General features: G+C 42.7%; 1 protein-coding gene and 1 non-coding gene across 5 annotated transcripts; both read left to right on the forward strand.

The window, feature by feature from the left end:
* Positions 1 to 20,953: 20,953 nt before the first annotated feature.
* On the forward strand, positions 20,954 to 47,612 carry MMD (monocyte to macrophage differentiation associated). 4 transcript variants are annotated; one of them, XM_017646979.3, is made up of 8 exons: positions 20,954 to 21,274; positions 22,391 to 22,566; positions 28,193 to 28,274; positions 31,720 to 31,880; positions 34,757 to 34,831; positions 38,841 to 38,942; positions 40,799 to 40,868; positions 45,723 to 47,612. In XM_017646979.3, the coding sequence occupies exons 2-8, from the start codon at positions 22,547 to 22,549 to the stop codon at positions 45,921 to 45,923; spliced, it is 711 nt and encodes a 236-aa protein (XP_017502468.2). In that variant the 5' UTR covers positions 20,954 to 21,274; positions 22,391 to 22,546; the 3' UTR covers positions 45,924 to 47,612. The 4 variants fall into 4 exon arrangements, with proteins under 4 accessions (XP_017502468.2, XP_073091509.1, XP_017502463.1 ...); XM_073235408.1 differs by lacking the exon at positions 38,841 to 38,942 and having other exon boundaries at positions 22,391 to 24,811; XM_017646974.3 differs by lacking the exon at positions 22,391 to 22,566.
* LOC118968516 (U6 spliceosomal RNA) lies at positions 30,997 to 31,100 on the forward strand. Its single transcript, XR_005056247.1, has one exon. It is a non-coding gene; the product is annotated as a U6 spliceosomal RNA (small nuclear RNA).
* Positions 47,613 to 72,089: the final 24,477 nt, after the last annotated feature.

A 72,089-nucleotide genomic window follows, 5' to 3' on the forward strand; every position in this document is an offset into this window, starting at 1 on the left:
ATTCAATGGTAAGTAGCTCAAAAGAGAGGTCAGAATGTGGGCTTATATAGCATCTTAAGAAAAGAACAATACATTTGTAAAGAAGTGACAAGACAAAGGAAAAGGAGTTAGTTTTTAGGGTGGCAAATTGTGGGAAGATAGATAGAAGATTGATAGATGACAGATAGATGATAGATAGATAGATAGATACATACATACATACATACATACATACATACATACATAGATACATAGATAGATAGATAGATAAATTAGATAGATTAGATAGATAGAAAGAAAACTAATGAAAAATAAGGGCTAGTTAGTTAAGTTTGCTGTGTAGATCGCTCTGGTGCCATCTCAGGGCCGAGTCTAGAGTACGAGCCACCCGCCCTTGCTCGTGGAGACGGGCTGGGCAGACAGTTTTTCTTGTGTCTTCTTTTTCTCACTTGCCTTCAGTTCAAAACAGTCCTTATGTATGAGTGGCATATTTTGGAGTGGCATATACTGAACACCCTTCAAACTCAAGATTGAGTATGTTCTTTCATAGGATCCTTTGAAACATTTCTTCTGTGTCACAGAAGGAAAACGTGGCTTTTTGCCCTCTCCTATTGCGATCTGGGGGGAGGCATCTGCCCTAGAAAGAAGAAACAGATTGAAGCAAGATAAAAATCTTCATTTTCCAGTCCTCATGGCCCAGATCTGAACACTTGAGCCTTTTGCAATAAGGAGGGTCAAGTTTCAAAGATGACTATCTCTACAGTAAGCTCTATCGCTGTTTTGGAAAAAGTTAGCCAGTCCTTCAGCTAACAAATGTTCCTGAGCCTAGCAGCATATAACCAACTGGAGTGGGGGCCTGTTTTATCTTCCACCTCTTCCTGTCCCCCACTCTTCCCCTTTCCCACACCCCAGCATATCCTCAGGAAAACTTCCTCTCGTAAATAAAGAGCCAAGCTACTAATTAGAGAAATTATAACAGAGGAGCATGAATGTACAGGGAAGAACTACCCTGTCCTCTTCACTACACTCACTTACTTAGGTCCCAAAGGAAATGTGTGACGTTTGTACCAAGGATAAACAAAGAAAATAACATTAACTGAGCACCTACCAGGTAGGTGGTACCAGGCCTTTTCCTGGTTGTCTACTTCTCACAACAACCATGGGAAATAGATATTATCCTTCACTTGAAAAAATAGAGTCACAACAGCTAAAAGATGGAAACGACCTAAATGTCCAGCACCAGATGAACAGAGAAATAAAATGTGTTGTATACATGTGCTAGAATATTAGTCAGCCTTATAAGGGAAGGACATTCTGAAACATGTTGCAACATGGATGAGACGCTAAGATGTTATGCTTAAGACATTATGTCAAGTGAAATGAGTCAGACATAAAAGGACAAATATTATATGATTCCATTTACATAAGGTACTTAGATTAGACAAATTCATAGAGACAGAAAGTAGATTAGAGGTTACCAGAGGCTGAGGGAAGAGGAGAATGCAGAGTTATTGTTTAATAGGTATAAACTTTCTTTAAGGGATGATGAGAAAGCTCTGGAAATAGTGGTGATGGTTGCACAACAATGTGAATGTACTTAATGGCGCCAAATTGTACATACATTAGAATGGTAAAATTTATGTTAGGTGTATTTTATTACAGTTTTTAAAAAGGATATGGAGACTGTGAGGTTAATTGTCCAAAACCACACAGCCATTATAAGGAGAAGCCAGGGATTGCACCCATCCATCTGGCAGATGGTAAATCATCATATGGAGAAAATCAATAGTGGTAATGCTGATTTTCAGACAAAGCAGGAACAGCAATTGAATAAAAATTAGCTTCTAATGTTTACTCCGAGCTAATTTCCAGACCTGAGGTTGTGTTTCAGATGACAACTGGGTGAGTGGGAAGAGCGTGAACCTGTCGCTCCCCGGGGTATCACCTGACCACCCCCTCGGGAGTCCCTGCTGAAGATGGCCTCGTCTGCTGCAGTGTCCCCTCGTTCCACCTGTGCGAACTCTGAGAATAACTTAAGAATGAAAAGAAAAGCCTATGAATAATGGTCTTAATGAGAGTAAATAGAGCCAGTGTTGGAGAATTTTGAGACGTCACCAGTCTCCAGCACTCAAGTTCCTCTTCATCTCCTATCCTGGGTGTTTGACCCAGTATCTCGCCACAGCAATATTTTGAAAATGTTTAAATTAATTCAATTACACTGTGAAATGTTATCCCTAAACCTGATAGGAGACACTCTATACCACCAGCCTACATACCGAATAACCCGATGCCTCTGATGGAAATCCAGGATCTCAGTTCTTTCCTGTTGTTGTTCCACCTCTACCACCACCACCAGTACACAGAGATCAACTCTACTTGTTAGATACTGTGTCCTGCGCATGATTAGCAAAGGACCACTGAAGACGGGTTAAGTACTGCATCCTTTCTCAGTAATAATAATAATAGCTAATGTTGACAGCCTGACAGGCTGTGCCTGCTGACAGGGTACAGCATGAAATACCCAGCATGACCTAGGATGCACTGTCTTTTTGCCTGAAATATTTATCCTGGACATAATGAGGCTTTCAGACTAGTTTCCAACATATAGGAAATATACAAGGCAGAGGACTAAGTTAAGTAACACCACAAACAATTAGATAATGACAGAATGTAAGACTTTTTACAAGACAATTGGCCTTCTTACTTCAAAGCAGCAATGCCCTGTGGAATGTAGGAAGGGTGGGAGCTGCTGTTCTCCGTTAGAAGAGACTAAAGAAATACAAAACCAAACGCACTATGTGAACCTTCAGTGGATTCTGGCTCAGCAAAAAAGCTGCAAAGTGGGCAATAAAGACCATCTGATTATGGACTGGAAATTAGATATTAGGGAACTATTATTAATTTTCTTATGTGTGATAATGGTACAGTTACAAAGGAAAATGTCTTTCATTTTAGAGCGTGCTTGCTGAGGTATGCAGGGCTGAAGTGTTATGACATCTAAGACTTATTTTACAAAGATGTAGCAAAACAAAACAAAACAAAACACACACACACACACACCCCTGCCTCTGTGAAAGTAAAGCAAATATGGCAAAATGTAAACAGTTTCTAAATCTAGATGTTGGCTATTTGGATGATCATTGTGCTCTTCTTGCAACTTTACTTTTAAATAATATTTTTTTATTTTAAAAGAATAAAAATCAAAGTTACAAAAGAAAGCAGCTGATGTTTATTGAGTAGGTGCTCTATGCCAGGCCACATTCTGAGACTATATTAGCAGCTCATTTAATCTCCACAACAATCCAATGAGATTAGTATTCATATTCTTCTCATGTTAGTGGTGAGGAAAAACATTCAATTACATGGTACAGATGTTTCAAGGAGGGACACCGAGCCATTTCAAAACCAATTCCTGACAACCTGAAGTGAATTATTTCACTTCCAATACAGGCCAACAATGGACATGAAGCAAACTCAGAATGAAAACCCCCACCTGAATTTCAGATTATTTCACACTCTCCTGACCCAAGAAACTCATGTCTTCCATTTTTACCCCTCAAAGATTCATTACTGCTGCTACATATATTGCTGAAGCTCCATCTCCTAGGAAATTGTGTAATAAGATGGCCTCAATCCTACCAGAATCCTGTTCATTTTTAAACTTGGGGTTAACTTTAACCCTCATTCAGTTTTGATCGCAGGACACAGAGGCAGCCAAGTGGTTGTTTGTCCCCTCTGCATTAACAGCTGGCTCTAGGACCTGGGGGACACAGTTTCCCTGCTTTGGACCCTTCTCTTGTGAAATGAAGAGTTTGACCACAAAATGTATAAAGGTCCTTCCAATTTAGCTTTGCTGTTACCAGAGCTTAGAATAACCAGTTTTATAACCCATTTGCTCTATTTGTTCAAATATGGTATTTTTTAAAGACAGTGTCTTAAGGCTGGGCCAATCACTTCCCTTCTAAAGTTTTATGATTCTATGTTAAAACTATCCTCTATGGCCACTTGCTCGCCTCCTTTTTCACCCAGGAGTCTGTTGATCTGGTAACTGCGTACAGAGACCCCCTTGTGATCTGAGATAGAAGATTCAAGATTCACACAGTAGAGCGTGGTACCAGGATTTTAAATTGCAAGTCTATCCCTTGGGTCAGAAATGGTCTGGCATGCTAAGCTCAGGTCCCACCCTTCTTCACTTTCTCAGCTTCACATTCCAGCATTTATAAACCTTAAACTGCCTACAGGTTAGGAGTAGTCAGACTGGTAGGTGAAGTGCCCAAAAATCTGCTAAAATCTATTCAGTCTCCAAAACTGTGCCAACCAAACAGCCTTCCCGTGCTAAGGCCAGATGTGATCAAGGCCAGCTCTTCCAAGGGATTCTCATCTTTCACCTGAATCATTGAAAATGGGCCCTGGGTTTGATTTCTACAAGTCTCATGCAGGTGTGCAATCACCCCTATATTCCAGGTGGGAACCTCGAGGCAAACCGCAGTGCAGCTGATGGTGCCAGGCCTGGGCCGCTCCCAGAGCACCCAGCAGGAGGCTGCGCTCCTATACCCACCCGCGGCGCCGCCATCCCTTCTCCTCCTCCCCCACGGAATGGTTCTTGGGCATTTTCTTACTTAGGGTAAGGTTTTTAGCAAAAGTAACTTTGTACTGAGATTTATTTTTCACCTTGATTTTACACAAACACTTAAAAAAAAACTTTAAAAATGAAAGCATTTAGAACTTTTTCTGGAAGAGGTTTAAATTTAAGATTGGCAGTATTGGTAGATGTCCTTGTTAATTTGTGATACATATACAGTGTCAACTTCAAGATGCAGCACTAAATCCAAATGAGCTTTGCAGAGTGGAGGGAGTCCTTGCACCACCACCACACAGAAGTGACATCCCCTGCCAAGCGTGGCAGGAACACGGAAGCCTTGTTGCATGTTGATAGTGCCATCCTTGCTCAAAGGATGACCTCCCTCCCTCTGCCCAGGATATGGGGCACCAGTATTTCTAAATCAGGACCAAAGGCAACAAAGTTTAAAGTTGACATTCCATTCCTTCTGCAAGAAAGCCCTGTGGAAGTTCCCTTCCTTGGTAAGGGGGAAGGTGGAGGAGTATGAAGGGGGCTGTCCCGGGACTGCACGTTCTCAGGGCAGATTCTCTCAACCGCCCATGGAAAGAGACTTCAACAGGAGACTGGTTAGGGTAAGGCATTGTGTCCCAAAATCTGGTCGATGTACATTCTGCTACGAAACCATTCCATTTTTTAGTAAGCTTGGGGAAAATACATATTAATGGCTGTCTTGGAGATTCACACTGCACATTGGCATGTTAAAGGTTCTGGAAAAGCCAGCCATAAAGAAACCTGTTTATGTTGAATGCAAAATTTCCAAAAGCTATTGGACCATATGGTCTTTCTTTTCCTTTTTTATGTAACACTTATTAACCTCTGTTCTGAGGAATACAAATTGGGAGCTCGTGAACTTTTGGGGTAAGCAAATCGAGACTGGAATCACCATCTGATCATTTCTTCACTGTAGGGCTCTGGGAAATTCACCTAACTTCTCTGGGTCTCCATTTTGCCATCTTTAAAAGTAATCTAAGAATTACAACCGTGTTAAGGTACCCTGAGGATGAAATAAGGGAAAATATTGCTTGGTATGGGAGCCCATTTATAAAAATGATGTTTTGTGGAATGGAGGTTGTGAAGCACTTGTCAGATTCTGCTTCTGAAATAAAGGAAAGACATGTTTCCCCAAGGGCTGAGAGTGATGCTGGAAGCCAGCCCTCAGATCTCAGCCCTCTTTAGGAATTGTCTTGGTCAGAGAGAACCGCCTGGCCCAGGGATACACTCCAGCCTCAGTGCAGCTGGGAGGGGGCACAGGTTACAAAGGTCTGACTCACTCACCCTTTTGGGGGACCAGTTGGAAGGGCTATCTCAGTTTCAGAGCTTCCCCTGGGATTGGCTAAGGCCTCCCTTGAGACTGTGTCTTGCAGCCTCTCTTCTTTTCTCTTGGTCTTACTCCAACCTCTCCTCTCTCCTCCCTTCTACAGGTGTTAATCCATGAACACTCCAAATAAACCTTCTGTACATGAATTTCCACCTCCGAGTCAGCACCATGGAAACTCAGCCAGCACCACTCTGTTTCCAATAACCCACTATCCATCAAGGCTTTGATGGCAGGGAAGAGGCATACATGGGTCAAAGGCCCCAGCAAGACCCAGATGTATGCATCTAATTAAGTATAAGTTCCTTAAAGAAACGCATCCCATGTCAGGAAAATGTCCTTCCCATCAATGACTGGCAGGTTCCCTCCGGAAGAGAGGCATGGTCTTGCCCCTCACAGTGTGATCCATCAGCATCACCCAAGCAGCTTGAAAACAATGGGGTGCATCAGGCCCATTCCCGGACTCTTTAGGGTTAGGTCTGAAATGATATTGGGAATCAGCATTTGTAACAAACCTGCCAAATGATGCTGATGTAAGACCACCCTTGGACCACCCTTGGAGAAGCAGGGTTGCAAACTTTTTCTCTAAGAGGCAGATAGCAAATAGGTATTTTAGGCTTGGCAGGCCATATAGTCCCTGTCATAACTATTCAACTTTGCCGCTGTAGCATGAAAGCAGCCACAGATAATATGTGAGACAAATGAGTGTGGCTGTATTCCAATAAAACTTTATCTACAGGAACAGGCAGTGGGCCAGATGTGTCGATATCGATAGGCCATGCTTTGCCAACCCTTGTCCTAGACTCTTACTATTCAAGGCATGGTCCAAAGATGATCAATATCAACTTGAACCCTGCTGGAAAATGCTGACTCTCAGGCTGAGCCTCAGAATTTCTGAATCAGAATCTGTAATTTAGGGAGATGCTCAGGTGATTTCCAATATATTTGAGTTTGAGAAGCAATGCTATATAGTGTCAGGGAGGGAGAGGCCACAGATCAACATCACCATGAGCTGCTTAGCTTCTCTCTGTTCTGTAATTACAGAGGAAAGATTGGCTATGCCTGCTATATTGCAAAAGTGTGCCACATAGAGCAGGTGGGCTTCATGTGTCCCTTTACTGGGCAAACCAAGTAAGTTTTCACTTTCTAACTGGAGGCCAGTGATTAATTAGTATAAAGGACAGACATCTGTAAAAAAGATATAATCAAGGTGATATGCAGAGAGGAAAAAAATGAAAAGAAACCTTATCTTTGAGGGAAGTAGTTTGGCAGAGATCATCTGGGTTGTCAGGCACCCGCGCTCATCTTCCTGATTCGTGCTATCCTGTTTTTCCAGGAGATGCTTTGCAATATCGCATTAATCAGATGTTTCTGCAACATCATTTAAATGACATAAAATGTCTGCCTGTGTCTGCTCATGATTCTGAGGGCGTACTTGTGCTGGCCCATCTGTTTCCCTGGAGAATATATCCAGAATTAATTCTATTAGGAACAACACCTTCATTTAACAGGACTACCCTGGTAAGTGGGTATAAAAGTCCTTATGAGAAGAGCTGTCCTTATAAGGGGTGTTGCCAGCAAAAGGGCAGATACATCCTATCTTCCCTGCTCCCCATGCTCTGGCAAAAGCCCAGGGATGCCTTCTTAGCTGGACTTAACCATTTCACCCTCTAAAGCATTGGTTGGCAAACCTTTTCTGTAAAAGGTCAGATAGTAAACACTTTAGGCTTTGTCAGCTATAAGGTCTCTATGACAACTGCTTCACTGTGGCACAGTAACACAAAGGCAGCCATGGACAACGTGTACATGCATGGGAGTGGCTTGTTAAACAAATTTTATTTACAAAAGCAGGCAATGAGCTGGATTGGGTTTATAGATTTTAGTTTGCTGACTCTAGCTCTTGATGATTCTCAGATTTTAATGTGCATAGGAATTACCAGGGTATCTTTTTAAAACGTGGATTCTGATTTAATAGATAGGGATTGATATTCTACATTTTTTACCTGCTCCCATATAGTAATGATGGTGGTGGTCTAGGACCATGTTTTGAGCTGCAAGGATTGAATTTACACCAGTACTTCCTAACTTTGGATGTACCCTGGAACCACCTGGAGATACTTAAAAATACTGCTGCCTAGTTCCTACCCCCACCCCCGGAAATTTCAATTTCATTGGTCTGGATGAGACCTGAGCATCAGGATTTTTAAAAGCTCCCCAGGTAATGCTGATATGCAGTCAAAATTAAAAATATTGCACAGCAGATAAATGAGCAACTCAGGACTTTCTTTGATAAAGGTTATTCACTACTCATATTTTTAAAATGGCATATTTGCTCAGAGTGAAACTATCCTTTGAGGAAAGAAAATACTTCTGCCTAAGAGGAATGGCAGTATTCCTATGTGCAATAAGGTCTCTGAATTAGCCAGAGAGGATTAGAGTTAGAGCCCAAATGGACAAATTAGCCTTATAGAAGGGACAAGCACCTACCTCTGAGATTGGAGCCAGAAGAGAAGCACAAGATTTTGTTAGGGTGGAGTCTAGAAGCTGAGGTATTCATGTCAACTGTTTTGTAGAGGGAGAGATACTGAACCAGCAAATGCTTTCTGAGCACTTCGCATGTCCCTGGGAAGCTCATCCACTGAAAGCAGGAAATCGAGTGAAGTGCTTGAATTACGATATAGAAGACCTTCTAAGAATACTAGGAGGAGATGCAGAATGGGGGAACAAATGGATTTCCCAGTGTTATAAAGTGCCAGTGGCAGTTAGAGACATTTTGCGACTGAATAAAAGGAAGAATTTGCTGACGGTACAACTGCCTAAAGTTGTCATGGGCTCCCATCTGAAAAGGTGAAGCCCCAGCCACTGATCATTTCAACCCCTGGTGAAATCAGCACTTTTCATCTACAAAACCTATGTACCAAGAACCGCTGAGCAGGGTGTTACTGGTAATTTTGACTATGGGTAGTTAAACTGCCAACCTTTGCAAATGAATGGTCTTAAAAATACACACTAGAATATATCAAGTATGTCTCTGTAACAGCATCCCTCTTAATTATTTACAATACTGATTCGCTTTGAGTGGGAGATTAGGTGTGGCACAAAGTTAGCACCAGGAATCACATACAACCCACAAACTGTCTTATCTCATCAGCCGAGGAAAGGCATCTCATTTGTGAGCATTATTCACCAAGTGTGGGGGAGTGCAAAAAAGGCTGTGAACTGGTGGAACAGATGGTGTCAGGGCAGCAAGGCATCCAAGTCCTCAAGTGCGGTTGTTGAACCCAGCAACACTTAGAAGTCCTTCCAACTCTGATATTCGGTGGTTCTAAGAAAACACCCATGCTTCCGTTTTTTTCTTTTGTTTGGATAGTAAATGCTTCAGATAAGAAGGAGATTAAGTCACTACATAATTTATTCAGGGCGTGAAGTCCTTGAGAGAAATGCTCTCTGGTCTTTGGAGAAAGGATCTTCTCCCATATCCCAAATCTGGGTCAAGGATGCATTTTTGATCTCTTAGGTGTGAAGAAAGACCACACATAGATAACTAGGCTGTAGCTAACGAACTAGGCTTCCTCCATCTTGTTATCTTTACCGTCATCAAAAGCATCACCTGTGCCTAGCTTGCAATAAATTCTTTTCCTTAAAGCCCATAATTGTTTGAGCTAGATTAGGCTGTTTCCACAAAAGGATTTCACAGCCAGCGGGAGGCAGCAGGGATAGCAGGGTGCCTGAGTTCAGGTACTGGCTTTCCCATTTTTCACCACTCGGTTGCTTTCTGCTCAGGGCCAGCCTTGTCATCAGTCAAATAAGGATAATGATGCCTACCTCAGAGGGTTATTATGAGGACAATAATACACATCGAGTGCTTAGATTAGCACCTGGCAGGTGCAAAGGTGAGTGCTCAGACTATGTTAGTTATTATAGAATTCCTGTCTTCTAGTAGCAGGGAGAAAGAAACACTTAAGTGGACATACTTTTACAACACATGCAGCCAATGAAAGAGGAACATAAAACAACCCAAAATTAGCCAGCAGGATTGTTATTTCTTCCCTTTTATAGGTTCTACCTATTTATAAAATTAAGCACCAACTCTTTCACTTGGCATCAAATTCCTTCATGATCTCATGCCAATGTTTCTACACACAACACATTCTTTCTCATTAAGTAAATAACCAAACCAGATCGCTAACCGTGGTCCCAGTGGGCTCTATACCTTCCCATTTCTGAAAACTTACTAATGATGTTTATTCAACCTGTATGAAATGTACTCTTTATTCACCTTTGCTGGTCAGTATCTTCCCACCCTTCATGATCCAGGCTGAATAACTTTCTCCATGAAGACTTTCTTTGAACACAGAGTGTATCTATACCTCTTTGCGATGTCTTAATACTCTATGCCTCCATTACTATATTATACACTCCCTTAGTTTAGAGTTGTTTTGTAAAGCTCACCAGATTTGAAGGGCCTTGAAAGAAATTGCTGCTTGTCTTTACACCCCATCCTCTTACCTGCTCCCCCATCACCACATTTGCAATATGCACAGGGCAGGCCATAGTACTTTGTATGCTGTAGGCATTTGACAAATGTGGGCTGGGTATGTGATTCTCTGGGATGCAGGAAAGTATGTAGTTGGTTGAAGATTGGGAAGAATTCTTTATCTAGCCCAAGTGGGACAAGAATAAGCAGGTGGCTATAACTCAGGGGCTATGAACATTTATTAAAATTATATAATTATATAAAATTACATAATTGAGAACAAATCCCTGCACATACTTGGTATTAAGCATTTTTCAGGTGCTAGCCATTCCCATACCCCCTTCTAAAAGAACTGCCCTCCATTCACAGCTCCTGATGAAACAAGAGTCTAAACTCTGTTGTGCTTACATGGTGTGCCTTCCAGTCTGGGTTGATTGAATCAGGCCAGCCAATTCACAGACAGCCTAGTTACCTATGGCCTCTTCAGAGAAGTCGAGCTCAGCAAATGGCTCTCTCTGAGAATTTCAAAATGAGACTTGGAAATACTCAGCCAGGAGCTAGAAACACCAAAGTTGCTATAATAATAATAACAGCACAGCTGTATTCACTGTGCAGGTACTAAGTGCCATCACTGCGCTGAGGACTTAAGGACATTATCTTATTTACTCCTCACAATATCCTAGGTAGAGCCTGTTATTAGCTGTTTTTTAGATGATAAAACTGGAACGAGAGAAATTAAGTGGTAAATCAGGAGTCAAATGCAAACAGCCCATCTCTAGAGTCTGTGCCCTTAACCTCTGTGCTGAAATGTTTATTTCCACAGTGCAGAGCAGGATGAGGTCCTGAAGACTGAGAGATAGGGCACCGCTTGGAAGGTCACAGACAAGCTGAGGAGTAAGCGTGGGAAGCCAGCCTACAGAGGAATACACAACAGCGGGAGGAGCAAAGGAGGGAAACATCGAGGAAAGATGATGCAGCCCCAGAAGTTTCCCGTCAGCTCTAAAATTCTCAGGGGGCCTGGCAATGTCGTATTTCCTGCCTTAGGATTTTGTAAACCCAACTGCTTGTGACAAAAGGACTTTTGTGGAAGCTAAATCAGGTGGGCCTTCTTTGCAAAGAAAAGAATCCCTGTGCACTTGTTCAAAGCCTGCATTTCTGCATTTAACGTTCAGCCTGTAGACTTGAAAATAACACACATTGCGTGGTCCTCAGCTCTGCTCAAACCCAACTCTCCAGACCCTGCTGCTCAGGAGAGAATTTCTCACTCAGAGGACCTTGTTGGAGTTCTGCCTCTGCCATCTTACTAAGTGTGTAACCTTGAACTGGTCCTTGTTGTGTTTGAACTGCAACAGCTTCATTTATAAAGTGGATATGGGAGAGGAGAATGGCCAATAACATAACATTTGTCCTGCCTCCTACATCCAGCCAAGAGTTGTGGCTGCCATTTGACTAAGACAGAGTATGTGAAAAGGCTGTGCAAATATGGAGCATTTTTTTAAGCATAGCATTCCTTAGGATTTATGCGTGAACCATGGATTTTATCAGTGGTGCTGGGCAAGTCAGTACAGAAAAAGGCAAGGTTATCACCATGGCATTTCCCTCACTCATGTCTCTGTTTACAAAGTCACTGTTCACAAAATAAAATTCCACTGAGTAAATAAATTTAAAGATCAAATTTGCTTTATTAAACCATCAGGCAGCATCCTATCTCCCAACTCAAGAAAAGGAAAGGTTTTTAAAGGCAGAAAAGGGGGAGGAAAAAGGAAATCATTAGCTTTGAACACAGTATTTCAGGCAAGGTCGCTCTCCTGAGGGGAACGGAAGGGGTCTTTCGGGAGGGTTATCTTGCTAGTGCTGACCAGGTAATTCCATGTTGACTGGTGAAAGGTTCCCTTCTTGCGGATTGAAAACTGCAATTAGATTAGATGTGAAGGGCTGGTTTGCTAACTTGGAGTTTAGCATAAGTGACTCCATTTTGGACCTGCTCTCTTCTTTTTAACATCACTAAGTCAGCTGTGGAAGCACCAGTCTCTTTATCAGTAAGAGGGATCCATTTTTTCATGGCTCTGTTTATTCATCATCAGAAACACTCTCTTGGGTCCATGCTTCCTAGTCTTGACTCTGCGTTGTCTTCTCTCTCTTTTCTTCACCAAACTTTACCTTTTCTGCCAACTTGGACTTAGATGGCCTCCTCCACGTCCCTCAACAAGGGTTGTGATTCCTGTCCAGTGGACCCCTAATGAATTGTTTGGGAGAACACTTAGTTGGCAACAAAGAGATTGGTTCAGATAGATGTCAGCTGGAGAGTCCCGCCAAATGTGTGATGTTCTGATACATCAGTTGACCAGACACAGAAGGGTTTTAAATTTGGTTTAGTGTTTCAGGTGGGTTTGTTTGTAAATGAACCATGCCTCCCTTATAAATATTACTGCATGAGGTTTTCCCAACTTCAGAGAGCAGTATCTCACCAAAACCACAAAATGCACTAAGTCATAGTCTGCCTGCCTTACCATTCACACAGATAAGACCAAGATTTCCAAAGAAGTTTGAGATGGTTGATGCTTGCTGTCTTAAGTTCTGGAGTGGGAAGGACCCTGGGAAGGAGAAGCCTCAAGGTAGGGTTGCCAGATAAAATACAGAGTGCTAGTTAAATTTGAATTTCAGATAAATAAGGAATAAACAACCAATACTTCGCGGGACAGACTTACACTAAAAAATTATTTGTTGTTAACTGAAATTCAAATTTAACTGGGCATCCTGTATTTTTGTTTACTAAATCAGGCAACCCTCTCTGGTTCTGACTCGTACAACAGATAATGTTTCAATTCAATCCCCAGGATTCTCTGTAAAATGAGAAGCCTGAACAAAATGAACTCTAGAGCTCTGTAATTCTATGGCTCAAATGCTAATGAACTGCAAATGTGATGTTGGGTGAGTTATTTAATCTCCAGGAGGATCAATTTCCTCATCTTCAAAATAAGGAAGGTAAAGGCAACGTCACAGGGTTGTGAGATGAATGGACCTGGCTCATGCCTTTGTCAGAAAGGGACAAAGCCAGGAATTAAAGCGGCAAAAACAGATTTTATTCAGTAACTCCCGACAGCAGGGGAAAGAGCAGAGCCCCACTGTGATTTGCGCTGAGGGGATGATGGGTGTTGAGGGACTGGCGGGGTGGGCGGAGAGCAGTGGGGGAGGGGGCTCAAGCAAAGTCAGGGAAGTGAAAAATCGCTAGAGTCGCTTAGTGCAAATGCAAATGCAGTTCAGCCAGCTGTGCCTGCTAGCTGGCAATTATTGAAGAGAGGATTTTATCTTCCCACCGGGAGACTTGGAGATAGGAACCCTAACCTCCCTGATGATTACATTGCAAAGAATGGCTTTAAGGTCCTTCAGAAAGACACTCCTGAGTTGCTGGAGATGCATACACATCTCAAAGGGACAGAGGAAGTATTTACAATTGTAAAGTTTGTTTTTTGTTTCTTGTTTTTTTTGTTTTTAGTAAATGCTCTAAGAAAAGGAAGTCAGGGGTCTATTGTCAGGTGTTGGCTGGAACAAACAGTAAATTGTTTTGAAAGCTCTGAGTTTTTCCAGACAGGAACTCAAAAGGGGGGCTGGGTTGTCCCAAGGCCAAGGCTTTGAACTGCGAGGAGCTGCGGGAGGGCTGGTCAAGTGTGTTAGTGCCGACGTTTGAATGGAGTCCTTAAGAGTTCTTTGTGCTTCTCACCTTCAAGTGTCTGGCATAGGAACTTGTGCTTAACAAGTAAGCATTCAATTATTCATTTAAAATACTGTAAGATCCTCCATAACCAAACTGTACCCAACCAGAATTTTTTACAGCTTGTGTATGAAGAAAGGGCTTTTGGTGCAAAAGTTTTAGTGTTAACAAAAAAAATAGGAAACTTGCTTAACTTGCCTAAAATATTGCTAAGTCTTAGGAAATTGTTGGCAAGCAATAGACATGCTACAGTTTAAAATGAATCTTATTTTTTCATTGAGGCATTTCTTAAGATTTGCCATCAAAGTTTTTGTTGACATAGAATGGGCAGTCTATTTACAGGCACAAATTGCACATATTTAAATTATTTTAGAGTGTGTACTGTATGCTAGATCTCAGCTTGCCCTCTCTCTATTGAGTTCAAAATAAAGATTTCCCCATTTCTGAATAAGTCAGGATAGTATACTGATTTAATTATATCTATGTTGCAGCAGATCTAAGCTGGGTCTGGGGAAGAATATATGTCCTATTTTTGTCTCTTTGCTGATTCGATTTCTATTTTTAAGCAGTACTGAACTGGAAGTTTAAGGTAAGGCTCACAGAGGCAGTTATGGGTAGAACTGTATTCCTCCTTGAGTTTTCACGGATTTAGGCTTCCTATAAAGAACACTTCCACGCTTCTCTTAATTCCTCTTCCTCCACTCCCCTTGACATTGTCTTAGTTCTGACCTTCGTTACTTCTTGCCTGGTTTCTTCCAATTGTGTTTCAATTGTCACTCTATTTCCAGCTTCACTCAAAGTATCTGTTAGGATAGCCTACATGTGACAGAAGCCCAAAATAAGAGTCAGAGAAAGGAGATAGAAATTTACTCCTCTTGTGCTTGAACATCTGACTGGCATGGCAGCTCTGGACAAAAGCTGCTGGGGCCCAGGCCCCTTCTGTCTTACTGCTCTGCTATGCCACAGAACCCCAAATGCCTCTTTTATGTCCACATTTCATCCTGTGGGGAACGGGAAACAACAGGGGGCAGCACAGCTTACCTTTAAAAGCATAACTCAGAAATTGCACTTCAGCTCACATCTTATTGTCCAAAACTCAGCCACATGGCCCACACTTACTATAAGGCAAGCTAGAAAATATGATCTTCATTTTGGGCAGCTATGTGCTCAGCTTAAAAATTGGGATTTCTATTAGAACAGATTAAAGCGAAGAAGGATATATAGTGGCACTGTCCAATGTGGTAGCCGCTAACCACATGTGGCTGTTTAAATTTCTTACGATTAAATAAGGAAAAATGCAGTTCCTCCGGTGCATTGGCCACATTTCACATGCTAGACAAGATAAGCAGCTAGCTGCTATGGTATCAGGCAGCACAGAATCCAGAACTCTTCTTTCACCGCTGAATGTTCTCCTGGATAGAGCAGATACAGACAACCAACACTCTGATCCACGCCCCTCCAGTCCATTCTCCGAACAGACTCCATCAGAGACATCTTCCTAAGTGTAGAACTGATCACCTCATTTGTGTGTTTAAAGTTTTTCAATGGGTCTCTACTGCTTTCAGTACAAACTCCAAATCACCTCGGCTTAGCCCATCAGTCCTTTGTTTAATCTGAATCTTCTTACCCCTCCATCTCCATCTATGATACCCCTCCACAAATACCTTTCTCTGGTGTCATGTGGAATAGCAGCTCTTCATACACGGAGTGCTGTTGCTGTGCTCTCTCTCCTTTGAATATGAACTTCTTCATTGCTTAGCTTACTTACTCTCATTTAATCTCTGGGCACGAAGACCCAACACCATCTCCTCTTAAAAGTCCCCCTTCCTTGTCCGGATTCAGTATCATTAGAGATTCTTATTATGTGCTACCAAAGGATCCTGAACAACACTCCTTCATAGCACTTAACACACTGAATAGTGATTCATGCTCAGTTGTTTTCCTCTCCCTCCACCTGGAGGTTCCTTGAAAACTATTCAGCTTTGTATCCAGCACCTAGATGCTCCTCAGACTTTCAATATATGTCCACTGAATAATAAAGAAAAATAATAAATTATTAGTTATATTCAAATCCTTCCCTTTCTATATCTTTTAAAGAAGCTGGATCTCCTTGAAGACACTGTTTTTGCTCAGCAGAGGGCTTCCTGGAGATGCAAATGACAGAAGCCAAGAGAGAAAGACCAAACTTCTTTGCATGAGAAAATACACAGACAGACCTTCTGGAGGTAGAGAGTTTTCTCCAATGGCATGGAGAAAATATGTTGGATGGAGAAATGGGGATATTTGGGAGAAAAAGAAATGGCAGCTCCCATAATATGTAAAATTTTGGAGAAACAGAGATGTTTAAGAGTAATGTACAAGGTATTTCCCTTTTCCATATTTAACAGAACTTTTGTAACAATTGACATTACTTGTCTGTGCTTCTAGAGAATTGTTCAGATTTGTGTTTCTTCCACACAGAAAAAAAAATCCGTATAGCAAATGCAAGAGCTTGCTCAAGGAGGCCCCGTTGCATTTGTTTTACAAATAAACGAATGACACTCAGCCTGGATGCTCTAACAGAGCAGGTGAAGTTTCCATGTGTGCAAGTTTAGAAAGGCTCATGGGGATTCCCACCAACATACTCTGCTTTTCTCTCTTCAAGAGAAGCTAGCTTCATCTTCATCAGCACTTCTTATTTATTATGAAAAAATAGAATAGCTAAGATGCCACATAAGACACCAAGAACCTCTCAAGTCTTTTCAGTTTGTGGTTGACTTTGGCAAAATAAAAGATCTGAAAGGTTGACCACCTCACGTTGGTTTCCTGTTGGCCATTACTCAGTACCTAAGAAGCATCTAGATAAATAGCTAAATAACCCCAATTAAGGGGTATCTGCATTTTGTTAAATATAATTCTTTTTTCTTTTTGACTGAAGCAAAAGCACAGACGTGAGTTTCATACAGACCAATATGAAAATCCTAGTGTGATCTTGTGGCCTCTGAATCACATCATGAGAACCACAGTCATCAACATGTTTTTGTTCCTATGTTGGTTGTTTAATGGCATCCCCATCCTTATTCCCATCACCTCTGAAGCCCTCTTTGAAAAAGACAGAGATGTAGCCATCCTAATCCTCTGTGCTCAGCAGGGACTTTAAAAACATCATGAGCATCCTACATTCAAATAATGTTTTTCTGTGAGGTGGGAGGAGGGGAGAGGGGGGATTCCACAAAAGCCAGCAAAATGTCATTCATTGATTGTCCACTGAGAACAGAACATGGCTGGCTGTGGGGGGGAATGACACACAGTCACATACCATAAGGCATGGGGGGAAAAAGAAGTGGACTTGGGGTCAGAAAACCTAGGCTTGAATCTTCAGTTTTTCATTTACATTTGCAAACTTACATAAACTACAAAACTCTCTAAGCTTTCACTTCGTAAAATAGACATGATATTACCCACCTCACAGGATGATTTTAAGGATAAAATGAACTAGGAGATGTAAACACTCCAGAAAGCATCTTAGGAACTCAAAATTTGAATCTGTGAAACCATTGTGCAACTGCCTTCCATGTGATCCAGGCTCTGAACGAAATAATTTACAAATACATAAAACCAAATAGCCAAGAATAACAATTTAAAAAAAGAGGTTCTAAACTTTACTGCTTGGGAAATAATAGAGTATCTAACTCACACCCATAGCAAAATTTCTCACAATCCCTTTCTAATTCTTCTCATTTCCCACAATTCTATGACTCCTTTCTTAAAAACCTTACTTGGCTAAATCCCTCCTTACTTTACAAAATAACTTTGCCAATATTCCTCAGGTTATGGAATTTTTTTTCTCACTCACCTTCACTATAGAAATCTATATAGACTATCTACCTAAGTCCTCTCCTTTCTCTCCAGATTTCTCTGTTTCCACTGTTTCTCCAATTGTTTTCATCATGAAATGCCAGGAACTGGGCATGAAAGAGATAGATGAACCTCAAAGTCAAGTGTCTTAGTCTATTTGGGCAGCTAAAACAAAATATTGCATACTGGGTAGCTCATACACAGAAATTTACTTCTGATAGTTCTGGAGGCTGGAAGTCCAGGATCGGAGTGCCAGCACGGCCGAGTTCTGGTGAAAGCCCTCTTCTAGGTTGCAGATGCTGACTCCTCCCTGGGTCCTCACAGGTAGATGAGCCAGGAACTCACTCAGGCCTCTTCTGTGAGACACAATCTCATTCCTGAGGGTGGTGGTTGACCTAATCACCTCCCAAAGGCTCCAACTCCTCCTACCACCACAGCGAGCATTAGAATTTCAACATATGAATTTGGGGGCCACACAAACATTCAGACCATAGATAGCATCAGGGCATGTGGACAAAAGACTAAGTACAAAAAGGTGGCATTCCTCTCTTCAGGAAAGGCCGGGAGCATTTACCTTTTACTAACTGCCTTACTTTGTCATATTTGTAAAGAGACAGATTGAAAGCCAATCACATGAGAAGACTTGCAATCAGAAGTTCAGTCAACCTTCCTGGGCATCTGGACTCATAGTCTGGAGCAGAGCTGCTACTTTCTGATTGGATAATCACAACCAGAGGAGTAAATTCCAGGTGCTTCCTAGTATGGTCAGCATCCTGTCCAGGAACTCGGTGTCTGTCAGCGAGCAGAGCAGGTGTTCTCCCAAGAGATTCCTCTGTAGCTGGTGTCTGCTCCATCACAAAGCTTTTCTTCCAGGCACAGGTCATGCCCATGCAAATGTGTGTCTGCAGTTTTGCAGAAAGAGCTGTACCTCTTGAGCTCAACAAAAATGTCACATCTTGCTAATGTGGAAAAACTTTCCATTTTCTTCTCCTCCTATGACACTAATCTCTAAATAGAATCTAGCATCTCTTTTCTGCAAATATACTCGGGATTCCTCCTAAGCAACAGACTCAAAGTACCTCACTAAAAAAAGGGGACAGATGTTTACATAATAATTCAAGCATGCTTTTGTGTTTTATTTTTATCTTTTGAGAATTGGTCTCACTTTGGGGGCAGGATTTCACCAACAAGGAGGTTGATTTAAATTTTTGATTATATTGTTTAAACAAGCCACTTTCACATAATATTCCTGTGGAAGAGACTATAGGTCAAGACATTTTATTTTATCAATTTAATCTGATTTTTATCTCACTCATTTTTTTTCTCCTGGGTAAATAAATACCAGCCACATTGCTGTTTCTCAACCTAGGTGGCCTCTCACAAATTTTACCCATATTGACCACTTTCTCATCTTTGTTCAAGCCATTCTTCCCGTATGAAAGGCTGTGTGCCAAGTCATGCCCATCATCTCTTTCAAAATCCATCTCCAGACTTCCCTCTCTCCAGCACCCCTTTGTCTAATTAGCCCCACCACACTGACAGCTTCTTATCTCTGCACATTTCTAAGTCACTGATAGGATATGACCTGGCATCTGCTGGTTCATTGTTTTTTTTAATCCTTCTTACGGTATTTCATGTAAGATTATGTAGTATCTCTTTTTATTAGTTATTTCCTTTGTAACCTTGCCGTCCCCCACCAATTCACTTAGCCCAATGGCTGGACAGAACAGATGAGTACACTTTCAATCCACATTCATGTTTCTGACTTGGTGTAGAAGAAAAGAAGTTTTTAAAAAGAGATATACTACTTTAAAACTTAGGGAGAGGCAGTCTGGTGTCCTGAAAGGATCTGGGGTTAATGTTATACAAAGCTAGGTGCAAATCCTAGTTTTGCCCCTGGCAAGTTTCTATAGCTCTCAGCCTTCTTATCTGTGATATGAATAAGATAATGCCTATCTCTTGGAGTTCTTGGGGGAAATCAATGGAGTAACCATGAAAGGCACCCTCCTAGTTCTTGCCGCTTGTAAGGTGTTAAGGGAAAGGAACTTGAATTATGGATGAAAGAATTCCCCAGCTTTTCAATACTCCAACACATGCAGAGTAAACACTTGAACAGGCTAGATTAATATTACCCCCCTTCCCCAGAGTCTCAAGTTTAGCGTCCGGCCGGCGGGGTGGGGGTGGGGAGATGGGTGTAGGTAGGCTATTTAGAGAAAAGCACATCTAAATTCCAGGAGTACTAAGGGAAATGATCATTCACTGTTTCAGCAGGCCCTCTGAGTTTAGGACTCTGATTCAAGTATACTTATTGGTTTATTTAGAAGCTGCTTGGATAAAAAAAATATTAAACATAGATTGGAGGACAGTATAAAAGGATCCCTGTAGAGGATACCTCCGTTTGTGGTTCTCATTGAATCTCAGTTAGGCAATGACTTAGTGATTCCAACGTCTTCACATGACAGAAAGGGGAGGTTTTAAAATCTTCCCTGGAGCCTTGCACAATAGTCTAGGGATAGGTAGCCGTCAAAATGATGAAGGAGTAAATGAACAGAGGGATGGAGAAATTAGCGATGAATGAATGATTTCCTTGGAGCCAAGACCAGAACGCAGACAGGGCCCTTTTTTGCTGCCGTTTTCTTCACAATTCCTTTTTAGATTCTTGTCCCACCTCTACAACTTCTCTTCCTCTCCCCTCGGCCCCTTCTGTTCTCACGCTCCAACTCTACCGCTTATCGCAGCGTGCCGCCCTTTCAACTCTCCTCTCCTCTCCTCCCCTCCTCTCCCGATACCTCAGTCCCGCCCCCGCATTGAGGCCCCGCCCCCCAGCCCGGGCACTGACCGATGAATGGCAGGCAGCGTTGCCGCCGCGCTGCTAGGGGTGCTGATTGGCCGCCCGGCGCGCTGAAGCGCTGGCGGCCGCGGGAGCACGCAGAGAGGCGGGGCGGGGCTGGTGGAGGGGCGGGGCGGGGCTGGTGGAGGGGCGGGGCGGGGCTGGTGGAGGGGCGGGGGTGGAGCCGGGCTCCGGGGCGGGGCGAGGGTTCCCGGGGGTGGAGGAGCCGGGAGGCGGGAGGCAGGAGGCGGGAGGTGCCGGGGCCGTTTAAGCGGCCTCCCTCCCGCCCCCAGCCACCTGGTCTGGCACTGGCCCTGTCCCGACCCCCGGCCTGGCCCGCTCGGGCCTTGCCCCGCCGAGCAGTCCGCCGGGCACGCGGGCGGCCTCCGGAGGAACCCAAGCCCATGAGGGCCGCGCGCCCAGCCACCGGCGCAGACGAGACGGAGCTCCCGGCCCCCCAGGAGGAGCGGAGGATCAATGCGGTTCAAGAATCGATTCCAGAGGTGAGAAGGATAGCGCCCCAGCCCTGCTGCCAGTGCCCGGCGCGGGTCCCAGATCCCGCCCTCCCCCGCTTGGGTCCCGGCTCCTAACCTGGATCCATCCCCCGCTGGATCCCGCGCTTTGGCGAGGGATCAGCACCCCGGGGATTCCCCGCCCTGTTCCCGGGAGATCCCCTTCCTCCAAAGACCGGGATCTCGTACCTGCCCCGGGTATCCCCCTAGCAAACTGCGGACCCCAGACCTCTAGATCCCGAGCTTGCCCTACCACCAAGGGATCCCATTGCTCACCGGTTTCACCCTGCCAACCCCCATCCCGGCAGGGCTCTCTTGCCTGCTGTGAGTACCCGAACCCCAGCCGCAGGCGTGGCCCCCGACTTCGGCCTCCACCCTTTACCCCCAGCAAGGGGGCTCCCGGGGCGCGCCAAACGGCGGTCGGCGGCTGCTGCGCCCTGCAGCGAGATTTGTCGTAAAGAGGGGGTGCTGGGCGTTTTAGGTGCTTTGTCTGTGAACGGCCCTATCAACAGGGAAACTGAGGCACGCTCCGCTGGTTTAGCCTTGCCTGGCCGGTCCGGGCCTTGCTGGGTCTCTCACTTAGAGTCCCACGCGTTGCTGCTTGGGACACTGCGAAGGGGCAAGTTAGCATTCGGGTGGTGAGACCTGCTCTTGAGGCGCCTAGATGGGAAAGGAGGAGGAGGAACCGAGAGGCGCCACCGGAAGGCTGGCCCGCTGCTCATTCACTGGAGAGCTGGTGGGAGCGTCAGCCTGGGGCGCACCGTGGCCGTATTCGGACTTCAGCTCTCTAGCAGTGGATGGCGGCTGGCCCATCGTTCCCAGTGGAAGCTCTGGGCCTTTTTCTCTAATTCTCCTTCCTTTAACTGGGTGAAAGTTCACCTCTCTTGTGTTTGTAGTAACTCTCCATCCCTTTGAATCAGGCAGCCATGGCCCCATTCCCAGACCTTCACCAGCAGGCTCGTTTAGTGTGCAGTAACGGGGAATTTGAAAGAAGAGGAATGCCTGAAATCGTGCAAAGAGGTTATTGTTGAGTTGTTAGGCACTGCCTTTTATTTCAAAAATCTAAAGTGCACTTTTTTTATTCTTCCCAACTCCCTATTCCCAAAGGCTAAAGGAGCCAAAAGTGCACAGGAAGAGTGGTGGTGGACTGCCCTCAAAAGGACCATCAGTTTGGAGACTTGGATTACCTTCTGAATATTGCTCATCACTCAGGGTGCTGACTGCCTGGCCCAGTTATTCCCCTCCTGAAGGCAAAAAGGAACCATGCAGGGTGGCTTTAGATGGTGAAGTCAGGAGTGAGGTCTAGAGGGGCTTTAAGGGACAAAGTAAATTGCATTCAGACATGATTGGCAAACCCCTGTGCATGTGGTTTGTTTGATTTGGTTTTACTTCTCTGCACATCTGTGCTCTTCCTGTTTTCAGAGAACAGTGACAATGTTCTGTGAAATTACCCTTCCTTATTTGATTAAATGTGTATTTCTTTCCTACCTTTTGAATTCTTCTCTAGAAATAAAACGAGCCTCGTATTTCTGGAACAAGTGTTAAAACAGTGTTTGTTAGGAAAAATGAAAACAAAAACCTTCATTTAGGATCTTACCGTCTCATCTGATTGAACTATCTTTTTGCTGGACACTAATCTATCCAGTCCTTATTTTCACAGTTGTAATATGACTTGTTGCTCTACTTCATTCATTTAAAAATGAAAAATACAGGCATTTTCTTTTGGTGTGGCATGGACTTTGTCATTTTTTTCAGTGCCTGCACAGAATCAATGGATATTTAACACTTAATTTTCTTGATGACATTTAGACTTTACCCTGATTTTCTTTGAAGATTGAATGATCCCATAATTTCTTGTTTTTCTACTATAGACTAGATTGGAAAGATATCTCTAGGGGTAAACTTGAAACTTGGAAATAAAACCTGCAAATAAAAAGTAACATAACTGAAAAGTCCTGGTTTTTGTGGTCCACACATTAAAATGTTGAGAATGCTATTCTGCACTCTCGAGAATGCTATTCTGCACTCTCAACACCGTGTTCATTTTGAGCATTCAGGATAGTTACAGGTGAGTAAATTACAGGGCAACAGGGGCGTGGGAGACACTGTCTGAAACATGTGCTCTTTCTCCCGATAGATTTATCAGGACTCCATTGAAGAGCATTTGATTGCAGTAAAAACATTTCATTAGGCCATAGTTTGTGGCTATGCCTAAACTACAAGACAACCTGAACACCTTGCTGGTGTGCTCAGAATGGCAACTTGAGACGGTTATTGTGGCTTTGGATCAACTTCCAGATTTCTGCCGTTTCTGTGGAGGAGAGCTGTAAGGAAAGTCAGCCCACTGTCCTACGTGGAGGGCTTTTTGCACACATGTGGCTTCTCAAAAATCTTAGGATGTGAAAAATTCCACTGGGGCACAGAGCGTGTTTTATCTTTCTTGCCCTACGCCTTCCACATTTGAGGGTCCCCGCCCCCACCAACAGACACAGAGTCATTCTGTCCCTTTCACAGCATCTCTAAGAATAACTGTGAATGTTTATTGAGTGCCTCCCTGTGCCAGGCAGTGGCTGGGTGTTTGTATATTACCCAGCTCATCCTCAACCGTAGCCCTGGAAGACAAATTTTATACCCATTTTATAGAAGAGCAAATGGGGTTAGAGAGTAAAAGGGAACTTGTCATAATAGCATATCTAGGAAAGAACAGACCATAGGGTTCAAGTTCATGTCCCTCTCTAATACCCAGGCTGCCAGTTCACCTGTGTGTGTCTCCCTGCCCATATCATACCTTCTGTGTGTACAGAGTACAGGCCTAGGATCCACAGAGCTTCTACTGTGTCTTGGTGGTGCATACAGAGTTCCCCAGCCTTGCAACCAAAAATCCAGGGAAAAAGATGCTCCATTGCTCAGCCCCAGCCTTGTGACCACTTGTTAGCTTCAAATTGAATATGTGGTAAAGTATCTTATTCTAAAGCATGAGGAAATCTTTGATAACTGCCTGTTTTTTGCATGTTCTCAGAGTAGTGAATTGTAGGCAGGGGATAGTCCCCTTATACATGCCTTGTCCCTTATTTAATCATTAAGGTGAATGCCCTCCACCACTATCACCACCTCTGGCAACAGACCCTTTTTCTGAACACCATGCTCCTTCATACAGGTGAGCAAATAAGGCACTGCACAGAGGTCCACGTATGTTGCTTCATCAAGTAATGTTGAAGGAATCCTTTGGAATGTCCATGGTCTCGGCCTTTAAGAATTTTCTATTCAGAGATTGAAGGTTTTTTTGGTTCTAAAAGTATGTGTCTCTCTTTGTTGTATACAGAACCCAGTGAAACTGATGATGGGATGTCTCTGGGTTAAGATAAAATAGTTCAGCAGCAGGCAGAATGTCTATCTTTCTATTCATTTAACACTTATTTATTAAGCTTCAGCAAGAAGGTGGGCATTGTGCTTGGGATGGGAAATGCAGTGGTGGACTAGGTGGCCTCCGTGGAATTCACATTACATCGGGAAAAGAGGAAATAAAAAGTAAGTTTAAAAAATCAGATTCTTACTAATTGTGTTAAGACGGGGATGGGGTGGGGGTGGGTAGCTGAAGTGATACTTGAGGTAGAATGGGTAGGAAAACCTCTGAGGAGGTGACATTTGAGCTGAGCTTGATGGGTGAGAAGAGCAGAGATAAGTAGCAAATGCAAGTGCTGTGAGGCTAGCAAGACCTTGGTGTGAGGAGCAGAAAGGAGGTGGTGTAGTGGAGGGTGGAGAGAGAGGAAGGTGGCGTCCGTGGGCTGGAGAAGCAGCGAGGGTTGGGCTCTCAGGCTCGTGGACCACGCTGAGAAGCCAAAGCCAAGTTTGGAGCTGGATTTGGTGTGTGCTGCGATCTGGTTTTGATAGATGATGTGGCTGCTGTAAAAGAGGAGCGTATGGGGACAAGCAGGGAGACCAAGGAAGAGAATTTGTGTTTCTATAGGGCCAGAGATGTCAAGTCTTGGTTGGAGGTAGGATCTGTGGAAGTGTAGAGAGGTGGACTGATAGGGAATATATTTGAAGGTGGTGGTGACTAGCAGTCAGAGAATGAGAAACACATAGGAGTTGAAGACAACTGGGATTTGTTCTTAGGCCTCTTGAGATCTACTTTCAGAAGGTACAGTATTTTGGGGCTAAATGTAAAGTATGCTAACAAATGTCCCTTAGTTCCCTACCTGCTTTTTCTCTCCATAATTTTGAAATTTTGTTATGGTGGGTGTGGTGGGGGGTTGGTACACGAGGACACTGGGCAAGGGGGAAGCAAGGGAGTTTGAAAGAGAATGTAAGGAGGTGGGTGAACAAACCTTGCCTAAATAATAGCTTTATTGAATGTGGTCCCCATACTCAGGACTCAGTCACCTCCCGCAAACCCTCTAGAGCATGCTGGATACTCCTGTTAGCCTTGGGTAACCACTGGGGTTATTCTGCCGTAAATAGAGGTGTCTTTCATAAATGGGTGCTATTTTCTGTAACACTTGAGAACCTTTCTTATTCTTTTTTGAGGAAGAGAGTAGGTTCAGTGTGTGGGAGTTGATTTGCATTTTACATCTGTAGATCTTAGGAGTGATTTCTTCTGGAGGCGATGTTGGAGGCTTGATTATATCCTGGCAGATCAGAGAGAAATAGAAAAAGTGCACTGTACACTTCTCCACAGAAAAGCCCTGCTGTGTATCCCACTGAGCCCCAGACAATGGTGCTCCTAGCAAGCGTAACTATCCTTCCCTTTCCTTACTGCCTGGATCTGGCTCTGTCCCTAAGGAAAGAGTACCTTAAGTCACATAGCTGGAATATTTCTCTCTACAACTTCTGAGTTTATTTTTAACCTGAGTGATTCCAGGTAGGCAGGGCTGAGCTGTCACAAACATGACCACCCAGCTTCGTTTCTTTTAAGAGAAAATATGAAAGTCTATCCCTGTTGCTGTGTAATGGCCTGACTATTTTTAGATTGGGCTGCCAGAGACATAAATTGCTATTTTTGTCTGCAGTCAGGTGGTAGGTAGACAAAGCCTATGTAAAGAACGCTGCATGGAGCCCTCTCAATTTAATCTACTCTCTACGATCTTGGAGCCTTGCTCTTTAACTTTTAAAATTCCTTATAGTGTATGCTACTTACAGCTTTGTTGTTATGTCTCAAGGTAATGATGTGGTAGATCCTTGCATGCTTGGGACGCTTCGAAAGCCTTCTTCCCGAGAGAGTAATTATTTTCCTTTTTAGTATTAAGAACTGTATAGCAACACTCTCATCCCTTAGGAAATTAGTAAAATTATTTAAAGGATTATCAGGGGAGAAAAGATTTATTTATCTATGTGTGACAATAGCTTGGATAAACTCTGAAGCTGTTAACTGCATGTTTCTCTTCAACAGTTTCCAAGCCATCTGGTGAATTCTATTCATTGAGTATATATTTTGCACACTAGGTAGATAGCTAATCCACTGGTGGTCCAAGTAAAGTATCTTCACTGTGGCAAATTCATTTCCCCTGTGCATTTTCTATCTGAATTCTCTATATTGGTTTAATAGGACTGCCAGTTTATTTTCATTCATTCGCTCTAAGGATAACAGGCCCTCCTTAATACGGTGAGAAGGTGATACTCTTTTGCCCATAAACTGGCCACTATTTAGGATGGCTTGACCCTGCCAATTTTTGGCAACCTTGCTCTGATTTGCTTCAGTGTGGCGCCATTTTTCATCATGTTAGTTAATAAGGTGAGACTAGTTAGAACCCGTTAGAGGCAAATAACCACCCCTTCCCCCAACCTAGCTCAAGCTAAAGGAGCGTTATGCTGCAAAGCTTGTTAACATCTTGCAGGCTCCACACACAGGAATGCAGCAGGCCCCTGAGACCTGAACACTGCCAGGGCTCTCTGTTTCTCTGCATCTGCTTTCAGGCAGCTGCTTTTTTCGTGTTCCTGAGTTTACGTCTCCTTTTTCCAGAGAACAGACTAAACCAGAATGCCTCACAAAGCATGGCATGGGTATGGGTTTGGTTTTGGGACTTCTCACCTGCACACTGAAATGGAAGAATGCTATCACTGTCAGGTCCTTTGATACTCATGATTTTTACTGTATTGCTGGTTTTCACAAAGTTAGCCCAAAGGAAAGTACGGAACATGGGTTTGTGTCTGTATGTGTAACAGATTTTGCTGTTTAGAAACATACACACATTTGTATGCTTCTAAATATGACTGTTCTAGCCAAGGTATCAGATACTAGTCATGTATTTGCCTTTTGAAGCAAACTCTTTTAATTCAGAAAGAATGCAGGTGAAAACACACCTCTAGTTTAGGTGGCCTAGAGGCAGCCAGGTATCATTTATTTAAGCTGTCTGATGCCAGAACAGGTAATGTAATATAGGGAAACTAGTTAGACAGGCCTGCTGACCATGGAATATAGGTCTGAAAGGTCTACATGTATAAAGCTTTATGAATTTTGGAGGGAAATTAGAATCCTTCCAAATGCTTTGTATTCCTTGTCATTTAACAGCAGTTACTGGCATTTGTAAAATTTAGGAAAACTCTCTTGATGTTTTTTCTGTTAAGATTTAAGCTTTGGTTGTGCCTTATTTTCAAATTTTTTTAGGGTTGGGGGTACCAGTTGAAGAGCATAGATATAGTTTCTGTTTGCTTTTGGTTGGTAGAAGGTGTTTCTTTTCAATAAACTGAAAGAATACTCAATTCTATAAACTAGGGTATTTGCTTTAGGATCACTGCTGCTGGCTCAGTTTACATCTATTTTATTTCATGGCTTTGGTTTTGTTCCCGTAACTAGATATTTCCAGCAGTTGCCTTTTCATTTAGAATAGACCAACCTGCCATTGGCAGGCTTCCCCATTGTCCATCACACACCATGAGCTTCCCTCACATGATGTCTTTTTGTTTCTACAGGTTCATGAACCATCGGGCCCCAGCCAATGGCCGCTACAAACCAACTTGTTACGAACATGCTGCTAACTGCTACACACACGCCGTGAGTGTTCTGCCCCTTTCCTCCTTCCCCAAGGGCTTTGGTGGGAGGAAGGGGCAGTTATCTTTAGTAACCACAGCCTGATTAGTGGGGCTGACTGACCTCTGCGACCTTACCTCCCAGGGTACTAGTGCCAGGCATGTCCCCAGAAACTCAGGGAGTGTGTCAGGCACTTGGAGTGACCTGTAGTCAGCTCTGTCCATCCTGCACTTGACTTCTCCAAAAAGATCTTTAAAAGAATAATAATAGTAAGGACCCTAGTTATAGGAAAACCAAAGGAAACTCTTTATGAATATTGTCACCTCTGGGTTGAAATGAATCGTCTTTTCAAGACAATGACCAGTGCACCTTTGGCAAGGAGCATTCACAATATTTGTGAATTTGTTGAAAAATGTGTTTTGTTTTGTTTTTACCTAAGTGTGTTTTTACCTAAGTGATCCCCCAGAACAGGCAGCCACATCTTCCTCACCCGACAATGGCCATTTCTTCTCAGAGCAGATGGTCCATATTGTTAAAGGAAAAGCTGGTTTGATCCCTAAATTCTTAGTGTTTTTTTCTTCTTTATAAAAGCAAACCATGCTTATTATAAGCAACTTAGAAAATTCTGAAGAATATATAAGAAAAACTCAAAAACAGATTGTCAACACTTTGGTGAATTTCTTCTTATTGTATGTGGTGTTTCTGAATATGTATATGTATTTCACAGTTTTCCTATTAATGTCATATTTTTGTCATTTTCTTGTATTAGTATGAATTTCCCTTTGTGATTTCATTATTCCCTTTGAAAGGTTGGATTTAATGAAAATTTGAGGAAGAAATGGTGACTGGTAGACAGTCTGAAGACAAGAAATACAGGAAACCAATTTACTCCTTTAGTGAAGAGTATTTAGAACAGGCTTATTCAGTTATTTTAGACAGTGTTAGTATACTTTATAGGTTAGATACATATGCCATTAGAATAAATGAATTCAAGTTGTGCCTTTTCATTTCTTTAACTCCTTCAGCCCTGAAGAATAGCCAATGTTTTCTGTAAAGGAACCATGATGCCAAATAAACCCAAAATAAATTAGTTTTCAGTGGATTCATTTATAATCTAATAGAGCAGTGCCATTTGGTCATTACTTAGCATAAATCAAACTTCATAAAGCATCTGTCTTAACTATTGTAATAGTGGAACACATATATTACTTGATAATATTGAAACATCCTAATTTATCACTGGATGTCCTTTTCCCTTAGGTGCTAAAAATATTTTTATTTAAATAATTAGTATGTTGGAATCTTACTAAATTCTTCTAGAAAAAAAATTAGTACTTGATATACCTGCCCTGGATTCCATAAAAGGGCTTCAATAATGAAATTTGGAGTAACTTCTTTAGTGGACAGTCTCTCTGGACCCATGGCTTAGATTCTGGCGACAGGAAGGATTTAGTAGAATTCTCTAGACTTGAGCTGACCTCTGCCTTTGCCTTAATGACATACTTGTATGAAGTGAGCTTCAGCACCAGAGGGTCAATGGTCAGAGTCTCCAAACTTGGTTTTAAAGAATGCAGGGCTTAACTGATTGTCTCCAGAACCTGCCAGAGTATCCATAATTTATTCTTGACTGATGAATTTAACAGAGCTAAAAATAAAGTTAATTCTGAAGATAACTGTCCATAGGACCATAAGAAAATGGTGTGTGTGTGTGTGTATTGAAATTTCAAGCAGGATTTAGATAGAAAGCCTATAAAACTTGAAATAACTGTTAGTTTATATGGCCTGTTCCTTCCCTCATTGCTCCAGTGTGCATCCACTATTTTCTCTATCAGTTGCGAGCACTGATGAAAGTTCCGGAAATAGTGCCTTGATAGTTTCCATACAGTTGACCGATAAAAGCATTTGGTGAAGTATTTGTTACTTAGCAGGATGTTGAGCATTTTAGTATAATAGTTTGACTACTGAGATGCACAGTTTACTTTAGGGAATAGTATGTGCTTGAAATGGACCTGAAAGATCCCTTAATTATCTCTTCTGGATATCACAAGTGTTGTATAAAACAAAATTAAGGAAAAAGTGGCAAAACCTCCGTGTTAATATTTTAGAAGAGAAACTGTCATCTTATTAAACTGTATCCCTGATGTTTGAATTTCAGAGAGTAGTAAAATTTCTAAAACATAACAAAAACTTCCATCATCATCATTTCATTAAGGGAAGGATACTTTAACACGAATAGAAAGGACATAATCACAAAATAAATTAATTCTGTTTTATGAAAAACTTACTGTATAGGCCTTAATTTTCTCATTTTTTCTGAGCCAGTAAAAACTTCAGCAATTGAATATTCAATGCTGATCTTATCTAGGGGATTTAATATTGTGTTGCAAGAAGGCAAAAAATATGTGTTGGGGGAAAAAAAGAGATAAGGTGGCTAAAGTGTGCATTCTTTGCCATCCAGGCATACTGAGTCTAATATTTGACAAAGTAGTTTATTTATCCTGAGGATGTCTGTTATAAAATATTTACTGTCCTTCAATTTTACTGTCAACCTAAAACTTCTCTAAAAAATTAAGTCTTTAAAAAAATGTCTACTAATCATAGTCATACTCATGACGGACATTGAAATTTGTGCATATGTCATATAAAAATATGGTGCAGAAAGCAAAATTCTCATTAAGATTCTGGTCTCTTAAAATTACTTGAATAGATGGGAGTAGATCACCCTTGCTTTTTGAAAGGTGCCATTGTGCTCACTTTAGCACATATGCTAAAATTGGAACAAATCAGAGAAGAATCGCATGGGCTCTGCACAAGGATGACACGCAAATTCTTAAAGCACTCCATATTAAAAAAAAAAGAATAGTGCTATTACAAATGACATATCCCAAACCATTTCTCCCTGGAGTCATTCCCAAATTGGTGAAATGAACAGATCAAAACTACAAGTCAGAACAAAGGACTTGAACCGTTGATTTGTATGTGTATGTTGTGTACATTTTAATACGTATTGGCTCGATTCATTCAGTTATCCCTTGCTGAATGAAGTATTGGGATTCATGCAGGGAACCAAAGAATATTTAAAAAATCAGAACTTTCTGGGAAATCTGGGTTTATGCCTGGCATTTGAATATTTTTAAGTATCTAATCTAAATCACATTATTGTGAAGGATGAAACGTGTTCTGATTTAATGAAATTAGGATAAAGAACTTGTGTTTTGCATCAGGGAGGAATGTCACGTCCTTTACTGCTTCCTTGTGTGCCCCTGGTGGGCACAGGTCCTGGGCGCTGAACAGCGGTACCTGTTCCCGTGCAGCCCTGACAGCTTCATCTGGCCCTAGTGATTATTCAGGAGAGACAAGTGTTTAAAATGATCGTCCTGAAGTTGTCCCTGGTAAAGCGAATGTATTTGTCACAGAGGTCTCAGTTCAATGACACCAAGGCTGTTCCCTCCCCTTGCCTCTCCTTCAGTTCCTCATCGTGCCGGCCATCGTGGGCAGCGCCCTGCTCCATCGGCTGTCTGATGACTGCTGGGAAAAGATAACCGCCTGGATTTACGGGATGGGCCTCTGTGCCCTCTTCATCATTTCCACAGTATTTCACATTGTATCATGGAAAAAGAGCCACTTAAGGTACCATGGATGAGTGCTATTTCAATAAATCAGAATAGTGACTCAGATTAGCCCCCCATTTTATACAGGTGATGCAAAGGGTAGACATTTTTCTGCCTTGTAGACTATATAACAATGTTGTCCCATGGTTGAGGACATTTTCTCTGGATTGGACAGAGTTTGAGGGTCCCCATTTGTATCTAAGACAGCAGGCCTTTGCTCAGAAACCATAAACAAACCATACTGCTCACCCAGGACTTAATGTAAAATCCTGAGACCTAATTGCCAGTGTGATCAAGCCCACTAAGGACACTGTTTTAGGAGCCCAGCAACTGTGAGGAAGTGACAAAGTACACTGAACTTGGGAGTCAGCAGTTGGGCTGGGGTCCCAGCCTTGCCACCTAGCCTTGCATAAGTCTCCTGATCTCTGGAGCCTGTTTCTTCATCACTGAAATTGGAATAATAATGTCTGAGTAACAGAGTTGTGTGATAGGTGAATGAGATAATGCATGTGAAAATGATTTGAAAATTACAGAGGAGTGCAGGACTTTGTGAGGTAAGGAAGCACACTAAAGCTTGGGTTTACTGCCTTGCGAAATTCAGCCTTCAGAATTAGGTCCAAAAATCCATATATTTTGCTACTGTTAGCTGCCAGACACTTTCTAAACCATACCATGGGCACTAGCTCCCAACAAGGACATAAACGCTCTCCTCTGGAGAAATATACCATTTCATTGTTTATGAAATAGATTCTGCACAACCCAAAAGAGCAAAATTTCCTCCCCAAAAAAAAGGGAATTCCAAGCAGACTTAGAGCGATTTAAAATATTAGAATATACATTTTGGTTTTACAGAATTTCCAAAAAAACATCTCAAACTACTCAAACATTCTAATATTAAAAAGACATGTTTTATTTAAGAGCAGGATTTGGGATTCATGAGATGAATACTGGTTTCCTCACATGTAGATCCAGTTTTAGAGCTAAAAGGACCCTTAGGGTTTATCTAATCCAAACCCTGGGGGAAACTGAGGCTCAGAGAAGTGGCCTGACTTGCCCATATCAGTGATACCAGAAGAATGTCAACCCCCCAGGACCTCTGACCCCCAGTCCTCAGGGTTCTCTTCACCACCTCCTTTGCAATATTGCTCAGTGTTTGCCATCTGCTACCTTGCTTATAAGGTAACAATTCCCTGGGCTTAAAATAAAGCCATAGCATTGGTCTTGAGGGGCATGCTGGGACACATCGAAGGGAGCCTCAGAAGTACCTGTCCTGGCTCCTCGGGGGGCACTGCCACAGAGAACAGAGGCCAGAGCACTTCATTATCTTCTTGGCACGTCCCTAAACTTGTGGTTGCCTCGGCTGACTTGGCTTTGACGTCTAGACTTCTGAATCAATAAGGAGCTGTAGATGCCTATTTCCGTATTCAGGGCCTCCGTCCAGCGGCTGGAGAAGCAGGTGTAATAGAAACCAGATTCTCTTGAACCTTGAAATAGCACTGCCAGGATCACAAGCCACTTGTGGATATTTGCTCTGCATTCGTTTTTCAAATATCCAAATATAGCCTTAATTGAAATAAAATTGGGAAGGGAATTAGCATTTATTGAGTACCTGCTGTGTGCTAGGTGTTGTGCTAAACACATGGCCTAGATGATCTTATTTCACACTCACAGACATGCTATGATAGATATGTTTTTTGTATTTTACCTGTGAGGAAAGTGAGGGTCAGAGAAATGGGTGGCAGATCTTGAATAAAATTGCAGGTCTGACTTGACCCGCTATGACATTGCATGACAGTCTGGAAAGCAGAATTAGAAAGACCCGAAACGTAGCTAGGAATCACAATCATCCAAAGAGTTTAAAATAACAAAAAGATTCTCTTCCTTCCATCCTCTACCCCATCTGGCTCTTTTAAATTAGAATCTTCTGGACTGGAGTCCATGATTATATTTTATAAGCTCTCCAGGTGATTTCTGATATGCAGTCAGGTTTGAAAAGCATTAATCCAGTGTTTGCTTTTGTAGATGTTTGAACAAAATTATTTTCACTAACACATAACTAACACTAACTGACAAAACATCCTCAGCCTGCTTTGGTCATTGCCGTGTGTGGTAATCCCAAGTGCACTCTGAAGCTCTACCAAATCAGAGCTATTACCCCTTGGACACTGGAAATGAATTCAAGATGATGCAACACATTCATATGTTTAAATTACCCTAGTAAGGAGCAAATTCTGTCTAATTCATTTTGTGACTAGACCTCAGTGAGCCAGGTCTTCCTGAATTCCCAGCTTTGGATGGAGCAACTTGCTTAAAAATGTGGGAGGCTACCCTCTTGCAACAAATACGTCTTTTTTATTTTTATTGTGTTCCTAAATTTGTTTCTGAATTTTCTTTATTACAACTTACTGTCTACACTAAGATATTTGAAGTTAAAGTCATCCAAAAAAAAAGAGGGACGTGGACCTCAGTGAGTGTTTACTGAGCACTGCAACTTTGTGCCCTGCACTAAGATAGGGACTGAGGGGTGGGCTGCCCTCAAGGAATGTCATTTTCCTGTTATATAGGATCTCAAAGAAATGGAAAATGGCAGAAAAGATATATTTTGCTTATTTTAACCACTTCAGAGTTTCTGATTATTGTGGGGTTCTGTCCCTGTATCTCATACATGGTGAGTCATCTATTGTGTGTGCAATCCTAGAAATAATGTAAAGCTTTTTACTTATGGCTTCCTATTGTGAAGAATAGTTGTGTGACTTTGAAAGCCAAGTTATAAATGCCGTGAGAAACTTGAACCAGAACAGAAATGGCAGCCTAGTGGAGTGACAGCCCATATTGCCAGTCTGAAAGTTTTCTGAAGAGTTTTGTCTGACTTGTACTTTTTGTTCCCTCCACTAGGACAGTCGAACATTGTTTTCACATGTGTGATAGAATGGTTATCTACTTCTTCATTGCTGCTTCTTATGCTCCATGGTAAGATACAATCTTTTTGTTTCTGAAGATAGTGTTTTTATGATACAATTCCTCAGAGCCCCTTTCCTCCTGTCTTCCTGTCCCTGCCCATTCCCAGGCATACATTTCACCCCTCTGCCCCAAAGTCACATGCGTATATGGATTTTTTGCCCTGTTTTGATTTATTTGGGTCAGATTGCAGATTTTAAGGGGAGAATGCTGCTGATGTTCAGAACACAGGCATACCTCATTTTATTGCGCTTCGCTTTATTGCACTAAACAGAACTGCATTTTTCACAAATCAAGGGTCTGTGGCAATCCTGCATCTGGCCAGTCTGTCAGCACCATTTTTCCAACAGCATTTGCTCATCTCATGTGTCTGTGTCACATTTTGGTAATTCTCACAGTACTTAAACTTTTTCATTACTGTTTCTGTTTGTTACGGCAGTGACCTGTGATTAGTGTTCTTTGATGCTACTATTGTAATTGTAACTGTAATTTCAAACCACGCCCATAAAAGATGGCAAACCTAATAAGTGTGTGTGCTTACTAGCTGCTTCACTGATTGGCTGTTCCCTATTTCTCTCCCTCTCCTTGGGCCTCTCTAGTCCCTGAGACACCACAGTATTGAAATCAGGCCAGTGAATAACCCAACAATGGCCCCTAAGTGTTGGAGTAGAAGGAAGAGTTGCATGTCTCTCACTTTAAATCAAAAGCTAGAAATGATTCAGCTTAGTGAGGAGGGCATGTCAAAGCTGAGAAAGACTGAAAGTCAGGCCCTTTGTGCCAAACAGTTAACCAAGTTGTGAATGCAAAGGAAAAGTTCTTAAAAGAAACTAACAGGGCTACTCCACTGACCACATGGTAAGAAAGTGAAACAGCCTTATTGCTGCTTTGGAGAAAGTTTTAGTGGTCTGGATAGACAGTGAAACCAGGCATAACCTTCCATGAAGCCAAGCCTAATCCCGAGCAAGGCCCTAGCTCTCTTCAGTTCTATGAAGGCTGAGAGAGGTCAGGAAGCTGCAGAAGAAAAGTCTGAAGTTAGCAGAGGTTGGTTCATAAAATTCCAGGAAAGAAGCCTTCTCCATAACAGAAAAGTGCCAGGTGAAGCAGCAAAGGCTGATAGAGAAGCTGCAGCAAGCTAGCCGAAAGGTCTAATAGGATAATGAAGGTGGCTACACTAAACAACAAATTATCAATGTAGGTGAAACAGCCTTATATTGGAAGAAGATGCCAGCTAAGACTTTCAAGATGCCAGCTAGACAGAAGACACTGCCTGGGTTCAAAGCTTCAAAGGGCAGGCTGACTCTCTTGTTAGGGGCTATTGCAGCTGGTTGAAATCTAAGTTGAAGTTTCAGTTGAAGCCAATGCTCACTTACCAATCTGAAAGTCCTAGGATCCTTCTGCAGAGCTGTGCTAAATCTACTCTGCCTGTGCTCTGTAAGTGGACCACAAAGCCTGGATGAAAGCACATCTGTTTACAACTTGGTTTACTGAATGTTTTAAGCACACTGTTGAGACCTACTGCTCAGAAAAGAAGATTGTTTTCAAAGTATTACCATTTATTGACAGTGCACCTGGTCACCCAAGAGCTCTGGTGGAGATGCACTATGACATTAATACTGTTTTCATGCCTGCTAACACAACATCCTATCTACAACCCATGAATCAAGGAGTAATTTCAACTTTCAAGTCTTATTTAAGAAAGACATTTCATAAGGCTGTAGCTGCCATCTGAGATAGTAATTCCTCTGGTGGACCTGAGCAAAGCAAATTGAAAACCTTCTGGAAAGGATTCCCCATTGTAGATGCCATTAAGAACATCTGTGACTCAGAAGAAGAGGACAAAATAGCAACATTAACAGGAGATGGAATAAGTTGATTCAGACCCTCTTGGATGACTTTCAGGGATCCAAGTCTTTAGTAGAGGAAGTAATGCAGATATGGTGGAAATAACAAGAGAATTAGAATTAGAAGTGGAGCCTGAAGGTGTGACTGAATTGCTGCCATCTCATGGATGAGCAAAGAAAGTGGTTACTTGAGATGGAATCTTCTCCTGGTGCCCCACAGGAAGATGCTGAAGATGCTGAGATTGTTGAGATGACAACCAAAGACTTAGAATATGACATAAATTGGCTTGATAAAGAAGTAGCAGGTGTGAGGATTACTCCAATTTTGAAAGAGGTTCTACTGTGGGTAAAATACCGTATCAGACAGCATTGCGTGCTGCAGAGGAATTGTTCATGAAAGGAGGAGTCACTCCATGCAGCAAAACGTCATTGTTTTATTTTAAGAAATTGCCACAGCCACTCTAACCTTCACCAGCATCAACACTGAGACAAGACCCTCCACCAGCCAAGAAACCACATATGGCAGAAAGCTCAGATAGTGGTTATCAATTTTTAGCAATAAAGTATTTTTAATTAAGGTATATGTACATTGTTTTGAGACATAATGCTACTGCACACTTAATGGACTACAATAGTGCAAATATTCTGGGAAACCCCAAAATTCATTTGACTCCTTTTATTGCAATATTCATTTCATTGCAGTGTTCTGAAACTAAACCCCACTATCTCTGAGGTATGCCTGTATGTATCTGGCATTGCACTGTTCAAGGGAAGTGTTAACCTGAATGTAGGTGGCGTGCTCACTTCTGAAATATATTACTTTTGCCTTCTGTGTTCTTTCTAAATACTTCTGCTATTCATAGTACATGGACACCTAATTATCTAAGTGGAAATGCTGTAAATATGTATGAGAAAAACAAGTTCACTTTTGAAATTTATGCTATTGATCTTCAAGTCACTTCACAGCACAGTGGCTACTATATATGGAGTGCATTTCTCATTTATTTTGCTTAGAGAACCAGCCAAAATAGTTAGCTATTTAAACTACTTGGCATTCTGTTAGTTCCCCTGATCTTCCTGCCCTTTTGGTACACATCAAATAGAATATTTTGTTGCTTTGAAACCCATAATGAAAGAAACACTAGTTTTCCTCTATCAAGACATAGTCCAGTTTTAAACCCTCAGATATTAATTTTATTCCATCAACGACTACAGTCATTAGAAATAGCAGGCCTCTAGATTCTGACTAATACAGCATCCTTCATTCAAAATGAATCCTAATTATCTGTTGTCATTTTGTAAAAGTAAGTGTCATCTCTCCTCAACACCCATTACTAAATTATAGGTCTGCATCATTTTGGCATGAGAACACTTAAGGGCTTTTGTGAAGTATACCTCAATTTAAAATAAATACATAACAAATTTAAATGTAGGCTGAGGGATCAAATATTACAGTAGGCAATTTGTTCACATGTAGTCTTCAATATGCAGAGGATACCGTTTCCATTTGGGAATATGAATTTTGTAGTAGTAGCCAATCGGAACAGTATTTTTTTTTCTTGTATCTATTCTTAATATGAAATTGATACAAATGCATTTGCAACATTTTAAAATTCAAGCTTCATAAGAGCCCACAGTAAAATTCTAGCAAAATGTTTTCCATAGCATATGTTGAGCTAATTCTTCTCATGTTCTCTCTTGGCAGAGAGATGGGTAATGGAGGCACTTGGTCTGTGCATTAGGCATCCACTGTGGGTTTGTGATCCTGGTTCAGGATTTTTTTTCAGGGTTCTTACTAAGCTTTGTAAGCAATCTGCTCCCAAACACAGTGTCAGAAACTAAGAAGGCAAGCGGCCTTTACAGCAGTCTGCCTAATAAGGAGAGTCAGGCATCACAAGTGTAATGGGACTCACTTGTACATACCTCCTTTTAGCTGGCTCTATTTTTAAACCACACTGGAACTAATTCTAAATCTTAAAGGTTGGCCAACAATTTTATCTCTGAGTTGTTAATTTTACCCAAATTGCCCAAGTACTTCCTTGGCATGTCAAGTGCCTTTTCTTCCTGGTCTTACCCTAGTACTTTGCTCTCCCAGTTTTCAAGACTAGAGGAAAACACAAGTTCTATGATTTCCTTTCATTTATCACTTCTGTTCTTTGTTGTCATGTTTACATTTTTAGGTTAAATCTCCGTGAACTTGGACCCCTGGCATCTCATATGCGTTGGTTTATCTGGCTCATGGCAGCTGGAGGAACCATTTATGTATTTCTCTACCATGAAAAGTAAGAGAAAATAATTTACATTTGATAGTTTTTAAATTAACTGCCTAAATTTCATCTACGTCACAGCACAATTTATATTTGCACTTCAAAATAGTGGAAATACATAAATAGAATACATATTGCTTTTAGCAAATCTTCAGAACCATTTGGTATTCATTATTGGTGGTCAGATTACTGCAGGAAGAAACGATGGCTTGTGTGTGATATGATGTAGCTGAGGGACAAGGTGGCCTCTCATGTTAGAGTCAGTTGGATCTCATTTCACATCCTTGGGAAGATTGGCCTTCTCAGCAGGCTAGCCATATCCTCTGTGGTTTATAGTTATCACATGAGAAAAATAACTGCTTTTCAAGGTATCTGTGAAGATGGAAGATAAGGGGCATTAAGTGCCCAGCACAACACTTACCTAGATAGGAACCGAGAGGATATTCCAAACTAGGATTCCTCGAGAGAGGGGATATTTGGACAGGCATCTAAACTCTTATCCTTACTGTGGGGCACCATTTTTTTAAGCCCATTATTCATAGCTCATAGTCCTAAGTGTTTGGCAATAAAAAAAAGAAAACTTTTCGAAATGTAGTACCTTAGCTTTAGAGGAGACCTTCAAAGTCTGTGTTCTGGCTTCATGCTTAAAAGATGAAAACATTTAGGACTTGCATTCCATTAGTGATTCATCTGGAATTCAGACCCCAGTGTCCTAGTTGACATTCCACAGCTCTTTCCATTATTTCACATGCCTGAATTTGAGCCGCTCACAACCACGAAGTCATTGTCATTGGATACAGTGTTTTAAACTCTTCATCTATAGTGGTTGGCAGCATAACTCTCAGAATTAAATGTTAACTTGTGCTTATCACAATGTATTCAATTGTTTTCTCTTTTCAGAATGGTTTTCATTAAGTTCTCTCTGACTGAAATTCACTTAAATGCATTTTTTTGCCATAATTAGCAATTCTGATTGGTACTATGCAGTCTATGTAAGTCCAGGGGAACTGTTTGCTTCTTGGACTCAAGCAACTAATTTATATCCTTGTGTGAAGTAGGAAATGAAGTAAGAAAACCACCTTTTCTCCTAGACCAGGCCTTCTACTATAAACCAAACCTGCACACCCATTCTTCCCCAGCTCGCGGATATGATCATTTCCTGGTGGGCTTAGGGTAGAAAGCACTAAGGATGAGATGTGAGGCACCCTAGGCCATTTGGATGGCAGTATGAGGGGGCACCCAAACAGTGCCAGGTACTGTTCTCGGCCCTGCAGACCCAAACAGAAATGCAACTTAGCCCCTGTGTGTGAGGAACTTAAGGTCTAGTTTAATTAGGCAGAAATGTAAGCTGAATTTCAGTACAGAATGTTTCTTATTTTCAGACGTTCTGTAACCTAACAATTGGAGTTTGTGGCAAGGCAAAATGAACAAAAATACATGTACTTTCTTCTTTAGGGCTGCCGTCCCTTCACCAAGGGACTAATTTGTCAAACTTGTCAAGCTGTGTCCCTCTGCACCTTCAGAATTTCCGTTCCTTATAGCTATGGATTGGAACAGTGATGAAGCAGACACTCTAGGATTAGAAGGGGAAAGTGCATGGTGGGTCGGATTCAACGGTCACTGCTTTGGGCTGAAAACATTTTCCAGGTAGCATGTGGAGTTTGATGCCTTTCAATCCTGAGAGAAATGCTAGTTCATTTTATTCAACTACAGTGTTTTAGCTGGAGGTCTAATGGTCTACTGGGAAAACACATTTCCTTTGAATAGTTAAGAGTTTACATCTCATTTTCAAAAGAAGTAAGGAAAAACTGATATAGAAATGGTCTGAGTATTGTAGGAATAGATGAATTAACTGCATTTCTATCCGACAGGTATAAAGTGGTTGAGCTCTTTTTCTATCTCACAATGGGGTTTTCTCCAGCCTTGGTGGTGACATCAATGGTAAGACGTGTCTTCCTAATTCTAGTTATTTTGCCTTATTTCCTTGTAATTCACTGAGGTTCTTCCTATGTCTATAGATACAGAGCTTTCTTTCTGAAGTTATGACATGTGCATTAACTAGGGACTCCAAAGAAAAAATACGTAAATAACGAAATGCCAGCAACTTCCACTAGCTCCTTTCTATAGTGTGGGAACGTTGTTACATTAAAGTGTGTTCCTTTTCACGTGAAATCTGCTGTGTTTGTTTCTGGCTGATAACCTTCCTGTGCACCCAGTCCCAGCCCCCTCCTCTTCCAAGAGGTGAGATCATGTTTAGGTAGGTAGTTCTGCTTGAATTACTTGGTGTCTTAATCCTAAATCCATGCAAGAGTGTTAAGAATTAGAAGGACCTTAGGTCATTTGTTTCAGCGTTTCAGTGGATAGTTCTCAAATCCTTTCACTCTTCACTCTATTTTTCCTTTCCCTGCTTTTATTTCTTTCTCAGGAAAATGCTTTTTTTTTTTTTGCACTTCACCTGAATGTTTCTTTCAGGGAGGAAAGTGTGACATTACCAGTAGTAGGCAGTTGCACGTAGATATTTCTGACTCCATGTCAGTTTGATTTACTGTTGAGAAATCTGTGTATATCCATCAGTTGGAACAAAAAAGCATACCATTGTGACCTCACTTTGTTGTTGGGGTTACTTGTGCCTTTAGCTTCTGTCCTGCAGTGTCTTATGCTCTACATTTTTTGGTACTAGTCATTATTATTAATTAAGGAACTCACAGTATATTTAGTCTGAACTCTCTTCTCAGCCTGTAATGGTCAGCTGAATCGTACCCATAATTTCACTCCTGGGCATTTAGGTGCATTATAAGAATGTAATTCCACTATACATAATAGCTCTTGCCCTGGTCATAAACACACCTGTAAAAGGTTTAGGAGGTAGAGGTTTGCCTGTGTTTTTTTTCAGGGGATGTCTTATAAGAATGTAACAAAATGTTTCTTCAAGATAAGAGCTTTAGGGTAGCTTTAATAATTACCTAGCACCAAAAATACATGGAGTATAATTAGTAGAGACAACAGGGAATGGTGAGGGGAGGGAGTTGAATAACCAAAGTGAGAAAATCTGCCTTGAAGGTTGTGTAGTTGGAGGGTGATTCAGGACACCCAAAGCAATATAAGCAAGGTCTGTGTAGATAAGTTATCAATCATTAGACTATAACGCCAAGTAAATTCCCTCTGAGTATCATAAGAGCCAGTTGATCCAGTATTTTTACAGCCTAAATCTTTAATTGGCATTTTCACAAGCGGTATAATAGGAGGTAACTAACACTTATGATAATTAAACAAGATAATCCCCACACTTGCCCCCATAGAACTTAGAATCAAGCAGGAAAATACAGTTCATATTACTTAAAAAACTCATAAAGGTTTATAATGCATTTGGGGAACATGCAGGCTGCTGTGGGAGCACACGACAGAAGAAGCAGGGGAAATGACATTGAAACTGATTCAGGAAGACAAGTAGGAGCCTGGAGATAGTAGGGATGCTGTACCTTAGAAGAGCTTCTCCAGCCCGGGAGTGAGCACTTGCTCCGGAACCGTCAGAGCAAAGCCCAAAGACAAACCTGCAAAGGATAAAATTGATCCTCCAGTAAATAAACTGCCTACCAGAATAAAACTCGACATTCTTTAAAGGAAGACAGCAAAATCTATACCCTTTAACAACTTGCCATCCATTAGCAAAACAAATACCACCAGATGAACAAGAAGCGGAAGTGTGAGACACACAGCCCTGAGGAAAAACAGGTCAATAGAAACAGACAGCAAGATGACAGAGATGTCGGAATTAGCATAGAAGGACTTTCACATAATGAGTAAACAGATGAGGAGTCTCAGAAAAGAAATGGAACTGTTAAAAAGGAACCAAATGGAAATTCTAGACCTGAAAACTATGATATGTTAAGAAAAAAATTTATTGGAGGGGTTTAACAAACAGATGGATACTGTAGAAGAAAAGATCAATGAACATGAAAATGAATAGACAAGCTGAGAGAAAATATTTGCTTTCTCCATATGTATCTGACAAAGGACTTGTATCTTGAATATACAAAACAACTCCAAATCAGTAATAAAAAGCCAATCATACGAAAATGGGTAAAACACTTGAAGAGACACTCCACAAAGAGATATACAAGTATCCAATAAGCCCTTGAAAGTGCCCAACATCATAGTCACTGGGGAAACTGGGGAAGTGAAAGTTAAAACCTTAGTATGCTACCAGTGTACCACTGTAGAATAGTTAAAATTGAAAAGACTGACAATACCAAATTCTGACAAGGATGTGCAATAACTGGAACCCTAATTCATTGTTGGGAGGAGTATAATTGTGTATATCCACTTTGGAAAATTGTTTAACCATTCATTATGAAGTTAAATATACATTTATGACTCCACACGTATTATCTAACAAATGAAAACATGTATCTGCAAAAAGATCTGTAAAACGGCATGAATTAGGTTTATTCATAAGCCCCAAAATGGAAAGTCAATAAATTACATTAAATAAATCAATGGATGCTAATAGAAAGGAATGGATGACTAATATACATAGCATATACATGAATCTGAAAAATAATATATTGAGCAAAAAAGAAACCATAAGGAAAAATGTATGTAGTGAAAAATCCCATTTATGTGAAGTTCTAAAACAGATAGACTTAAGTCTGTGGTAATAGCCATAGAACAATGGGTGGCTTGGGAAGGGACTGTCCAGGATTGGCAAGGCATGCCAAAGAACTTCCTAGGATGTTGGGATAGTTATGTATTGCCACAGGGTTTAGGTCAGATGGGTTTAGGTCAGATAGGTGTGTGCGTTTATCAAAACCCACAATGTTCACTTAAGGTCTATACATTACACCCTATATACTTATCATCAGTTTTAAACCCCACCCTCCCAAAAAAGAATAATTTTAGGAACCAGACTACCTTGATTAAAATCCTCGTTCTGACTCCTAAAAGCTTGACCTCAAATTACTTAACCTCTCTGTGTTTTCGTTTTCTCATCTGTAAAGTTGGGATGATAATAGTTCTATTTAGGATTGTGAAGATTGAATGAGTGAATACATGGAAGTGCTTCAAACAGTGCCTGCCGGGCACATGGTAGGATAGTGACATTGAAAATGAGGAAAACAATTTTGTTTTGTCTTACGATTAACTCTTTTTTGGTTCTTTGAAAGTTGATGTGCTAAGGGTGGTGTCTTGAGGAGCTATTAACAGAATGTCTGTCAAAACCACCTGCTTGCTTTGGTCTCTTGCATATTGTTTGAGCAGAAAGAAAAAAAGATCAACCTCCTTTGGTCTCCTATGGGCAGTGCCCAACTGTGTGGCTTGGTTGGGTTATTTTATTTCTCTGGCTGTACTCTCTTCCTAAAATAAGGAGGTTGTGTCAGATGAGTGACTTCTCACCATTTGGGAGCCATATGCCCTTTTGAGTATCTGGTAAAAGCCTTAACCCTCTCCTAGGAAATGCCCCTAATGTACATACACAGAGAATTTTATATAATTAGTTGCTTTATAATCTTTAGGAAACAATAAATGTGTGTGTGGTGTTTGGGTTTTTTGTTTTTGTTGTTGGTTTTAATAAAAATAAGTCTGGCTGACTTTGCATCTTACCAAGGTTAATAAGAAATCTGGAATCAGTCATTTTGGGGTAGCTCCTTCCACATGTTTTGATCCTACAAAACCCTTGGGGGCTTATGTGAACTTTAAAGATAGGATGGATTCTCACCTGTGCCCCTGTATCCTCACACCTGGTTCTTAGCTCACTGTCGTCCGCTGCTGCCATTGCTATGGCCTAGGTCTGCGGGGCCCATTCAGGTAGGCAGCTGCATTAGTTTCCCCATGCTTCTCGCTGGACTTGGCCACAGGACTCGCTCCAAGGCTCATAAGATTGCAGCCATCAGTGCCCAGGCCTCTGGGACCGCCCCCCCCCCACACACACACATCTTCCCCTCCAAGGCCTTGATTTAGGTTTCCACTCAGCAGAATCTGACACCATCTATTCCTAGTCCTCAGGAACCCAGGGGAGTGGCTTGTTTCATCAGCTTCTTAGGCCCCACCTCTATTTTCTTCTACTCTCTTTCATTCAACCCATTTTAATCTTGAAGATAGGCCAGGGTCTTTGAAAACCAAGACAGGCCTAAAACTTCTTTTTTTTGCTAAAGTACACATGGCTGTTCACTTCCTACTAAGCTAAGAAATGGCCAGCATCAGGGACAAACAGGCCTGGCAACATCTAGAAGGTCAGGATGTATGTTGTACTATGTGATCTCTAATCTCGGAATCACTTGTAACTGTGATTTTCCTATGTCAGCCATAAGGAAGCCATAAGCTCACATAAGCAGAAGGAGTCTTAGAAAAGCAATCAGTGTAGAATAGTATTCAAGGAGGAGAAAACCAGGGCTGAGATGTACATTGTAAGTGGAGAGGTGTGGGTGCGCCTTAGTAAGGAAGAAAGCTTTTAAAGGAAATGATGAAAGCCAAGGATTGTACCTCAGTTAAATGAACTACCGTATCTGGATGCAACTGCAGGCTGCTTACATACCTTATATGTGAGCAGAACGTGCTGCTTTTCACTGTGGGACCTGTAACCTGACTGCTTGATCAGCTCAAGACTGTCAGCCCAAAGGGCAATCAAGGTCGATGTATGAGAGACTTTTAAATTTAGTTCATATTTCAGATCAGGATTCTGTCTGTGCAGCTACTTCATTGCCTAGAAAACCAGGAGACTAGGGAGAATTGCAATTATCTCTTCAGTTTGTCACATCAGAGTAACAATAGAACCTCATTAATTTTTTCCTCTGTTGACAGAATAACACCGATGGACTTCATGAACTTGCCTGTGGGGGCTTGATTTACTGCCTGGGAGTTGTGTTCTTCAAGAGTGATGGCATCATTCCATTCGCCCATGCCATCTGGCACCTGTTCGTGGCCACAGCAGCTGCAGTGCATTACTACGCCATTTGGAAATATCTTTACCGAAGTCCGACAGACTTCATGCGACATTTATGACCAATCTGTACTAGGTCTCCAAACCAGTATTATTTCATTTATACTTGGGAGTGGGGTAGGAGCTGAGAATTGCACAGAGGAAAAAAAAAGAAGACAACTGCACTGACTTTCTTTGTTCTTTGAAATATAATTACTGTGAAAGTATAAAAGCTGTGTTCTGGAATGTTCCCCCTCACAGCAAGTAAATAAGGTAGTGAGTTAATTATTCATTCCATTCCACTATCATGAAGGACTCTGGATAGACTTGGCCAACTGATGTTTACAAACCAGAATTTTGTATTTTAATTTTACAGATTTTACTACATGATTTTTCTAAATTACTAGGTCAGGTTGCAAAAGTCAGTGCAATAATGAAGCTTCCTTTTTAAGACAAAATTGTTTCTATCACTTTCCCACTAGCTGTGTGAATAATCACGGACAGAAGTTACACTACTTTTTCCATGTTTCATCTTGGCCTAATAACATGGTTATTTTTTAAATAGAAACTTTCTTTTTTTGTAAATTTTTAAAGACTATTTCATTGAAGTGCATCTCTGCAGCTCCTCATTCACATGAATTTTTGCAGCAGGCTGTCAACATTCCACAAATGAACAAACATTATACCTCTTAGGACAGTTTTATTAAGCATGGAGAAATTGCCAATTTTTTTAAAAAATGCAGTTTTCCAAACTTTCCTGCCAACTTCTGACTGAATTCCGTGCTGCTTTGGGCCATATACCTGACCTAGTTGGGTTTACCACTGATGGAAAAGTATTTTGATATCATTCACTTTTTCAAAAAATTCAACTTTTCCTCTATGCCTTTGCCATGTTTTCTTCAGGGTCCCTTTCAACAGTAGATGAGTGTTCATGTCTGTGTCAGGATGGCATTGCTGTGTTGGCCATCCCCTGAAAACCCCCGAAAACCATTACAAATTACAGTGATGAGTAGTATTGCCTATTTGGCGCCCAATGGTTAAGTCATTGTCACTTAGCTTTGTATTACCAGTTTTGATATTCATTATCAGTTGTGGACTTAGATGCCTAAATACTCATTTCTACCTTTCCTCTGTATCTCCCACTATACTTTTTTATTTTCCATAGAAAAATTATTTAAAGCATTGTTGGAGAGAGAGAAAGAAACTCATGTCTGTTGTCCATGGGTCACATCCTTACTCAGTGGAGTGGTATTTAATATATTATTTTTGGTTTTCCCTCAGTGTCTTATATTGAGATTAACGTATTAGTTGCTTTGGTGATGAATCCCCTGTTGGTGTTTTAATACATGAGATAACCTTGCCTTTAGGTGCTGATATTGACTGTTTTCTAGCAATGGGTTTGATTTGACAATAATATGTAGGTTTACTCATTGAAATTTTGTACTGATGTGGCTTTAAAATGGTTTGTTTTGTGGGGATGTGTTTAGAATTTGCTGATTTTGGTGAGTTGTATGGGAATGAGGAACAGAAGAACTGATATTTGCTGGTGAATTCTTAAATAGGCAGGGTACCCAGTGATAACACCAACGAGACCACCCCTCTCTGCATGACTGAACATCTGCATGCCTGTTGTTTTATTGTGTGTATTTTATTTTTAATATATTAACTTTTGTGGATTCGTTTAAAGTCCATTTAAAAGTAACACTGTCAAAACCACTAAGATGTATGTAAAAACTTGTGCTGTAGACTAGAATAAAATTGTTTCTTGGGTTCCACTGCCTCTCAATTAGATGACTGTGAGAATGATAAAGCATTTTTGAGAGCTGAGCTCATCTAGCACTGTAATTTGTATACTAGCTTTTTTTTCTAAGTCAGGATGGGAAGAAAAACAAATGTGCACTGTCATCCAGAACTTTCTAGTCCACTTTTTAATAACTGAAGTGCCAGAGGCAGCTCAAAAACATGAAAATCAACACACATTTTCAGTTGAAAATATGCTAGTTGGGGCCTAAGGATGGTATATTTTGTGAATGATTTATCTTTGCCAGGAGACGCTTTCTGGTTTAGCTTATGTAGTATACTGTAGGACTGAGGTTACATGCTTTTCTATTACCAACCAGGCATACTTCACAACGCAAACCTACCAGCTCTGTGTTAGATGTCATTCTCCCTCTGAAAGTTAAAGATGTTTAATAACTCCATCCTCAGTCAGTGGGCTGGGACAGGAACCCAGGTCTGCCCAGTTCCAAAACGTCCTATTCCCCATACCCCACTGCATTTTTAGTCAGCAGAAACAAACCAGTCAAAAAAATGTGAACTGAAAATTCATCAGGCATGTGCATGGAAAACACCATTCCTGCAGCTGGTGCTTCAGAAAAGCCTCAGGCCCCCCGCCCCCCGCCCCACACATCAAATCTAATTTTAAAGACTGCATGTCTTGAAGCATTTTTATTCCCAAGAACTTCTCCGCTAGTTCACCAAGGTAACTTCACCTATTTCTAGAGCACCACCCACTGCTATACTTTCACCGTCCTAAAACTATTTTCTGAAGGCCAGACTTCTCTGGCCAGATGCCCCTGACACATTTTGCTCTGTCTGTCCCAAACTGAGTTTGTTGTCTTTTCTTATTCCCCCATTTCTCTGAACTTTCCTATCTTAGTTAATGGCATGACCATAGCCAGCCAGCCATCCTTGATTTCTGTCCCCGCCACAGATCCAACCAGTCGTCCAGGGCCATCACTTCTGCCTCAGTCACAACTCCTTGATCTGGTTCCTCACCTCCCTTCCCACTGCAAAGCCCCAAAAGGCCCTTGTTCTAGCAGGCCTCAGACCACTGCACCCACCTGGTCATTTGTACCCTTGCCCCTAGTTACACACTGCAAACAAGCTTGTCCTCCACGCTGCCACCAGCATTATCTTCCTGAATTTGAATCTGAGCATGTCTCTCCCCTGCTTTAAAACTTCCATTGACTATTGGCCTGTAGACTCAGGCCAACCACCTCAGCATGGGCTCTGCATACTGCTTCTGATCTTCCCTCTCAGGCTGAACCCATGTAGCAGATGCCAGGGCCACAGTGAATTTCACAGCCTTACCCCACAACGCCATGCCCTCAGTGCTTTCATAGCTGCTTTTGTACCTGCTGTGCCTCAGCCTGGAATGCCCTTACGCCCGCCTTTCGCCCACCCTGGCAAACATTTACTCATTGTAAATCTCATCAGATAGCATGTCCACTGTGCCGTGGCTCTGGCCCCAGGCCTGGTTGGCGGTGCCCAGCCTGTTAGCTCTCCAGGCACACATGCCCCTTCATGGCCCCTGTCACACTGCATTGGAATGAATTCGCTTGTCTGCTCCCTCTGTCGTCCTGGGGCTGACCTTCCAAGGCAGGAGCGGAGTCTCACCCACCTCTGTCCTCAGCTTGTAGCAGAGCGCTATCTCACAGGACAAGCGCAAGGAAGAAACGGACGGGTGCAGGGGCACGTTCAAAGGCAGACCCTGCGAATGACGTGTTTTTAGGACAGACTCGGTCTTCACCAAGCTTCTCAGGTGAGTCATGAACACGGAGGTAGGCTCTCCCTGCCCGCCTGGAGCCTGTCATTCAGCTCTCTTGGCCCCACTGGCTCCCATGACCAAGGTCAGCTAGAACGTTTGCAGCAGCCACAGGAGAGGGGATGAGAGATTGGCACAGAAGAACTAGTGTGTCCTAAGTACAGAAAAATCCACACTTGTTTATTGAAGCTTCCAGACAACCCACTATCAACAATTTAAAACCCTGGATAACCATTTTGCCTACCTTACTTCCCTCTGGTTTCTTTCTGAACATAATGATAAACAGAAACAGCGCCTCAGTTCTGCAACCTTTGAGCCTGAGTGCAGATTATACAAAAAAAGCAACAACTTTAACATAATTTTTTGTATTATTTCATATATTTTTATTCTGAAAATATATAAACCACTTTGGAAAACAACAGAAAAGTAAAAATTACCCAGAGTTCACTCATCTTAATGCATTTTCATATATTTCCTGTTGATTGTTTTTACCCCTATTTATAAGATTTGCTTTTTTGTTTCATACAGTTGTAAATATGCCATATTTGTGATTTTATATGCTATTTTTACCTCAATTATTTTATCATAAGAATTTAAAAGATAAACTTTTCATAGCCAAAATTTTCAGTGGCTCCATCTTTTTTCTGGATTGGATAGGCAGGCTATTTTGCTGAAACACTCAATATTAGATTTTTAGGTTATCTGATTTTTCATTATTATAAGCAGTGCTTCAGTGAACATCACTGTAGCATCCATACTTATGATCGGGTCTTTAAGGTAATAAATAATTGAGTGCCTCCTATGTGTTTGGTACTCTTCTAGTCTATATGGACTATCTCATTTAATCTTAACCAAAAAAAGCTTATGGGTAGATAATTTTATTGTCCCCATTTTATAGATGAGGAAACAAGTACAGATAAATAAGTTTCCTTGTCAAGGGTGAGTGGCAAAGCTGGACTGAACCCAGGAAGCCTAGGGTCTATTTTCATTCTCAGGAGTGTAATTCCTGAGTCAAAGGTTTATTAATGGGTTTAACCAAAGAAAGACCTGAAGGGCCCCCACCCATAAGATGGCGAACTTCTCTTCCGGGTCTTCCGCTCCCGCCGGAGCCACCTGAATCCCAATCACCTCTCTCCCCCCTCCCAATCCCAGCACCTAACCACTAGCCACCAGCCCCGTAGAAGTAACACCACAATCACCCCATGCCCCTTCCTATATAACCCAGCACCTTTCCCTAATAAAGCGGAATTCTCCGGTGAATTGCTGCTGTGTGTCGCTCCTTCCTTTCAAGACCTTTTAAAAATAAAACTTATTCCAAACCTCCACACTTTCACTTGGTGTCTTTGGGTTATGTCTATGCTTCTCATGTGCCAATTAGATGGAGAACAGGATAGGAAAAGCTCTAGATGAAACTGACCTCCAGGAAAATGGCTCACCTCCCTCCTTGGGGAAGCAAAATAATGTTTCCCAAGAGGACACAAAGAATGTTGTTAGTCTAACAGGGTTAAAATTACTGCATTCATGTTTTTGTGCTGCTTTTGCTATTTTAAACAGTGCCAGCATGTTCTTCCATTCTGTGCCATTCCCACCTACATCCCTGCAATGTATGAGTGGTGGTATTTTTCCAAGAAACAGTGCCACTGTGCACTCCAGCTGCTTTGCAAGGGGAGCTAAGCTTTTCTCATCAGGGGCCTGTTAGCACAAACAGAACACTCCTGTTCGGCTACAAGGCTCGACCCCTCAGACTTGCACTGCAGTCAGAAGTTGGTTAGGTCTAAATAGACTGGCTAGGCAGGCACAAGGGGGCCTTGGAAAACATGCTTTGGAGTCTTACCTTATCTTGCAAGAGGGTCAGGGGTCCTCTTGCCATTCTGTGTCAGGCCAAACTTAGTACACCCGATCACGTGCGTCAGTCACTGGAAAGTCAGGAAAAGTTACTCATTAAAAGGAAATGGCTCTCCCCGGTGTTTTATGAATCCCACCTGTGAGCTGAGTCGGCATGGAATCTGCAGCCTGTGACAGATTGGCTGGGTGAGTTTAGGCAACTTATATATTACCTTTGAGCCTCAGTTCTTATCTGCAAAAGGGGTACAGGACCTCCCTCGTAGTGCAGTGCTAAAGATGAAATAATATGCCAAAAGTGTCTAGTTTATGCATTCTGGCCTATGATTGGTGCTTGATAAACAGTAAAATTGCAGTTATAGACCCCGTGCAGAGACATTTTATGCAGAAACAATCTAAAGGAATAGTACCACTCTTTTAAAAACCTTGTGCATTTTTTAGCTCTTAAAAATGGTCCCAGATGGAACTATGTATGGCCAAGGCTAAACAAAGGCATGTGGTCATCCGGGCTTTCTAATGATTTTGTGCCCTTTGTAACAAATGGTCTTTAAATATATATATACATACACACACGCATATATGTATATATGCGTGTGTGTATGTATATATATATTTAAAGACATATATATATATATATATATACAGCAATGGGGATGCTATAATGAAAAAAAGAGAGAGAGACAAAACTGCCTGTTGCTCAGGCTAAATGATCCCCTGTCTCTACTCCATTAATCTGGACTTGAGGCCTTGCTGAGTTTTGGTGACCTGTCTTCTGGCACGGTCCCAGTGCAGGTGGAAAGTGGGGCTGACTCGACTAGCTTTGCAGCAGGGATGCCTGGCTCTGCCCTAGATTTGTGTCTGCTGGGCTGGATTTGAATTCCCTGCCTGAAACCAGCTCTTTCTTTGGAAAGCGCTGACGAAACTCATTATTTAAAGGAACGCAGTGGTGACCTCTGCCCTCAAATGTAGTTCTCTAGAAAGAATGATGCAGGCTTGACATCAGCAGTACATTCGTTGAGTGTGTCAGGTTCTCTGAATCAGAGTCCCCCTAGACTCCCAGGCAAGAGATGATAGCTGAGATGCACCTGTCCAGGCCAAGATGGGTTCCTTCCTTATTTACAGTGTCTGGGCTGCCTGTGGCCCCTCCACCATTCACCCCAGTCCTGGCAGGTGTCATTCGGGGTTAGCGCCTGGGGATACATACCCAATGAGGTAAGTTTCCACCCTCCAGGCTCCTATTTTCCTGGGGAGAAAGACAGACTTGGAGACCAATTAGCAATTACAATGCAACATAATTGCAGTGTTTGTATTGGTTGCTGTTATTAGAAGCAGGAGACATTAACTCTACCCAGGGGAGTCCGAAGTCCTTCCTACAGAGGCAGCATTTCCACTGAGACTGAAGGGTGAGTGAGGAATTGCTAGAAGGACAGGAAGTGAGAGGGCAGGGGGTAAAGACAGGGGAGGGGAGAGAGAACATTCCAGGCACAGGAAACAGCATGTGCAGGGGCAGAGGCCAAGGAAAGCGTGGCCAGTTTCAGGAAGAGGAGCAGCATGCGATGCACTTGGGAAAATGGTGCCTGTAACATCTGGAAGTGGAGAGAAGAACAATAGTGATTGAGTGTCTCCTGAGGGCCCATATATATGTAGGATGATCTATATGGGTGTGAATTTTCTGCAGTGAACTCTGAATCCTGGGCAGGTTTGCCCCAGTATTTTGGGGCTTCTGTTTCCATTTTTCTGCCCCTCACAACCACACAACACCATTGAACCCTTTCGGGAGGCAAGTTCTTGGCTCATCTGAATTACTTCCTGTGCCACTGTATTAAAATGGAAATAATGGATGGAAAGGTATGTTATGAATAAGTTGGACAGTTCATCCACTCTTGGGGATTATTATCCCTTGCAGTCGGCATAGAGGATTAGGACCTGAGAGTATTTATAGAGATCTTCATCCAGGCATCCGATTCATTCAACAAAAAACAAGCCCTTTCTGTGTGCGAGATGCTGCTCAGGTGTTGTGGACGCAACTGTGAACAAAACAGACCTAAGTCCCTGCCTCCTGGGACTGACATTCTAGTTGAAGAGAAACAGACAATAAACAAAATGTGTAAGTAACATGTACAGTGTGTTTTAATAAGCGCTACAGAGAAAAATCAGAAGCAGGGGGAGTGCCGGGGGTGGGGGTGGGTGGACATGTGCTCACACAGGGGCACCTGGGAAGACCTGAGAAAGGGTGTGTGTAGAGGGCTGAGGACAGGCACCTGGCAATGAAAGAGGCCTGTGCCTTGAGTATTTATTTTGAGTAGTGGGGAGACGTCTTGGTGAGGAGGCCGGGAGGGTGACGAAGACTGACTCCTAATCTGAACTTGAGTCAGGCTTCTCTGAGTCCTCTATCTGACTAGTCCCTGACCTTGGACTCTGTCCTTGTTTTAGCAGCTTAGTCCAGTTATAGCAAGAATCCTTCTGGGACAGTGTAGTGAAAATCCCTCACCCTTGAGAGCATATGAAATTCCTGATCTCCCACCACTGTTATCTTATAACCCTGGCCTGCCTTCAGTAAGAATTCCCCCAGCCTTCCTGTTTCAGTAATCCTCCACCCACTGCCCCCACCCTGACCCCGGCTGAGTCCCCACTTGTCCTCGTGTTCAGAGTTAAGCGGAGTCTCTCTTCCTCATTCCCAAACCCTGTGGCAGCAGCCCCTGGGATAATGCCCATCTTACTGTCTAACAAATGTTGCAGATAACTTCCTCAACTGGAATATGGAATGGCAGGATACATAGGACCTTGTAAGCCTCTGAAGGTCCACAGGCACATGGGTAGGGTTGTTATTATGGGTGGATTTCCTTCTGGAATCACTCATCCCTGAATATTAGAAAGATCCCAGAGTCTGGATCTTGAATTACTGAATTGACCCTGGTTTGTAAAAAGCAGAAGGACATGGGCAAGTCCCTGGATCTCAGTTTATCTTTAAAAATGCAGATGTTAGTAATAAGACCAGCCTCAGAAGGTAGTAAAACACTGTAAAAATGCTGATTTAAAAATGAGCCCCCAGTGTTAGAGATAAGAAGTGGGCCAGTGTATTCCTAGGTGGCCTTGAGTTGTGTGATTGTTTAGGAGGGGAGATTAGCCAAACCAGGGTGGTAAGGGGAACTGGAGTCCTCCAGACTGACCTTCCCTATCCACTCACCTCCACCCCTCCCTGGCTGCCCTTTGCTCTTTGAAAAAGAAGGCTCCATTATGTGGTATCTTATCTCTCTTCTGCCGTTTGATTTAACTTGTCGGTGTGGAGGCCTCCTGGTATGAAATCATACATTACATCTGGCCTGAGCGTATCTTTTGTACTCATCAGCTTCAGGAGCTGGAGCCAGTGAGAAACAGAAGCTCCACGGCTGTGAGGCTACCGCTAGGGTTCTTCCCGGTTCTGTGCTGGGGCTGGTGACCTGGCGACCCAGTGGAGAGGAAAGAGGAGCCTGCGACTGGGCTGTGCTGACTTGCTTTTTCCTCACTTTGAAGGGAGGGTTAGTATCAGCTTCTACAGGCTGCGGTGAGATCATTCGCATCAAGTTTTTAGCACGGGACCTGATGATCAGTACGTGCTGAATCCTACTCCCAACTACTCTTCCGGGTCACAGCCATTATGTGGTGTTGGTTTGGTCACTCCTATTTTGCAAGTGAAGAAACCAGCCCTCAGAGTGCTTTTCTAAAAGTCGCACAGTTCAGAAGAGGGAAAACTGGCTGCAGGTGTCCTCCTGCAAGGCGGGGTCATCCTGCCTCAGCGTCTAAGGGGCTCAGGCAGGCTGCTCTCCTACTTGGCTCCTTTCATCCTATGTCAGCAAAAGGCAGCCCTGCGCCCACCTGAGCCTCTTCCTCAAGCCCATCAGCCCCGTGGGCCTTGTGCTACCAGCCCTGTCTCCCCTCCCCCGTCCCTGCCCTTCTCCCATCTGGGCCTTCGTCGTGCTTATCCTCTCTGCAGAAAATGACAGCATCGTCTCTCCTCCCTCAACCTCCCGTCAGCCTTGGCTTCCCTGACGTTCCTGCCTCCTTCTTCCCCCTGCGTTTCTGGCCTCTTTCTCGGTCTTTTCTCCTGTCTCCTCCTGCTCTCCTGTTCCTTCAGGATTGGCTTCCTCGGGTCCTCCACAGCCCTCTTACCTTCTCGCTACCCCTGTTCATCCTTGGTGATCTGCTGACATCCGTGGGGAGGCTCTCCAGCCCCAGACTCCCTCCTGCCTTCCACATCCTTAAACCCGTTTGCCTACTGGCTATTTCCATAGAGATGTCCCATACACATCTCAAAGTCAGTATTTCAAAGCTAAATTAATAATCTCTTCTCCCCAACCTGATTCCTCTCCTGTTTTTCCTACATAATCCAGTGCTGTGAGCTCCTTGGAGCATGGTTATTGAATAAGGGAATTGAATGGATGATTAAAGGAAGACCTGATGGCCTATGACATGAAGGGGAGTGTTTGTTGAAAGGACATTCATGGTATGGAAGACACCGGCAGCCTAGGCTGTCCACTGCGCCCTGACATCTTCAAAAGTGGCAGCAGAGGGAGGAAAGTCTTGAGCCAGGCTTCACCGCAGACACCCTCCTCCTGCCACCCAACATCTCTCGGGGCCACCCCTCCCTTCTGTCTTGTAAAGTTCAGCCTGAGCAAAACAAAACTAAGAAAGTAAAATGATTTTTTTTTATTGCAGTGCTGAATTAAAAATGATACACATGCCTTGAGATTATGTGCCCCTTGAGATTATGCACTCGCCACCCCTGCTGGTTCAGCAAGGAAAAGCACGGGCTGAGCACCTCTCTTCCTTACGAAACTGTTTTCTGAAACAGCAGAGTAAACTAGTAATACCTTATGGAGGGAAAGCTGTGTCAACCAGGAGGCAGAAAGAGTGCTAGCGTCTGAAGATCTGAGGTCCCATCCCAGCCAGGTGGGTCACTTTCAGCTTTAATACAGGGCAGCAGAGGGCCCCAGACTGTAGCACCCACAACCCCAGGTGCTCTGAAGAATGCTCTAGTAATAACATCTTCCCACTTAACACATTTCTCTTTGGGAACTTTCCAAGTGCCTTCATGGCTATCACCCTGCCTTCTTTTTCAATTTTCCTAGGAGGACATTTAGTGGCATATGTTCTAACACCTATGTCACAGCTGGAGAAAGCGAACCTCCCAGGACATAAATAATAACCCACGATCACACAGTGAATTGGAGACCAAGCTGGGACCCGCACCCGGGCAAAAATAACTTCTGGAAAGCCATTGTACCAAGTCTTCTATGATGTATCATCTGCTCTTTATTTAAGTCTGGGGGAAAACTAAATTTTGGAAAAAAGAATAGAAGCATAATTAAAGGATCTGGAGAGAGAATATAAAACCCAGGGGGAACGACTCATTCCTTTGTGCCATTTTTTTTTTAAGCTGCTTGAGCGTGCACATGATTTTTCTTACTCCTTATTCCCAAATGCTATTTTTCCTTTTTTTTTTTTTAAATTCAAATCTTAATGCGCTGAAGCCCAAACCCTCCAGCACATGACTTCCGTGGGGCCCGACCTTGCCTTGTTCTTTGCCAGGGGCTGCTAAGCAACTCAACCTTACCTTTTAACTTTTCATTATGGAAAATTTCATATGCATATAAAAGTACACAGCAACTCAACTCTAAACAGAAAACCAAACAGTGAGAAACAGAAACCAAGGCCTAAGTGTGTGCTCCCATCTCCGGGCCGCGTGAGCCCGGCCCTCCCGTGCGCTGAGGCAGGAAGACCCCACCTTGCAGGGGGACACCTGCAGCCAGTTTTCCCTCTTCTGAACTGTGCGGCATTTGGAAAACCACTCTAAGGACTGGTTTCTTCACTTGCAAAATAGGAGTGACCAAACCAGCCCCACATAATGGCTGTGACAATGAAATGAGATAATGTCTGGAATTATGTTCTGTAAGTTATGAAGTGCTTTTAAAATGTGAAGAACTACTATTAATATTTCATAGGTCCCTTGGAGTTTTGCCATGCGACGTGTGGTTTGAGGAGTGTAGACGGAAGGTTTGCATGGCAGGAGCTCTGCTCTACCCACCCTCTGTTCAGACCTGGTCTGCGCCATTCATCTCATGCATTTTGCTTTTCACCCACTTGACTATTAACCTTGCTGCCAACTACTTATTTTCCTCCTTATTTCAAGGGCAATTTGTCCATCAAACTTTACTTAGGCTTCTGGTCAAATGGTCCTATTTCCCACCCAGACTATACCACCTCAGGCTGCCTTTGTTTAGAAAGGCTGTCCTCCATGGAGCACCTGGGATCCCCTTATTCCAGTAAAATCTTGATTGGCAGCACTTCTACCCAGTAATCAGGACTCAGGCAAGAGCGATGTGGGCTTAGGAAGGAGGGCAGGCAAGAAAGACCCCTCAGAGCTGACTCAGCCTCTCTCCTGTGTCCATACTGTCCACCTTAAAATATGGTTGAGGGACAAGCAGGGGACAAAATGAAATCCCTGACCTCATGGAGCTTATATTCCAGAAGGGGGTCTGGCTATACACAATATGCAAATAAATAGTAAGTAAATTAAAAAATAAATAATATTTCAAGTTGTGAAGGGAATAATGCAGAGTTGGAGCTACTAGAGGTAAGGGTGACTAATTAAGACAGGGTGGTTGAGGTTATGGGTGTGGCTTCAGTTTTGTAAATGCCCTTCCCACCCCTCCTCATCCCGAACAAGGAAGCTAAGAGCCCCGTTTGCTGCTGGTAGCCATCCCATACCCTGAGGGGAGCTAGTTGTAGGATGAAGCCATCGGTGTCGATAAGAGAACAGGAAAAGGAAATATTGCATCCTTGATGCTATAGCTAAGCCACTGCATGAGCACTAAAGTCTACCTAATGCGGGACCTTCCAGGTAGGTGAGCCAACAACTTGTTCAGGCCATTTTGATTGGGCTTTTCAATGCCCAGCAAGCACAAACATTGTAACAGATGCATGCCTCTTGCAGGTTATGATCCCCACCCAGGCAGTTTATCCATCCAGCCACACACAAGTCTTCCCATGAAGATTCTGCCAACTGCCCAAGTGAGGCACTTCTTGATGTGCCTCACACATTAATGACACTTGACAGGTCCCTGTTGAACTGAACTGAATGACGAAGCCAGAGCACTGCTGAAAAGCAGAAAAGATGCAAGAAGTCACAGTCTCCCAAAAGAAGACATTGCAAAACAAAACTCTGCAGCCTTTTCTAAAGCTTTCACATGCCTTATACCATTTAACCTCTGCTACCCAAAGGTACTTTGAGGCCCCATGTCCCACTTCTTTTATGTATTCTTAAACTTAATTGTATGGTGCAGTAGATGTTTAAGTTTCAGAGAAGCCAGAGGAATGACCAAAGAGATGGACATAGGCTTATTGACCTCAGAGAGCAAAGCTCCTGGAGATGACAGTGTGGGAAATGTGTTCATATAGAATCAGCCAGGCACTGGAAGGGCCACCATGTATGGGATGGGAACACAAGAGCCCCTTTTTTTTCCCTCTTACTTCAACCAATGCTGACCATAACCCTACAGGCTCATGGGAAAAAGATGGTATAGCACCTTCCTTATCCTTATATTGCCACCAATAAATTTATTGCACTTTTTTTCATTGTGCAGTTAATCTTTAAATTTTTTTTTCATTTTTAGCCAACTTTTAAATGTTAGAATAATTTCAGATATACAGGAAAGTTGTGATGATAGCATCGAGTTCCCAAATACCCCACGCCCAGTGTCCCCTATTATGAGCATCTTCCATGAGGATGGCATATTAGCCACAATTAACCAGAAGTGATAAATTAAGTAAACTCTATATTCAGATTTCTTTAGTTACTATCTAATGTCCTTTATCTATTCCAGGATCCCATCCAGGATACATTTTGTTATTCTGTCTCCTTAGGCTCCTCTTGGCTATGACAATTTCTCAGACTTTTCTTGTTTTTGGTAGCTTTGGCAGTTTTGAGGAGTACTAGTTAGGCATTTTGTAGAATGTTTCTTCCACTAGGATTCAGCTGATGTTTTTCTCATAACTAGACTGGGGTTATGGGTTTTGGAGAGGGAGACCACATTGGTAAAGTGCCATTCTCACCACATGCACCAAGGGGACATACTGTCCACTGGGTCACCTGGCCGAGGTACCGCTTTCTCAGATGCAAAGTTACATTTCTTTCTCTCTTTTTGTACTATGCTGTTAGGAAGGAACTCACCATGCACAGCACATGCTTAAGGAGTAGGGAGTTCTGCTCCACCTCCTTGAGAGCAGAATATTTAAATAAATTTTCTGGAATTTTTCTGCAGGGAAATTTGGCTCTTCCCTCCCATTTACTTACTTTTTCAGTCATTTGTTTATATCGGTATAGACCCATAGATACTCATTTTATCGTTTGGGTTATAATCTAATACTACTTTATTAACTTTATTGCTTAAGTGGTTCTAGCTCTGGCTGTCGAGAACTCTTTCCATTGGCTGTTTGGGCTTTCGACTTCAACGTGTGTTCTGATGCCTTCTCACCCAAAAGCACAAAGCAAAGAATCAAAAGAACTGAATTCTTTCTCTCCCTTTACCACCAATTCCTGTGTCACTGTGGTCAAATCTCAACTTGTCTCTCTTTCGTCTTCAACTATGCAGTGAACTGATCACCAACTGCTTCCCTTCACCTCTGCTGTGGCTGTGAAGCCAAAGTGAGATGATAGGTAGGAAAGGACTCTAGAGAATTTAAAACCAAACAAAACACATGAACTCATCATGTTAAATCTCACTTCCCTTCCCCACTCACATCTGCAGAGTGTCACAGTTCAAGCACTCAGTATTTTCCAAGGGAAAGAAGGAATGACAGAATGAGTGAATGTATGCTTCCTGAGTTGTGGCAGTAAATGGGCATTGGAAAAGAGGGATGAAGCCCAGGGTGCTGGTGGAGCAAGTTATCTCCAGTTTGGGTCCTTTCAGAGCACATTCACAGATTTCTCAGTTGGGTTTATGACGTGCAGACCAATCCAGGATGTGTAAGACACAAAATATGCCATCAAGGGGTTTACAATCTAGTCAGAATCCAGACATACAAACAGCCATTGATAGAGGACATGATATTTCTCAGGGGTATCAGAAATGCATTCCTTTTTTGTTATTTTCTGGAACTTAATCTCTGTAAATCTCCATTTCCATGGCCCCTCGTCCCCGTCCCTTCCTGACTAAATTCTTAGTCAAGCCGATTCCGAACAATCTCAGTCAGTTTCTTGTTGTCTAATTTTCCTTCCTGGGACCTCCTAGGACTGTGCCTGAGTTCCCAATATCTTGCACCCAATGGACGTCAGAGGTAAGGGAGGCATGGGTATCTGGGTGACACCCGTCACCCTTGCACTGGCCTGACCTTCAGGTGTGTTTACCTGGGGTGGGTTACCTGTCTTTCATCACGACACAGATACTATCAGGATCCACCCATAGGCTGTCTCTCATTGTCCTTCGTGGAGACACAGGGAAGTCTGGAACTCCCCCACACTGCTTTGGAGCAGGAATCTGCAGGTAGCTGCTTCAGGTCCTCTCTGCTCCCAGCCTCTCACATAATAATCTGCACCTGCTGTTCTCAGGCTGCAAGAGCATGAGGAACACCTGCCTGCTGCCCAGGTCTCAGCAACAATCAGGGCAGAGTTCCTCCACTCGTGGATATTCACCCTTATGTGGGGACCCTGGTATCTGAAGCCAGCTCTGGGGAGGAGGGCCCTTCTCAGCACACTCACCTTCTGTTTCTTGCTCCATTCCAACTCTGTGATGTTCTTCCTCTTGGGAGAGGGAGGTGGGCAGAGGGGAGCCTAGCTCAGCAAGTATTTTGTTAAATCTTGACAGCTTACACCTGGACTGTGATGGCATCTTAAGACCCAATAATTTACAATGTTCGTGCTTTTTAGTCCCACCTGGACTCCAGAGACCTTTTATCTAAGGCCTGTATGCAGAAAGATTTCAAGAGGATTAAAAAAAAATGTGGAGGGAAAAAAAACAAATGTAGTAATTGGCTGACATACCAAGACCAGTGAGAGAACAAAGCAGCGTCTTCTCTCCCTGGCAACGTAATGCGACGAAGTGAACAGGCCAGCAGCCTGTCTTTGTGAGGGGCCTCACCCATTCAGTTCACTCTTTATATGCCCCTTTCGGCAGTATGGACGTTTGCATAAGGAGGCGATGATCCCTCTCTCTAGTCTGGATTGGTGGCCTTTGCAGACTAAATGGTAATAAGATCCTAGGTTTGCCTAGCTCGTCATTTACCAAGCATTTTACATCCCTTATTGCGTTAGCTCATCACATTCCCTTGGGGTGTGGGGGGTAGGTATTATCACCCCGTTTTACAGACAAGGAAACCAGGATTCGGAGACGTTAAGGGTCTTGGTGCAGTAAACCCGAGAATGACCACCGTCGCCAGGCTTACAGTCTTCTGTTTCTGAATCCTTTGTGCAGGGTACACCTACCTGAAGGTCTGCCTCACCACCTGCGGAGGAGGGCAAAGCGGCCCCGCAGAAGGCCTGTCTCACACCCACAGCTTATGTGACGACTGGCCGCAATGTGACAACTTCAGCCGAAGGACCTGATCCTTCAGTGTTAGGGGGCGGCTGCCCTGCTGGCCCGGGGAGGGAGGCGGTCCTGGTAAGAGGTGCTAGTTTGGACATTAATTATTTGTTCACCCAACAAACATTTACATCTATTACTGTGACAGGGTGTTCCAGGTGCTGGGGATACAAAAGATGATAATACAGTTTTAGAAGTTTACTCTCGAGTAACCAGAGACACACAAACGAGTAAAGCTCTTATGCACGTCTTAGAGGCCGAGAGCGCGGTTCTCCCGAGAAAGGGATTGGTCGGTCCTGGGGGCGCAGGCGGGAAACTCAATAGAGGAAGTGTTCCTAGGGCTGAGTCTAAAAATTACATGGGTTTCTGCCATGTGAATAGGAACATAGGGACAGGAGGTGTCATGGGGCAAGGCCCTGAGGCATGAATGATGAAATATCTTAGGAAATGCACTTTTGTGTAAGTGAACCGTGTGCAGCAAGGGATGAAGAGTGGAGAGGAGCTCCATGATTGGAGGCCTCGGGGAAGGGGCAGAGTTTTGCCTCCAGCCCATGATGACCAAAACCGTAGCTTCCAGCAACATACGACTTTAGAGCATTTAAAAATGTGGCAGGTGTGATGGAGGAATTTGATTTGTCATTTTTATTCTAAATTTAAATAAAAAACCTGGTACTCAATTCAGCTACTAGAAAACTTTTAAGTATGTTTGGAACAACTTGGATAAGCACATCTAACTCTTTTAACTCAATTGTAAGTTTTACAAAATCTAAATATCAATCAAGAATTTCAAGGAAAATTTAACTTCTGAATTGAGATACATTGTAAGCAAAAAAAGGTATCCCAGAGTTCAAAGATTTGGCATGAAAAAGACATGTAAACTATATCATTAATGATTTTTATATGGGTTGTGGGTTGAAATGATAATGGTTTTGATATTTTGGGTTTCATAACACTATTAAAATTAATTTCACCTTTTTTTTTTTTTACTTTAAAAATGTTCTAGTAGCTACATAAAAAGATTACATATGTGGCCCACATATTTTCTTTGGACAGTGCAGCTTGAGTCCTGGGGGAACATTGAAGAATTTTAGGTAGGGTAGAGACACGATCAGGTTTGCATTTAGAAGGAATGTTCTGGTAGGAAAGGGAGCATAGCTGGGAGGGATCTAAGGCTGGAGGAAGGTGCACTGGTTAAGGAATGATTGCAGTAGTGCAGGTGTGAGATGATGAGGGCCCGACTTAAGACAGGAGCCTTGGGAATGGACCACTCAGAGATATTAAGGAGGTTGACTTAGGTCATGTGTCTGAATTACCTAGAGGGCTTGTCAAAACACAGATTGCCAGGACCCACCCGCAAAGAGGCTGCTTCAGGAGAGCCAGGGTGGGGTCCAAGTATTTTTATTTCTAACTAGTTTCCAGGTGCTGCTGGTGCATCTGGTGACCTGAGGACATTATTTGTCCTCTACAAGCCTTAGCCACTAGTAGGATATATGAAGGAAGGGAGAAAGGGAAGTCTCTGAAGATGTACAGGTCCAAGCTCTGGCTGGCTGGATAGACAAGGGCTAGAACAGGAGAAGCTTGTTTACGATAAAATGGACTGGGCTTGGTTGGGACATATTGAGTTTGAACCCCCAGGAGGAGGTATCTCATGAGTTGGCTGTATATGTAGGTCTGGAACTCTGGAAAGATTGAATTGTAATTAAGGATTTGGAAGTCATCAGTACAGAGCTGGCAGTAAAACCTTTAGCGTGAGGCAGATTGCCCAGGGAGACAGCAGGGAAGGAAGGAGGAGACGCAAGGGCAGATTCCTCTGGTTGAAGCTATGTTTTGATCAAAATTGTCAGTGTTCAAAAAAATAAGATGGGCATGAATATCCACTTGTCATATTTAACTGCATGATTCTTGTGTTTGATCACAGTGACCCAGGCTTAAGTAACAGCTTCCTAGGGCTGTAAAATCCTCCTTAAGATTCTAATCAAAGGTGAGCTCTGCATCACCACTGACATGACAGACGTTAAAGAAAGACTTTTATTTATGAATTTGCTCATTAATAAAATCACCTTGGCCAAGCAGCAGAACCTTTCAAGGCTTCAGTTTCCTCATTATAAAATCTGGATACTGATACCTTTCTAACAGCATTTCTGGGGACATGGGGATCATGTATGTTAAACATAGCACCTGGCTGACACACTGGAGCATTTCCACAAGGGTCAATATCACTATTGTTGTAAGACCACCTTCTCAGTGGGATGGCTTTGCTAACTAACTAAACCGTATTGGATGTGGGGCCAAGAGAAGACTCACTTCATCTGGAATTTCACTCCACCCAATGCAAAGAGAGTGACTTAGAGTCAACAATAACAATAATAATTTCCATATTATGATTATTGCAATTTCAAAATTCAGAAGGGAAAATACAATCTTTAGAGCAATGTGCGTTGTCCATTGCTTCACTATGTTTTTGTAACAATTGAAGGGGAAAGCAAAGTAGCCTTCCTATGTACTAGGCAGGCTGAATGTATTATTCCATTTATCAATAAAGATATCCTTTGATATCTTTAAATAGGGCCGCAGTGAGGGGCTCTACATGTCTCTTAGCAAGAAGAAGAGGAGCTGAGTCCCTGTGGTCCCAATAAATGCCGTTACTGGGACAATCGACAGCTGGGTCATTGCAGGCTGCTTGTTCTGTATTTGGAGCAGCAGGTGGCTGGCCACAGTTGGGACTCACTGATGGGCAGGCCAGACCCATGTGCACAAGCACAACCTTTCTGCTGGTCATGTAAATCATCTCCTCCTTACCCTCTCCTGTTCTCATTTACTTTGGGGGCCCCAGCACTTGCTTTGATTTGCCTGCTACTTTCCCCCAAACAACCCTTCTCCACCTGAGAGAGAACGCCCTCCTCATATTACCTTTAATCTGAATACCAACTTCAGGATCTTAACCAGAGAGCATTCTCTAGTCCAGCTGCTTGAATGTGAGATGTGCTCTGGAAAGATGTGACACTGAAGGTGTGGGGCTCAGCTCACATCTCTCTTCATCCTCTCGTACTTTTCTTTCCAGAGAATTTTCACCCGTCCCCCAGGTCCTGGTGTGCTAATGAAATGCACATCCTCTTTTCTGCTGGGCACAGAGTGAGAGCATGCATTTCTAAGGGTTTGCTTTCCTGCAGAGCTGAACAGAATCCAATACACAAACCACCACCACTAAGGGGTCAAGACGCCTAAACGAACAGAGGAAGCCATTGAAAATGCTAGGGGGGAAAAAAAATCAGAGGCCAGAGAGATTCTCTGTAGTTATTTTATTGAGTAGGAGGAGATTATATATATATATATAAATGTGTGTGTATATATATATAAATGTGTATATTTATAAATACATATAAATGTATGTCATTAACAAATTATGTGATGGTAAGTTATTTACCAATCAGCAATGCTAGTGCTGTGTTTTTAGAAAGTGAGAGCATATCTACACATCCCCTCATCTAACCAGTCCATTACTCCTTCCCCCCTCCTACCCGTACCACTGCACCACCAAGAACTTCTCTTAAGTGGTCAGCAAACTCATCCGTCTCTTCAAATACATCTGAGTTAATTCCTATTCCTCTTCGCCTTAGTGGAAACCCCTGGTAATTGCCTCCTTGCCCTCCAACAGCTCAACATCTGATGGTAGGATAATGGAATTGTTACTTGCAGACAATTATTCTCTTGCTCTCTTATTAAAATGAATGTTGATAAAAACACACGATCACCCCAAGTCCAGTTCCTCTGAAGCTCATACTACCTTACATTACTTCCCTCTCCCCTTCCTCAGTTGTCACTTTCCTGGTTCACTGACACTTTAGGACCTGAGTCGCAGTCCTTGTCTCTTGCAATCTATGCCATTGAGCTTAATGATGTCTAATGCAGGTAAGCTGCCCACTCAATGCTTTGTGTATCAACTCACCAACCTCTCAACTGTACCTCAACCCACATGCTCATGGTCCCACCCTGGACATTGTGGTCTGCAAGAACCTGTACCCCTTCCAAAATCAGGATTTTGCAAATCCGATCTTTAGACCGCATCTGGCCAGGAACTCTTCAGCCTCATGGAAGCCTTCAGTCTAATAGGCCGACTACTTATTTTTTTCTTCTGTTTATTTGAGAAACACCAGCATCCTGTCTCTTCTGAGGTCAAACCACAGCCCTGCTCGTGCCATGGGTAGAGCTTCCATAACATGGAGCTAGTGGGGAGGGTAATGGGGCTGAGCATGGCTCAAAGGCCACAGACTTGTGATATTCTTATTGAGACTTTCCTGAGTGTTTCTCCTTTGCTGGATGCCCTTAGGACACTTTCCAGAGACTTTCAATAATGGATATTTTATTTTTAATTTAAGTATAGTCGATATATATTATATTGGGTCAAGTACACAACATAGTGGTTCAACAGTTCCACAATTAATGGATATTTTAAATAATTTTCTCAGTTAAATTGTTATTTCTCTGGGTCCAGTCTTCCAAGCTTGTTATCTCATCATTCTAGAAGCCCCCTGTCTTACTTCAACTTTATATATCCACCACAGTGTCTCTTGGCATGTTATCATAAGGGCTGACAACATGAGCTCCTTTTTTAAAAAACTATGAACTAAGAAAATCTCACTTTTGCTAACCCAGTTGGAAATTAGACTATGAGATATTTCAGCATGTTTCCAATTCCCATTGAATGCAGTGTTTTCGAGTTTTAGTTATTTCTCAAGATGCTCCAAAACAGTTGTGCCATCAAGTCCAAGGTCCCCCTACAGGAATTTAATTTGGACTGTAAACTTTTTGTGAGAATCCTTTATCACATTATTGACTCCAGGCTGAATATCTAAAATAGTGGTGGGGACCTGATAGCCCAACCAACTGGGATTCAAGTCGCTATTATGCCACTTTTTAGCTCTGTTAACTCAGAACAAGTTACGCTAACAGTAGCTACCGCAAAGGACGGTGTCTGACTGAGGCACCCACTTCATGAGAGCTGTCCTGTTCGCCGCTGCATGGCGACAGAGTGCCACAAGGGGGCGCCAAGAGCCAGGTGTAATGATGCAGCACTCAAGGGCTTCGTGTGAGGTCGTCCCAACAGTTACGTTTGCACGCTAACCAGAAGGTGTCTTTCTAGACAACTGAAGATGGAAGTTGAAGGCACTACCTAAACACCAACATACCATTTTCTAGAAATTCAGGACTTCTAAACTGTCATGTTCATCACCCAGGTCATTTCCTCAATTGGAAGCTTAGCTGTGCGCAAGGAAGTGCACCATCAAGAGGAGCGGCTCACTCAGTCTACAGGACGCTCTGCCTGTGTGTGTGCAAGGTAGTATTCTAGGAGCTGGATGAATGCAAAGGTTCCCTTAAGGATCCACTACAGTAAGTTGCTATTTACTTACTGAATGCGTGTCATGCACTAAGAATTCTGAACAGCCTAGGGTATCCCCCATTTCACTCTTTCACTCTTTCTGACTGAAGAGGGGCCCAGAGGCTCAGCGGAGGATTTGATCTTAGTTCAGAGGGTGATAAAAAGTCAGCAGGTATTCTGGAGCAGAGAGGAGGTAACTTAATGAAGAAGGCACTTCGTCTGATGTATTCAGAGTGTGGCCCAGGCAAGAGGAGTGTCCAGGGTCGGGGAAAGCCCCTGGCACACTGCGATAGCCCAGCGCGAAGCCAAAATTCATTAAAGCAAAAACTTTTCCTAAAACTAAACTTTAAGAGAAACCCCAATAGTTGCGAGGAGTGGAACAAGAGTATGAAACCTTTTCTCACCTTTCGTACAGGCCCCCAAACGGTGAGCTGGCCACAGTTTTTATAAACCAAATCAAATGTTGGAAGAAGCTTTGGTGTCCCTCTGTTACACAATTTGAAAACCACTTCCGTGGTCCAGACAGGAAAGTGGGCGGATGTAGACAGAAGACAAAGGATTACTGCGAGGATGGCGAGGATGGGGCGGCAGGGCGGCCCATGGCTTTACACCGGCTGCCTCCTGTGTCCTCGGCCTCCCTCTTCCCTGCAGCATTTCGCCTGCTTTCTTTCGCTTTCTGCCCACGGCCTTATGCTAGGACAGGTTTGGGGTCTGAGCCCAATCTTTGGCTTTAATTTTGGTTCTTGTCCTTGGTTACAATTCACATTTGCCTCTCACATGCCAGAGACAGCCCAGCCTGACCAGTCCTGTAAATAGGAGCCTGAGTGGGGACCCAGGAACCCACAATTCACAATTTTTGCCAGGGTTTTCTAGCTCCTGTGAAAATTAGGAAAGAAGAATGAAGAGAATCTAGCAACTGACTACGTGGAGGCAGAACTAATAAAGAAGGGAGAAAAAGGAAGAGGGTTAAGCTAATATATATAAAGTGGTGTCTATGCACCATGCACATGTTAAAAACATCTTAGCAATATAGAGTGATATATATTATATCATAAACACGTGTATAAATATATGGAAGATAGATGGGAATGGGACACATTTAAATGCCACAGAGTACACTGTTTTTTGATGAGATTCAGCCAGTTTCCTTGAATAAATGACTTTGGGTAATGTCCAGAGCTCTGAAAATGTTGATTCTGATCATTTGGTAAACGTGCCCACCGCTTCTCTGGAAGAGCGGATTTTCAGGAGTCTTTACTCTGCCACTGTGGACACTGGAGCCCTCGGCTACCTTAGGAAGGAAGCAAATGACTCATGCTTGGCTTGTAGGCATCAAAACCTGAGTCTTTCGTCATGAACTGCTGGCTGCCCCCTCCTGTATTTCATTGTTTTTAAATAAGTTTAAGATTTTTCGTTTTCACTGATTAAATTTCATTTTCTTAATTTTCAAGATGTCAGTTTTGAGTCCTGGCATCAGTTAGTATTCTTTTCGTTGTTTCACTTACATCACAGACAACATTCCTGGCCATGTCGGAGCACAGACCGCGCTTTTGGTGCTCCCCTGGGAGGCGGACTTTTATTCCATTTACTAGCTTGGGAATCCATATTTGCAAACCATGTCTCTAGCATTCCAAAATCTACCAGTATGACAGCTTTTTCTAAGAAGGAAAGCTGCTTCGTTTTACAAGATCATTTCGCAGTGTATTTTCTCCATTTTTTATTATTATTTCTTTACTGTTCACACATCATTTGCTTCTAAAGAATGTTATACTTATTCAAGTATCAGAGATCCATTATGGACCCTTTTTGAAAATTGAGGCTGCCTTGATCTATCCGCAAAGTTCTAGCCCCTTTTTCATTTCTCCACACATTTCTCAAAGGACAATAGCAATTGTGTGAGAATCAATCTGCACCCGTAATAATCTTGTCCCTGGTGACGGAAGGGCCGGGGGCCGGGAAGAACCTGGTCTGAAGAAACCAGCTTGGCCGCAGAAGGGCATCCCGGGCAGCCAGCAGATGGTGCCAGGTGTGACATGGGCTCTTCCATCGCAGGGTTCCACCCTGCACTCCCAGGACTGCGGGGGCTCGGGGCCAGCTGTGTCTGTTACACATGACAGGACCTAGTTGGTAATCAGTGGACAGAGGCAGGAGAATGCAGAATTCTCCACTCCCTAGGAGACAGGGCTGGTGAGCGTGATCTGCGATAATAAGGCCCAGCTAAGCTGACTGAAATCCAGCTAAGCTGGAACGGCGGCGGCATCTGTGACTCCAGTTCCGAAGGACCGGGGAAGCTACTGGGGAATGCTACTTTTGAGACTTTGCATGGTACAATGGAAATAAGCATTACCAAGGACTACTACTTTTGAGAGCATGCGCAATACAGTGGAAACAAATGTTGAGGAAGCTAAACAGAATATCATGAGATGTCTTGGCAAATCACTTCATGCTTAGTTTCAAATTCTTCATTTATGAAATAATCTCTCTCTTGCAGGATTGGTATGAAAGAGATATGCATTAAGTAGTCAACATACAAGATCCCCAATAAATTGCACTTTGGGAAATTTCATTTTGTGTTGGTTTCTTTCGCAGAGCAATTTCCCACCTGTACTGCCAGATGGCGCCTGTGAGCAGCATCGCACTTTCCAAAGACTCATTTCCACCTTTTGGGCACTAGGTAGTAATCTTCCTCTCAGTGCTCAGGCTGGCATTTAAAATACAGTGTTGCACACAGACTTTGTGTTTTTGATCCATCTGCTCCAGGAAGCACTGTGAAAACTCAGAAATACCTACTTCTACCCAGACACTCATTTCTCCAATAGGACTTATTTATCAGTAAATCTTTGTGATATAACCAGGCAGTGGGGCATTCAAAAGAAGTCAAACACTTAGTTAGGAATCTGGTTGGGTTTTTTGAATGTTTATCTCTTTTATAAATTAGAGAATCTGGAAAGAGTACAGAGATTCAAAGTTCAGACTGTGTGGGTTTTAATCCCAGTATGCTGAGCAACTTTGGACAAATGACTTGATCTTTGTGAACCTCAATTTCTTCACCTATGAAATGGGTGTAATGACAGTATCTGCTTTGTAGGAGTGCTGTGAGGACAAATGACATAATAATAAATGTAGGACACAGCAAGAAAACAGGTACATAGTAAGTGCTCACTAAGGGTAAGCAATTATTACAGTCAAGAACATAAGCTTTAAATTCAGATGGATATAGATTTGACTCCAAGCTCTTTGATTTAAAAGGTACATGATACTGAATATGCTATGTCCATTCTCTGAGCCCCACTTGCCTTGAAAGTTGCAAGATTATGGAAATTATAGAGAGGTACATACCTGTTATAAATGGATTTATAGATAGGATTTGAGTTTACTCACGCAAAACAAAACTTGGCCCAATGTCTTTTTTTTTTTAAAGCAGGTAGTAATAATATCAGGGTGAAGGAAAAGCAAGAGGTCAGATTAGGATCTCAGATTATATCATAAAAGGCTGTATCCTGAGTGATGGGTCACAAATCTGGCTTTGACTTTCTTAACTCCAAGGCAATAAAGAAAGGAAATATGGTGAGTTAAATGAGTCAGAACACCAAGATAAATGCAGAGGAGTTCTGAAGAAGAAACCCAGCTATTCCTATTTCTGAGACTTGAGAGACTGTACATAGCACATGGTGGATACACAATAAATGCATAAATGTTAGCCTGCCTCATCTTCAGGCACAGAGGACAGAGAGTCTGGGAATAAAAGCAACACAGAAGAGGTAACTTTTGACCTGAATAAGCGAATATGAACTTGCCAGGTGCCTGGAGGGCTGGAGAAGGAAGGGAGACCATCCGTGAGGGGAGAGTATGACAGCGTCTGGATCATCCCTGCCCATCAACAGCACAGCAGCTCTAAAGCCAGGGACTCACATGGTTCTGCACAGGCTGGGGAGGACGCTCCCATCCGGCTGAAAGGCACAGGGACTTGGAGATGGGAAGCCTGGAAGCACAGGAGGCTTGGGGATCAAAGCACAGCTGCTTTGGTTTAGAGTCTCTCCCTGCTGGACATCTGGTGTTTAATCACAATCCTCACAGGGAAGTTAGCTGTCTATTTTTGGGTGTGTTTTGTTCTGTTTTCCTGAGGACCCAGCCTGATGGCTCTTGAAAGAAGAAAACAGTCAGGATGATAACAGGGACCATGTTCCTCCAGGTCTTCTCGGCCATTACAACCAGCGCAGGAAGATGCTGTGACATAACTGATTGTGCAAGTGTTTTGAGGCTCTAGAGACACACAGAATGGTTAGGGAGCTGGGTTCTTACTCCTCCATTTCTCCCACAACCCTCTTCTCCTTTCTCCTCTTCCTTCATTCTCCCAACATATTCTCTGCCTCTCTGTCTCTCGCTAAGTGAGAGCGGGTAGGATAAACCTGGCAAAAATCTGTGTTTCTTTCTGCTTTAGCCGCTTATGGGGCAGGCTCTGAGAACCAACCAAGCTGCTGCATTCCCTTGGGACTTTGTCCTGAATAAACCTACATGCAGAGACGGAGCTTTGCTGCTTAGAGGTGTTTGTACCCAGGAGGCTGGAAGTGAGCAAATTAGTGACTACCATGAGGCTTGGATTCCTGCACACACGCTTGGCGGTGTTCCTTTGCTGTCAGACGCAACTCAGTTGTCAGTCACTTTCAGGACTTTAGCCCCCTCTGGACTCTTGCTGGCCTGCCCAGGGCAGGCACAGCATGATCACTGCAGCCCAGGGGAGTAGCTTATTATCTGCAATCATCTGTTTTCTAAGAATTCTCTCCAGGGCCAGTTCTAGGTATGGTTCTGATTGTTATCTCCGCACCGTCTGCGTGATGTCTATGGCAGAGTCCACTTTTTAACCAGTTCTACCCAGGCCTGTTGACAAGGACACAGGGATGGGAGAATCAAGACCTCTGGGGTCCAG

This window comes from Manis javanica, chromosome 4 (genome assembly GCF_040802235.1).
Source record: "Manis javanica isolate MJ-LG chromosome 4, MJ_LKY, whole genome shotgun sequence".
Lineage (NCBI taxonomy): Eukaryota > Metazoa > Chordata > Mammalia > Pholidota > Manidae > Manis > Manis javanica.

Bases quoted from the DNA above. Each gene is read 5' to 3' on its own strand.
- MMD (XM_036999101.2), top strand. From the start codon at position 24,747: ATGCAGTGGTGGACTAGGTGGCCTCCGTGGAATTCACATTACATCGGG. The intron at 24,812-28,192 runs GTAAGTTTAAAA...TTGTTTCTACAG, and splicing joins GGGAAAAGAGGAAATAAAAA to GTTCATGAACCATCGGGCCC. The intron at 31,881-34,756 runs GTACCATGGATG...TCCCTCCACTAG, and splicing joins TGGAAAAAGAGCCACTTAAG to GACAGTCGAACATTGTTTTC.